Consider the following 71746-nt stretch of genomic DNA (forward strand, 5'->3'; position numbering starts at 1 on the left):
CCCAGGCCTGCTATGGCCTGGCGGTGCGATGGTGGCGAGCCTATCATCTCTTGGTCTCAGCTTCTCATCTAGAAAATGGCAGCAATGCCTTTCTCCCTGTGGCACTGTGGTGGGGGCTCAGTGAGCTAAAGGCCATGAGGTGCCTGACATGTGCCACATTAGCTCTTCACTTTTTGCCTTGTGTTCTGAAGCAATGGGCAGCTACTGGTTGTCCACTCTGGAGCTAACACTGTGTGCTTTTTGTAACAAGATTTGAAGTAGGTGATTTCCCAAACCCACCTATTTCTCAAATCTGAGGTTCAGTTCCACAATGCTTCCGAGGAATAGACATCTCCCCAGATAACCGGTGGCTTACCTCTAGGAGGGGGGGGGGGGGGCTGTGGTGCCGGAAGCAGGAGGCTCTGCGGTTTCCAAGGCAACCTCTGTTTGTTTCTCACCAGCCCTCCAGCCAGACTCTTGGTACAGATGAGTCACACCGCAAGTGTTTTGTTTGTTTCCCTTGGATAGAACTGGCTCAAATTTTTAATGGCTTCCGTCAAAGGTTAAAGAACATCTTCCCTTGCTAACGCAGAAAGAAAAAGTTCCCTGTGTGGAATGATGAGTTCCCGGTCTACCTGAGAACAAAAGCCTGGTCTTTAGTCTTAACATGTGGACAGATCACCCCATCATGCAGGTGTTCTTAGCCGGCAGCAAATCTGGAAGAAAATGCAAAGCTATGTCTTTTTAGATAAAGGTTTTATTTTTTCTCAAAATGTTACAAAAGTTATTTCTCCTGAATATCGGCAATGCATAGAGCGTTTATAAACTTATCCAGCAATGAATAAAATCTAGTTTAACACTGATCCACTTTGACCAACAGTTCTTTAACTCTCAGTGTTTCTCCTTTTCTTTCCTGATTTTAGTTCTTTGTTCCATCTTCTGCCACCCTGAACTGTTACCCTGAAAAGTAGACCCCAACATCGTAATGGAAGGTGTCCATACTTAGCACTTGCCCGCTCTCCTACACCACAAGGAGGCAGCCTGAGGCAGTATTAGTAAACCCGGCTGAGGACAAAATGAATGGGCCGTGGGAAGAGGGTCCCAAGTCTGCAAGAGGCAAAAGCACGAGAGTCTGACAGATGAAGAATTCACCTGCAGTTTCTAAATCACCCAGTGGTTTCTGTAAGAGAACTAACTCAGGTTTCCCAAGAGGGGCTGAGTGCTATGTAGGCTGCAGGGGAGTCTCCTGCGAAGGGTTCCGTAGCTCAAACCAATGGGGCATGAGACAGCTCTGAAAGCCCTACTCTGGTACATATGACAAGGCCTGAGCCAGACCAGACCCATGGCACCACCTCAGCGTCACCCCTCTGTCCCCGAGCCCTCATGGGCAGCGCATGCTGCTTCTGTGCTTTCTTAGAGGAGATGCCGCTGCCACCACCTGGGCCTGCGTGGCAAGGGTTTGACGGGTAGCCACCCCCATCACAGCTTCTCAAATGGGAACAGGTGGGAGGCCGCTGCCTTCTTTTCCCTTCTGGTCTTCTTAGAGCACTTTGGCTTCTGCTCTTCTTCAGCCTCTCGGTTTTGGGGCCAGGAGGCCGCCAGGATCTTGGATGCTTCTGCTTGAGAGCTAGTCCCCTCCTCTTCATCAGAAGAGAGTCCACCACCTGCATGTGCTTGGGGAGCTCTTGTACCACTCTGGAGAGAGAGGGACAATGGAGGGGAAGGGCAGGCCTCAACCAGATGGAAGGGAGCAATCGGGGCAGCAAAGCCCCCAGCAACAGCCCTTCCTGGAGTCAGTAACTCAGTGTGGGGCTGGGGGAGAGCCTTCCTCACACTGGGGCCTCTTCCAAGCAAGTACTAGATATCTTGCTCTGGGCTCAGTGCTGCCAAATGCAAAGATGTTTATGCAGGAAACTGCCCTCAAGGAGCATACACCCAAATCTAGGAGATCGCCAGGCCGGGGCTTTGCACATATTACCTCACTTCCGCACAAAAGTGCACCGATGTCTTCAACTGCACAGACCATCTCTCAGTGCCAAATGCTCTGGGGGGGGGGGGGGGGGGGGCCTCCCTGGGGCCAGCAGGGCTGGAGAGTGAGGCATGGAGGGTTTGGATGCAGAAGGTGAAAGCACATGAGTGGATGGAGTCAACACAAAGCCTGGTAAAGGTCACCAAAGGGATGTGAGGGAGAAGCATGACAAAAATATTTTTTAAAGACAACCTGCAGCATGTGGGGTTGGAGACGGGGAGAAAGCAGGTGTGGTTATAGCAAAATTCCCAGCGCACATTTCTGCATCTGCCCAATGCTGACTTCACCACAGAACTGTGCGGAGGGGCCTCTGCCCCTATGGGAGCCCTATAAGGGCTGCCCATCAACTTTGCACCTGCGCCCACAGGCTGGCCCAGGCCAGCAGGTGCCATGAGACGGGAAGTGAATGAGCAACCCCAGGATGGGAGGATGGCCACAGGGAGCAGTGCAAGGCTATGGGTGGCGGGTCAAACAGAGAAACGTGGGACAAGGCTCGTCCCTCCCTGGATGGGTTTAGCCCCAGATCAGACCCACGGCAGGTACACTGTGGTGTCAAAACATAAGCCATTTATGGGCAGACTCTGGGGCCGTGGTTCTGAGACCCCCCTCTCCTGCCTGGGCTTCTTTCCAAGCAAGCCACACTGACCTCGTCCCCGTAACGAAGCTTCAGCCTCTCCCTGATGAGCAGTCCCCTGGCCAGCAGCTTCCAGTTCCCTAGGGCCCGCTTCTCTCTTTTCTGCAGGCAACATGAAATGGATCACAAAATGTTAGGTACCTCCATTTTCAGGAAAAATGTAAAGATGGAACCTTTGAACATATAAAGGTGCAAAAGAAGACTTTTTAGTTAAGAAAGTTTCTCAACCATGCCAAGGCCATTTTACAATGACTGTCATTTATAAAGTGATGCACATAAAAGGCAGCAAGTCTGAAGCCTCTTTTTAGCTGTTAGCAACTATACCATCTTCAAGGAGGAGGCCACACAGACTTGGGACCATGGGCAATTTCTTTCAGCAGAGACAGGTGTGTTCCACAGGTGCAGCAGCCCCCAGAGCCAGGATCCAGGGACACAGTGGCCAGAGATGGTGGACTGTGAGGTGCAGACAGGACCCTGTTTATCAGGGGCTGGCTCCACAGGGTGCCTTCCACAAAGTCCGAGAGCTGGAAAGAGCTCTGGAGCACACGGCCTCTCCTTTTAACCACTCTGCAAGTGCAGTACCTGCCCCACCTGGGGGCTTGTGTGCCCCTGCCATTCTGCTTTTGCACGCACCTCAGCCCACACCCACACCCACCCTGGCCAGACTGCTCACCTCCTTCTCCCTCTTTTCAATGAGTGCCTGCTCATTTTCCCAGGCGGCCAGGAGCACGTCTTTGTATTCCTCGCAGACAATGTACCCATCAGTTCTGTAAGGATGTAACACGGATGGTCTTACCTGATCCTGCTGCCTGCTCTGGCCTCTCCCCTCTCTGTTGTGGAGGCCAGCAGGTGGCTCCTAAGCGCCCAGAGCCCTGATGGATTCCCTGCATCAGCCGTCCATAATCCCAGCCACAGCTACTGACAGACACCACCCATGCAGAAGGCAGGCCTGTGGACTCTGACACCTTGTCTTCTTCCCCAGGCCTGCCTAAGGGAGCTGGGATAATGGCTGCCCAACCCCACAGGAGGACAGAAGCCACCTGACCAGGAAGCATGCTGACACTGCTGGCTCACCCGTCACCACCCCCAGGAAATGGTTTTCACCTAGCATCACTAGCATGCGGTTTCATTAGTTCTGATGCCCTAGCATGGAGGCAGAGTAAAAGTGTGAAGGTAAAAGGTAAAGTGTTAAGATTGACTTTGCAAATTCAGAGTAAAACCCGGATCATGGCCTCAACCCCCACATCGACTTCTTGCCCCTTCTCCAGGATGTCTCACCCCACCTCTGGCCCCCAGGAAGGCCCCTCACGCACATGGGATGGGAGTAGCCTTTATGGAAGTCGAAGCCAGTGATGGCCTGCACACAGTCAATGTCCAGCTTGCGGGCCACGCGGTGCAGGTTGGGCAGGTTCAGTTGGACACAGCCGACAGGCATCATGCTGGGCAGGAAGAGGTACACATTCCCAAATTCATTCCGGGGGACCTGCAGGGAGTGGCATACTGGGTCTAGACGGCTGCAGGATGAAGTAGGCTGGTCCTGACCCCACCAGGCGCTGCTGCCCTTACCTTGCCGTCCACAGCCACGGGTGGCTGGTACTCCTCCGTCTGCCACTTGCCAAACAGGCCCAGGTCATTTTGGTCCTGCAGCTGGGGCTCGGCGAGGCGGGCTTTCCGGGCCCGGTTGGAATAGCCCTTCACCATCTAGGTCAGAGGGAACAGCCAGTTTTCAAAAAGACTCCCACTTCCTAAGCACTTACTGTGTGTACTGGGCACTATGCTGAGTGCTTTACACCTGTGGCCTCATTTAACTGCCACGATGAACCCAAGACGATGTGCTCCTTATCCCCTGTACAACTCCTAGTACCACCAGCAACTCGAGTACTGCTACCACTAGCCAACCCCTCAGAGTGCTCCCTGCCCTAGGCACTGTGCCCAGAGCTTCTGTGTGTTAACTCAGATAACTTGTCAACAAACCCAGCAGGTAGGTTCTAACACTGTCTCCACTGTACAGATGAGCAGCCTGGGAGGTGTAAACCATCTCCTACAGCACAGTCCTGAGGACCAGAGCCATGCTTTTACTGGCCATACCATGTCCTACACTTTCATCACTGATAGGGTAACTGGGACTCAGAGATGAAGTCACTTAAGTCCCATGGCCAGGTAAATGACAAGGCCAGGATTTAAATTAGTAACCACCCAGGTCATGCACCCTGGAAGGCACTGACACTTTGGGACCCCTCAGACATTCCCTGGTGATGTCTAGCAGCCACAATTGTCACTGAGGAGGACTAGCAAGCAGGCTTCATAACTGCTACAAAGAGGAGTGATCTGGGTGGGGCAGAAGATGGGCACTGGGCACACCAGCTGCCTGGAGGGTAGGGGTTAAGAGGCTTCTCGTAAGGGATCACATACAGCCTCTATTCTATAACTTTTAAAAAACGTAAAATTTCTTGCATGATCTGAAAACTCCAACTTCCAAATTCCTCATTAAAGTAAGACATATTTGTATGCTTTTCTCTTCCTCCAGTCTTTCTCAAGCCAGAAAGGTCTACCCGGGATGCCTTTCCTGGGTGTGCACTCAGCAGCCCTTTGTGCCCATGCCTCTGCCTCCAGCGCGCCCCCCAGTGGTTACCTTGTAGGGCACTTCTCCCAGCCTCACCACACGGGCTTGTTTCAGCCAGGTATCCCGGGAATGCAAGGTGTGCACGCAATCCCTGTGGGGGCCAACAGGAGGAGACACATGGCAAAGTCAGTTCACAGCTGGCTGAAGAGGAACCAAGTGCATGGATGTACACCTTACACCACCTCCCAGAAGGGCCTCCCAGAAGGGCTCAGCCCTTGATTCTCTCCTCAAGCCCTGCTCCTGAGGGAACCGTGGGACCTGCCTTCCCTGCTGAGCCAGGGAGCGCTCATCTCTTCCTCAGTTTGCAGCCTGAACTCTGGCTAGAGAGCAGGGTCCAATGAGCAAGGGCACCAATTTCCCTTCCAGTGTGGCCCTCCAGCTCCTGCCCCATCTGAGGCTGATTTTCAGCACAGTACTGTGCGCATGGGGTGCGTGCCTCCTCTGTGCCACAGCCTAGCAGGGTGACCATGCACAAGGCATTTTCCCTTCCTGACCCTCAGCATTGTCCTCTATTGAGGGATAACGAGCGGGGTCCTCTCTGCTTTGCCAGGCTGTGGGAGGACCACTTTCCAGGCACTGGAGCAGTGCTGCTCCGCCCACAGCATCCCTGTCCAGGCAGGGACCTCCACCCATACTCCCTCAGCAGGCTGCACAGCTCTGATTGCCCAAAGGAGCAATTATGTCCTGGTCATGGTCTTCACACAGGAGAGGAGGGGCAGGTGGACACTGTCTGGACACGACAAGCAGAACAGCAGGGAAGTGGACACAGCCCTGTCAGAATAAATCTCAGCTTCTATCCACTTCGCACCTGTTAGGATGGCTATTATCAAAAAACCAGAAAATATGTGTTGGCGAGGGTGTGGAAAAATTGGAATCCTTGTACTCTGCTGGTAGGACTGCAGAACAATGCAGCCATTGTGGCATATAGTAGGTTAGATCTTCAAAAAGTAAAGGCAGAATTATCATTTGATCCAGCAGTTCTACTTCTGGGCATATACCCAACAGAAATGAAAGCAGAATCTCAAAGAGATATTTGTACACCCATGTTCACAGAAGCATTATTCACAGCGGTCAGAAGAGGAAGCTACACAGGTGGCCATCCACAAACACCGGTCGCAACACGACAAATACTATTTAATCTCACTTTTATGGGGTCCCTAAAAGAGTCGAATGCAGAAGACACAGAGCAGCATGGTGACTGCCAGGGGCTGGGGGAGGGATGGGGAGTTACTTTTTGATGGGGACAAAGGTTCATTTTGGGAAGATGAAAAACTTTTGGAGACGGCTGATGGGTTGGTTGTACAGTATGATCAACATACCTGACACCACTGAGCGGTATGCTTACAGATGGTTAAGTGGTAGACTTTATGTTACTACCCAACAAAAACCGTCTACCTCTAATGCTTTCTCCTAGGACTGACATGGTGGTGCCTATGGAGGGCTGCTCTTTCTTTCCACCAGACCGGCTCCCCCTCAACCATCTGAGGAAGCCTCTGCCTTATGACTGCTACCTGGGCGTCCTCTACCCAGGCAGCTGGGCACGGGGAGCCTCTGAGGCCTCAGACTGTCCGTAACTGAGGCCCTGACCAGCACGACGCTTCCTGACATGGAACAGAAGGCCCTGCCACAGCCCCTGAACAGAGGGTGTAGGGTGAGTCAATGCAGGACGTCCCCACTAAGAGGACTCATATCACCTACCCAAGTGATTGCCTTGTTTTCTCTTTCTTCTCCAATTTATTAAAAACATCTACTCTATTTTTTGGCCTTTCATTCCAATGTTTCAAAAAATCACTTCTTTTAGTTCTTTCTTTCTATGGTTTTCTATCTTAAAAGTTCTGTTTCTAGGAGAACTGGTTGGCTTAGTTGGTTGAGCATCTGCCTTCAGTGCAGGTCATGATCCCGAGGTCTTGGGACCAAGCCCCACATCAAGTTCCCCCCTGAACAGGGAGAGTGCTTCATCCTCCCTCTTTGCCCCTCCCCCTGCTCGTGCTCTCTCTTTCAAACAAAATCTTAAAAAGAAAGTTCTTCTTCTTTATTTTTCCCCCTCACCCTAAATTGACATTATTAAAATATTTTGTTTTAGGGGCAAGTAGGTGGTACAATCAGTTAAGCATCTCTTGATCTCAGGGTCCTGAGATGGAGCTGGACGTCGGGCTTTGTGCTGGGACAGGGAGTCTGCTTGCAACTCTTTCCCTCTGCTCCACCTGTTCACATGCCCACATTGTCTAAATAAATAAATAAAACCTTAAAAATTTTTGTTTTAATTTTGTATATATTTTACATTCTTTTTCTCTTACTCCCTTCCCCAGTTCTTTGGAATTTTTTTTTTAGTGTGGACAAAATATCCACAAAATATATCACCTTAACCATTTCTAAGTGCAATTCAGAGGCATTAAGTGTATTCACACTAAGTAACCGTCCCCATCATCCACCTCCAGAACTTCTCCATCTTCCCAAACAGAAGCTCTGTTGCCATTAAAACATCACTCACTTTAATTTTCATGATCATGTCTCGTATTCCCTCCTTTTGTATATTTGTAACTTACATATTAGGGGTGTATTTTTTATTGCCCCATGTAAACTTTGTTGTACTTTTAATTCTTCCCCCATAACTTTTTTGTACCTGGTCTTTTTAAAAAGATTTTATTTATCTATTCATGAAAGACCCAGAGAGGGGCAGAGACTTAGGCAGGAGAAGCAGGCTCCCTGTGGGGAGCCTGATATGGAACTCAATCCCAGGATCATGACTTGAGCCAAAGGCAGACACTCAACCAAAGACCCAGGTGCTCCACACCTGCTGGTCTTTTAATCCTTGTTGTTTTCATCTTCAAGCTATAATACCTTCTACACACGCACCACACAGGATGGCGGGCACACACCATAAAGCTCATCATATTTGACTAAAGGGCTGATGTAAACAGCCCCTTGCCCTAGAAGGTTGCCAGTCCTGGGCCATCGGGAAGCCCACAAAGCCACTGGGCAGCCTCACGCACCTGGAGTAGACAGCTTCTCCACGACAGTACCCAAGGATGGCAGCTGTTTCAGGGTAGATGGCCTCGTATTTCAGGAGATGCCTCTTCAGGGCATACAGAGGGTGGTTCTTGTATGTGCCAATGACCGTAGGCAAAGGTTGGCCCAGGTGTTTTGCCTGGAACTGCAAAGGCCAGAGAGACCATGCTGAGCATGGTTGGAAGAGGAGGTGAGGTCTGAGGCAGGCGACCCCTACACCACCATGTCAGGAAACAGTGGAGCAGAGGTTTCATGAGCAACAATGACCATAACATTGCGTCTGCGGTATGGTACTAAGTAGGTTTTAGACACATTGAAAGCTACAGGAGCATAGAATCCTGTGGCTTGTGGCAACTCTGAAGTAACTCTAGTCATTCTCAGTGCTCAGACACCCTGACCAGCCCTGGCAGGTCACTGCCCACTCTAGTCCTCAGGGAAGACATGCAGCTTTCTTCTGGAAGAAGGCCTCACCTCTCAGTGAGGCCATTGCTCTGCAACTTGGATCTAGCTGATCCTGGTCTCCCAGGAAACTCAAACGGGCCATTTGCACCATGTAACTCTTCTGACTCCACTGTCCCTAATACTTGTCTCAGCAGTTCTCTACGGATTCTGATTTCTCAGTGGGCAATTCCACTGTGGAATTCACATCCTGTTCACCAAGTTCTCCTGACCTTCCCCTGGCAGCTCTTCCAATACCCCCAGAAAATTAGCAAGCTCTGGCCAGGTGAGGTAGCAGGGGGCAGGAGCATGAACAACCTCCACTGCCAATACTTTCGTTAGTCAATTTTGACACCATCTGCACGATCCCCACTCACCCTGTCACTTCTAAGTAAAATGGACCAGGAACACTCCTGGAGCAGATTCTCAATGCAGAATGAACTGCCCCACCACGGGGAATGCTGAAGAAACCCAAGCTTCACCTGTCCTCACAAAGTGGGACTAATTCGTTGGTGAATCCAGGCAAATGCCGAGCTCCACTGAACACGACTGTCATGCACACGGAGCATGGGTCGGGGTGGGGGTGGGGGGTGGCGTCCCAGACACAAAGTACTGCTGTAGCAGCCTGCTTTCCAGGATACCCTCCCCAATCCCTTTCTTCCCAGATGACTCTTCTAGATCCAGGAAGGGATGTCTGTGTGTGTGCTTCTGAGAGTGTGCACGCAGGGGTGGGGTGGGGATACAGATGACCATTGCATTAATGACTTTTTCTTTCTTCCACTCAGTGCAATTTATGTGATTGCATAAAGTATTTAAAGTTCCCAATTTACAACTAGGAAACAACCTAAAAGTATACTGTATATAGCTTCGAAGCCAAATAGACATGGGTTCAAATACCAGGGCAGTTAATCTCTCAGCTCTTCCATTTTTAACTGGCAAATTAAGACAACAGTCATCCCAGGTCTATAGTGCTGTGATAATTACATAAGATCACACAGAAAGATGCCTCACACAGGGCCAGGCATATACAAGGTGTGCCAAGATGGGCCTTCAAGCCCATGGCAGCCGAGGCCTTACCTCTGAATCTTCCTTCTTCTCCCTCTCCACCAACAGGCTCTGGTATGGTCTCAAGGTCTCAGCCCACCACTTGGCATCAACCCGGCACTTGCGGGTCGCAGTCATCCAGGCTGGGTCGTACCTCTGGGTGACATCCCGGACCGAGCCATCACCGTCGATGCCCACCACGTAGGTCATGGGCTTGGTAGCATACTTGTAACAGGCCAGAGCCTGGCCCACCACACCATGCACACAGTCCACACACACCCACTTTTCCTCCTGCTCACAGAACACCTCTAGCCACTGGTCTACACCAGCTGCTTTCCTTCTTTCTGCCCCCTCACCATCACTGGAGATTTTCTTGCCTTGCTTACTCTTACTGCTTGAAGAGCTTGTGGATGCTGCTGGAAAACCGGGATGCTTAGAGGGTCTTCCACTTTGGGTCCTGGAGTCAGTCCTGGACCCTGCCTTTGTCCTCTGGGGGCCTGGGGCTCTCCTCTGCCTGGGAAGGACAGGCTCAGAATCCTCATCAGATGAATGATGTGCTTCCCCACTGGAAAGCTCGAAGTCAGAGCCACTGCTGCCCTTGTCACTTGCGCTCTCTTCTTTATAAGACACCCTGGAGGCCACCTGCCGCTCCCGGCCATACCGACGTCTCTGGGTTTCCTCCTCTTGTCCTCCTGCCTTGCGCTCTTCTTCCCCACTAGAGGAGGGCTCTCTCCGTCTCTTCCCAACTGCAGCTGCCTTGCCCTTCTTCCCTTTGGCACTTGTACTGCCAAGGCCTTTAGAAGATGTGTCCTCTTGTCTGGTTCCTTTGCTGGTCTTAGGTTTGGTTTGGCCTTCTGCAACTGGGCTGGAAGTTTCCAAGGAGCTGCCAGGATGCTCTGCAGATCTCTCCGTGGTAGCTTTCTTTCCCTTAAACAATAGGAAATTTATCATGATATGATAGAAAGCCTATAATCTGCCAGGGCTAAGTCACTGGCTACAGAACCAGCATCCACAGATGTCCCCAACTCAGAGAGGGTCAGCTGGCAATCCTTTAGAAATATAAGAATGTATTCACAAAAATCTGTAGCATCTTAGATAAGTCACAGTGTAACTCTTTCCACTCTAGAGATTGGCCCAGGGAAAAGAGCACCAGAAACAGACAAGCCTGGGTTTCAACTCCAGTTCTGCTTCTCATTCATTAGGTGGTTTCAGTCAATTATACATTTAATTTACATTTTCTTAAATATTTATTTATTACGTACATATAAACCTCTGAGTCTTAGTTTCCTCAGCAATAATACCCACCTTGCACACAATGTGTCTTGTGAACAAATATCGATACACTTAATAAACTTGCTTCATTAGCAGAATGAAATCCACTTCTGGACCACTAAGCTTCAGAGTGCTAAGCCTCCTGCTTAGATGATGGCAGAACCCAGAGTCCTTCACCCACTACTACTCCACATGGCCAAGGAGGAGGAGGATGCGGCCATTCTGCTGTCATACGGCACTAACCCATGGGGGACCCGGGACCTCTCTCCAGACCAGGTTTAGGCTGCTGGAGGCCCACAGGTGTCCTGTCTTCCCAACACAGGGTTGAGCATGACAGGCTCCCAGGGGCCCACACTCCATGAATATCAGCCCTTAAAGATAGTTTAATGACCAATTTTTTTTTGTTGGAAGTCTGATAATTTCTCCCTCCCCACCAAGCCAACCGCTGTCCAGGAGAACCCCACCTTTGCCGTAGGTAGCTTCAGAGGAAGTGGCTGCAAAGACAGCACCAGTCGGGTCGGGAGCTGCAGGGCCCGCAGGATCAATAAAAATATCTGCAGTGAAAAAGAATGACACATTTATCCTAAGGAAAAAACTGAGGATTTCGCTAATTCCACGTTGTTTGTCATGGTAGTTTTTTCTAACAGGGAAAAGTTAGAAAGGACCAAACAACAGGAGCCCAGAACCCTGCACACTATTAAAAATGATGCCGAAGAGATTTATCTTTAGAGAAAAATAAAAGAGAAGATGTTCGCTACATGGTAAAGGAAAAGAGAAGTCTAGTTTTTAGTGTGTAATGTTAATTTTTGTCAAAAAAAAAAAAAGCATATAAACATATACGTGTATTTGGAAAAGGACCTGTTTTGGGGTTATAGGTGTTCACAGGTAATTTTTTTTTCAGCTTACCTAACTCTTGTATTCAACAGGTGTTCGTACTTGTGGTTAAAATAAAAATAAACGAAAGACCACTTTGAGAAGAAAAAGTAGAAAACATCACCACCAGATCTCCAAATTCTATTCCGTTTACCATTTTCCCCACAAGGCTTTCTACTGGAGGCTGCAGTTCTAAAAATTCTGTTAACCTGTAAGGAGTGAAGCCTCCTCAGGGGAACAAATGTCCAAAACAGGGACAGTGATAAAGCACATGATCAAGATCTTCCCATGCAGACCTCAGAGTCTCAGGAATTACTGCAATGCCCAAAGAAGAGCGCAAGAAACAAGAGGGCAGGTTTACTGCAAAACACCGTGCTCTATCAAAAAAAAAAATAATAATAATTAATTTTGCCTATTTCTTCTGGATTTGAAAGCAGCAGGGGATGAAAAAACATCAAAGAAGCCCAAATTGAGGGACACTCTACAAAATTCCTAAGCAGTATACTGAAAAGTGTCGAGATAGGAAGGACGAGGAAAAACCCAGAAACTGCCAGACTGAAAGAGTTGAAGGAGTCATGATGGCTAAACAAAATTAAAAGTAACTCATATGTCAACAGCCAAATGATTTTTAACGATGGTGCAAAGGCCATGCAATCCCCATTGAAAAACTTGTCTCTCCAACCAGTAGTGAAGATAATGACAACAAACAGCTGGAAGAATAGTCTCCTCAACATAGGGTGCCAGGACAACAGGATATCCTCATGCAAAAAGGATAGAGTTGAATATCGACCTCATGTCATATATAAACATTCACTCAAAATGGATGAAAAACCTACAAGTAAGAACTAAAACTGTAAAACTCTTAGAAGGAAACATACGGAAGATATGCTTTATGACCTTAGATTTGGCAATGAATTCTTAGATGAGACACCAAAAGTATAAGGAATAAAAGAAAAATAGAAAAAGCAGGCTTTACCAAAAGTAAAACTTGTGTGCAACAACAGACTTTCTCCAGAAAGGGAAAAGACAACCTCTGCAATAGGAGAAAATATGTGCACATCTGACAGGGGTGTAGCATCTAAAATATAGAAAGAATTCTCACAACTAAATAACAAAAAGATAAAGAATCCAATTAAAAAATGGGGATACGGGCAGCCCAGGTGGCTTGGCAGTTTAGTGCCGCCTTCAGCTCAGGGTGTGATCCCTGAGTCCCGGGATTGAGTCCCACGTTGGGCTCCCTGGGTAAAGCCTGCTTTTCCCTCTGCCTGTGTCTCTGCCTCTCTCTCTCTCTGTCTCTCATGAATAAATAAATAAAATCTTTTAAAATAAAATAAAATAAAAAATTAAAAATGGGGATAGGATTTGAATAAGCATTTCTCCGAAGAAGAAATGGTCAATATGCACACAAGCACGATAAGCATCATGAGCCACTAGGGAAATGTAAATCAAAGCCACCATGAACTACCACTTCATATCTATTAGGATGGCTGTAAGAAAAAAAAAAAAAAAAGGAAAACACAGTGTTAGTGAAGATCTGGAAAAACTGGAGCCCATGTCCATTGCTGGTGGGACTGTAAAATGGTGCAGTTGCTGTGGAAAAGTCTGACAACTCTTCAAAAAGTTACACATAAAATGACCTAGCACTCCACTCCTGGGTATATACCCAAAAGAACTGAAAACAAGTACTCAAATAAATACACGTACACACATTTATGGGAGTACTCTTTACAACAGCCAACAGGTGGAAAGAGCCAAAATGTCCATCAACTAATGGATGCAAAATGTGGTCTATCCCTACAACAGACCATAAAAGGGAACAAAGTGCTCACATGCTACAACATGGTTGTATCTTGAAAACACTACGCTAAATGAAAGAAGCCACACACAAAAGATCACATATGATACTTCGTCCTCATGAAACATCCAGAATACATGAATCCACAGGGACAGAACGCAGAATGGTGGGTGCTGGGTGCTTGAGGGAGCGGAGGATGGAGTGGAATGGGAAGTAACTATTTAATGGGCACATGGTATCCTTTTAGGGTGGGTAAAATATTTTGGAAATACACACAGGAACAAAGTTTAGAGGATAACACTCAACTATTAATGCTTGTCTCTGGGTGGTAGTATTATGGCAAAATTACTGGCCATGTCAGGTCTCTTAGACTTTTCAGAAAGAGGTAAGGGTGCCAATCATCTGGGCTTTTCAGGGCCAAGAAGTCTGGTCTCTTTCCCTAAACAAATAGAAAAGCTGGGTCTCAGGAGTATATATAATTAATAAGAATCTTTCAGGGATACAGCTATATTTCTACCTCTATTTCTGGTAGACAGTACTCTCCCCACTGCCCAGCTGCCGGCCAGTGTCACTTCTCAAATTGGAAGGTAAGGATATACGCTTTCTGATGGATTTCAGCAGTCAATGTTCAAAAAAGCATTTCCCTGGGACCTCTGAACATAATTTTTGAATAGTTAATGGAAACAATTCTAGAGCACCTGACCAAAAATTAAGTGCTTAATACTCCAGGACACCAAACAGTAGAAACAGTGCAGGCTTTCCATCCACATACTGGTCCTGGACCTGACTCCAGCGCTTACCAGCGGAATGACCCTAAGAAAGTTCTTTGGCCTCTCTGAGCATCAGAACCTATTTTTTATTTTATGAGGACTGAATAAAGAAGAACACATAAAACACTGGAATGGTATCTTGCACATGACTGCCATGGTCATTACCTACTAAAAAATAGTGCTGCCAGGGGGAATCACTTACATGGACCAACTCTTCATCATCTCGAGCAGAGTAAATAGCAAACCTCCTTTCCAACGTAGTCTGTAGGCCATCTTGCTCGTTGGTTGAGAGGTCTGCATTAACTGTAAATGTACCAACAAACCTGGAGAGAAACCAGGTGTTCCCTCAGGGCAAAGAGGAATGCCCATTATTCTTTCACAGCCAAGAAAATCAGAAGGGAGAGTCTTGGAAGGGAATAGTGAGCCTCACCACCTCTGCTCTAATCTTCCCAAGTCTGTGTGGCTGACCCCGGCTCACCACTGAAGATCCCCGCAGACTTCACATCCCTGGGAGCCTTCCAGACCCCAGCTGCTACGTGCACCTACAGTCCCCAGCAGACCCTTTCCTAAGCACTCCTCATGCTACCCTGATAATCTGGGGTGGAGCTGTCTCCCAGCCAATATGGGAGGTCTTCCAGGGCAGAGATTGTGCCTGACGTTTCTCTATCCGCAATGCTGTGCCCAAGGCCCGACATATAGGATCCTCTCAGGGAAGGTCTGTGGAATTGACATGTTCCCAGCCTCTGAGAGTCGTAAGTCCTACAGTAGGGCTCTGCAGGAGGGGTCAGAGGACCATACCATTTCACCAGGTTTGACAGGTAGCCGGCGTCCACGTCTTGAGGTGGCACTCTGGTAAAGCGAGTTGGGACAATAGACAGGCCGATAGCAAGCAGATCTGGCTGGTTGCAGATGTTACTTCGATAGAAACCATTCGCCAGCAGGCACAACAGGTGAACCTGGGAAGAAGGGGAAGATGGTAGGCCAAGAACTAGAGGGGTTTTTGCTGCCAAACTGAGAAACACTTTATGGGCAGGAATAATTTGCTGTTATTTCAACACACAAGGAAGTAAAAATCCCAATGTTACTCATTTCCTAAGACTTTGTCTTTCACCCTATCTTCTCCTGAGATATAACCCTCAAAGATACAACCAAATCTCAAAATTGCACAACACAAACTTTTTTTTTCTAAGAGGACTTGTCTTTTAGATACATGCTGCAGACTTATGGATGACAGTCTACAATGTCTGAGATTTGCTCCAAAAAGATTGGGAGGAAAAGTAAGTAGGGGGAGAGAAGGGAGATGTGCAAACGCCGGTGATCGTCCAAGCTGGGGGAGGATGCGGGTTCACCACACCACTCTCCACCCTTCCCAGGGTGCCAGAACCCAGCCTCCTCCTCTCCAGACCCCACTGCCATCCCCCCACATGAGCTCCAACCACTCTCCAACCTCCAGAGATGGTCACGTGACTCCCCCTCCACCCCATCTTCTCCACAACTTTACATCCTTTTCCCTTCAAAACAGTCTGCCTTCCTCCCTACCTATGACCTCTCCATTTCAGTCAACAGCTCCGCTCTTCTTGCCTCATCTTGGAGTCAAATGAATTCTTCCCTTCCTCTCATCTCTACCGAGAGGTACAAGCAGCTATCTCAGGTGTTCCTCAAGGGCTCAGGGAGGCAGGTATCTCATCTCCTCATTGTCCTGTGCTCATCTCACCTCCAGGTTTCTGCGGCTGCTGCAGACACCATCTCTTTCCCTGCCTGCCAGCTCTACCCACTCTGGCTGCCCACTGCCAGCCAGAGGGACATCAAAGTGCCCTTCCCTCACTTAGCACAGGCCTCTACCGCACATCCCTCCAAGACGCAGACACACAGCTCGTCCTGCCATGCCCTCTGAAGTGAGCGAGGGTAGCATCCCCACCACCAATCTCTGTTGGACTTTGTTGTAAATAAAGCCACCTTCCTCAGCCACTAGATCCACACTGATCCTTTTCTTGGTCCTGAGTCTTGAATTTCCTGTTTTGAAGTCTGTCTTGTTCCATATGGGAGATCAGACGTTCCCTAATGGCAGGAAATGAGCTTTCTATGAGTCTCTATCCCCACAAGGCCAAGTACCCTGCAAAGTCCATAATACCGTTCAGTAACTACCTGATGAAGTCAAAGCCGTGGTCTCTTCAGTGGAGATGGGAACTGAGGTTATGAAACAGGTGGAAGAAGAGATGGAGGGAGTGCACCACACCACCCTGCCTCGGCAGCGAGGACACTATCCCCTCGCCCCCCTGCCCTTACCTTGTGGGTGTCCTCACGGACTTCTTTACTGAAACGTTTCATCATCCTCCGGAGATAAGTCTCAAACTCCACTTTTATCCTTTCACTGCAAGGCATATTGAAAAAATTGGGAGAATGAAGTGGGAGACTGACACCTGACCCCAGCTTCCAATTACCTTCTTTCATGTGTAACAGCTCGGGAATCACTATCCTTGTTTTCCTGCACAAGGCTGTGCCACTGGGGCCAATCTGCAAGCTGGCTACTCTCTGCAGACTTTTCTGGTCCTTCTCACCTGAACACGGTGGCTTGGGACATTCTCTACCCATCATGCCTCATGGACATGCTTTGAAGTGCACATCCACCAAGGAGTCTTGCCTGCCTGTCTGACCTCTCAATTCCTGATTCCCTCCTTAGCACCAGTATTTTTGGGTTAAACTGGCGCACATTCACTGGTATGCGCTGTTCTGCTGTAAAATCTCTTCCATGCCTATGTCCCATGCACCTGTAAGAAAACTTGATGCTTCCTGAATGACTTCTATCAACTCCTTCGTTCATGTCTAATAACATGCCCATCAAAGAGTGGTACTCTTTAGCCAATTAACCACCAGACATTGTGTTCCACGTTCCCAAGCCACCAGAAGTGGCAGTGGTCCTGGGATGGAATGGGGGCTCCCTACCATAGTGGGGCACTGCCTCAAATCGTGCAGTGTGACATAGTGCAAAAGCATGAGTGTCGAGTTGGCAGGAGAGAATTTAGATCTTGCTCATCCACTTCCTGGCTGAGTGACTCCTGAAATGTTATTTAATTTCTCTGAGCCTCCAGGTCCTCATTCACACACTAAAGTTTATGTAAGATAATGGACAACTTGCAGAGCCCTCAGCACTTAACAGATACCCAATAGGTAAGAGTTTCTTCTTCCTATGTCCTCCCCTGCCAGAGAACAAACCAAGATTCTCGTTCAAGTCCGAAAAGTGAACCCAGGACTCTCACTGAAGGCTCCTGACCACTTTGATACTCAGCCCTAGTCTCCTCTGTGTTTCTCAAAAGCTTTCATTAAGTAGCAGCCCTTGCTGATTATTTGTGACTGGAATCTAGAGACAAGGGCCTAATCTTACCTTCTTTCTCTTGCTTTCGCCTGCTGGGGTGTTTCAATCTCTATCTCCACTGGTTTCACAGGCAGAACGGATTTAGAGAAGGCTGCATTTTCTCCCACATCACCTGGCACAGGCTCACCAAGTTCTAGTGATAATAATAATTTTTATTTTTTTAAAGATTTTATTTATTCAAGAGAGACACAGAGAGAGAGGCAGAGACATAGGCAGAGGGAGGATCAGGCTCCCTGCAGGGAGCCCAATACAGAACTCGATCCCAGGACCCCAGGAACACAACCTGATCAAAGATGGATGCTCAACCACTGAGCCACCCAAGTGCCCCAATAATAATAATTTTTAAAAATCATGGGTGCCTGTGTGGCTCAGTCAGTTAAGCATCTGTCTTTTGATATTGGTTTGGGTCATGGTCTCAGGTCTTAGGATTGAGCCCCACATTGGGCTCTGTACTCAGTGGGGAGTCTGCCTGGGAGTCTCTCTCTCCCTCTCCCCTTCCCCTCCCCGCTAAAATAAATAAATCTTTAAAAAAAATAAATGAAATTTTAAAATCAGTAATAATAGGGGCACCTGGGTGACTCAGTTGGTTAAATGTCTAACTCTTGGTTTTGGCTCAGGTCATGATCTCAGGGTTGTGGGATCAAGCCCCACATCAGGCTCTGTGCTCAGCATGGAGTCGGCTTGAGATTCTCTCTCCCTCTCCTTGTCCACATGCACACATGTGCACACACTCTCTCTCAAAATAAATAAAATCTTAAAAAAAAAAACAGTAATAATTATTACATTAGCTTTCGTATTAAACAAAATGGAGGTTCTGATGGGATGGAGTTAGGAACAGATCCAAGGTAGAAGACCCATATTCGTACCATGCTTTGAGTACCTCAAAAATGTCACAGACTAAGCTGTTTTACATTTCTTATCTAACTTGAATAGCAACCCAGAGAAAGAGCCCTTAGAGCAGGAAACTGAGGCACAGGGATATTGAACTGAGTTAGATCCAGAACTCTGGTATCAAGGAGCTGATGCTCATGAGTGTTTTAGTAGAGACTTAGGCTTTCTCCAAGAAAAAAAAAAAAAAAAAAAAAAAAAGCCAAATAAGAACAATTTCCTATTCTCTGTATTACTACAATAACGCGTATCATAATTTGCTTTGTATACAGGCATGACTCAGGGGCCTTCCAGCCCCAATCACAAACTTATAATAAGGAACACATCTTTTTTAAATCTCTTTACCTTCTATATCACTTGTAAAGCACAGTTAAAATAAACTGAATTCAGAGCTGGATTTGTGAACTTCGTAAGCAAAGACCCTTTTAAAGAGTCTCTAGGTCCAGAAGCAATGACACCCCATTGGCAATGAACACACCTAATGTCAAGATCTGGTTTACTACATACCAGTCCCTACTAAAATGAGCCAGGGCTTTCTGGAGAAACAAAAGCTGTTACACATCTAGAGCAAGAAGAGTACAGGGTGGACCTGTAACACCTTGTGCCAGAAAACCAGAATGTTCTCAAAAACAAATGAGACCATGTCAAATAGTAGGGTAGTTGGCTTAAAGGGGCTCCCACTGGGACAACTTGAAGATCAGAAAGCATAGTGATAATAACTGATAAATTATTAATTTTTAAATATCTTTAAGTGATACTCAAAATAAATACAATTCTTAAAAGAGAGAGCTCTTCTTTACACATCAAAGTCAACTGATAAATGCATATGAGATGAGAGAATTGGAATATTCCATTCTGGAATACTCAATGTAATAATCTCTGATTCAGTAAAGATCCATGCATCATAAAAACCATTAAATAAAAAGTTGTTTAGAATAAATAAGATGTTCACACAGAATCAGAGTACAACCTAAGAAGGTTAATTACAGCGGGAAAACATGCCTTTATATTGTCACAATCTGGCAGTACCACATGACGTGCTCAAACTTAGCAACACTAGTAGAGCAACCTGATGTGAGGTGCCTCTTAATGGATGCAGTATGAAGTACAAAGCTGTGAAGTATTCTTGCCCCAAAAAAAGTTTAGGGGCACCTGGGTGATTCAGTCGGTTAAGTGGCTATTGGCTCAGGTCATGAGGTCGTGATCCCAGGGTTCTGGGATCAAGCCCTGTTTTGGGTACCCTGCTCATCAGGAAACCTGCTTCCCCCTCTCCAACGCTTGTGCTCTCCTGCTCCCTCTCTCAAATAAATAAATAAAATCTTAAAAAAAAAAAAAAAAAAAAGTTTAACCTAAGTTCAATCAAATTTGAACTTACAGTTTGTAAGAAACCAGGGGATAGTGAAACATCCTCAGATGCCTGTTTATCAGACAAAACTAGAGTATGAGACATCCTACAAAGGAAAAGGCCAAAACTTCAAAAACAGCAGTTCTACAAAAAGCAAAAAAAGATGCTGGATGGGGTGCACTGTTCTAGACTATAGGAGACTAAAGAGGTGTAACACACTTTGATTAGATCCTGGGTTAGAAACAAACAGCTATGAAGCATATTTTTGTAACAATTAGAGACTTTTCATTTTTTTTAAGTGTGAAAATATTTATCATGCAGGAGGTGGTCTTATTCTCAGGAAATGCATGAAAAGTGCCAGGATGTCTGCCGTCTTACTTTCACACTGTGCACATTGTGTATCTGGAGAAAGATACATTCACTATGGCAAATGTTAAAATTACTGAATCTAGGTGAAGAGTCAATGTGCTAATTTTAAATTGGTTTGTAGGTTTTCAAAAACCATTTCAAAATCAAAAGCTGGGATGAAGTCAAGCTAGACAGAAGAAATCAGAGATGATAACATTAGCTGCCATTTACTGTAAGTACAGGATGCTTTAGGCAGATTACATTCCAAACCTTTCCTCCCCCACTATAATCCTGGGAGTCTACCCTGTGAACAGCTCACGGTGAGCCTTCAGTGCTTACTGTTGTGCTTACTGTTATTGTGAAATAACAGCTCTGACAGGTGGATTTTCTTGTTCACACAGCTATACAAATGCTAAGACGGGGCTCTGAACCCAAATCTCACTACTCTTAAAACCTGTGTGCTTCCTACGAAATGATGCTGCCTCCATCTCGTGATCTAACCACTGACAGCCAAAAGGGGAAGAAAATACACACCCTTCTTTGGTAACCTGGTCATGAATTTTTCCTTGCATGGAAAGCAAGTCCTTACCACAACCTTATTTGGTGGTACTTAGTTTCAAAAGGAAACGAGATTGCAACTTAGTGACATGACTCCCAGCCGACTCAAATGGAAAAACAGGATCACATAGCTCTTGTACCTTCTACCTCTTCCCATTCGTCTTCACTCTCTTCCTCATCATCTCCTTCACAGCTGCCTTTGTCCACAGCAGCCTCTCTCTGTGAAGGGTGTGCCTTCTTCCGAACACTGGCGAAGTCCCTGTGTAAAGATCATAGCAGGGAAGGTGAAGAAGGCTCACACGTCCTAGTGCATTCAAGCTAAGTGGAATTCTAAGGACTCCTTCTTCGACTGAGAACCTATGACAATTATTTAAAGATAATATGTGAACTCTGAGCCTCATTCCCTCCATCACTGGTGCGTCTCAAGGGCTCAAGACATGCTCTGATCATCAGTCTGACACTAGACGTGCCTTTAACAGAAGGAAGGCAATGAACCCACAGCCTAGAGCTGTGTGAGGGAAAACACAGCTGTGTCTGGAAGTGTGGTACAGGAAAACTTAGAAGAAACCATAATAATATGAGTTTCAGAACTAAAAGCTGTGGGGTGCCTGGATGGCCAGTGGTTGAGCATCTGCCTTTGGCTCGGGGCATGATCCCAGGGTCCTGGGACCAAGTCTCATGTCGGGCTCCCTACAGGGAGCCTGCTTCTTCCTCTGCCTGTGTCTCTGCCTGTGTCTCTCATGAATAAATAAAATCTTTAAAAAAAAAAAAAGTAGAAGCTATGAAATCTATGTGTATACACAGGCAGGTAGACAACACAGTGAAAAGGGAACTTGGGGCCTGGCTGGCTCAGTCAGTTAAGTGCCTGCCTTCAGCTCAGGTCATAATCCCGGGGTCCTGGGATGGAGCCCTGCATCAGGCTCCCTGCTCAGCAGGGAGTCTGCTTCTCCTTCTCCCTCTGTGCTTGCTCTCTCTCAAATAAATAAAATAAAACCTTTATAAAGAATAAAAAAGTAGAAGGAATTCACATTTGCTGATGGTCACATGACTGTTTCCTCCCACCTCCATGATGTAAGTAGACAGAAGCTGGTAGAAATTTAACCTTACGGTATGTGGGGATGTGTCCATACACGAGTACGTCACAAACAATACCAAAAGTACTGATACCTAGCTAGTTAAGTAGGTCACTACACAGATAAACAGCTAGCTGAATATTGGCTGAAGATGAAGTGGTTACTGATACGTAATCTATTTTTGCTATTTCATATGCAAAATGTGTTTAGAGCAGTTACTTTTTTTTTTTAATTTTTATTTATTTATGATAGTCACAGAAGAGAGAGAGAGAGAGAGAGGCAGAGACACAGGCAGAGGGAGGAGCAGGCTCCATGCGCCGGGAGCCCGACGTGGGATTCGATCCCGGGTCTCCAGGATCGCGCCCCGGGCCAAAGGCAGGTGCTAAACCGCTGTGCCACCCAGGGATCCCTAGAGCAGTTACTTTAAGCTTCTGTGAGGTTTGAGGTGTATTCTCAGTGAGACCATCACCTAAAATTTCAGCTCAGACAAGTAAAATCCTGTCTTTAGCTCTAAAAATACACGTACTCCCCTTCAGCAGACCACTTTCAGCACCACAGAAACAAAAATTTCTCCTTAGGATAAATGTAGTGGAAATGTCCACGGCTACAGGTTTGTCTGCAAGTCGACTCTCAACCGAGAGGGAAGGGAGGGCCGCAGAGCTTTAAGTAGCAGAATCCTGGTCTATGTGTGTGGATTTCTCTGGAGAAAGAACTCAACTGGTAGGGAGAAGCAACTGGGCAGGAGGAAGCTCTGAGGTATGCATTCTCAGGAAAATAAAGGAAAAGAGATGACCTGAGTGCAAAATTTCCACACTTCCTCATGCTCCTGCGTACTGCTGCCCCCTCCTGGGCTCCTTTCCTCTGTGAGGACTGCAGAAAAGCCAGGACTAAGATGGAAGATTGGTTTCTGAAGGCACTACTACCTCTTTGTTCTTCCTTTCTTGACCACTCCCCCACACACAACCTTCCTAGGAGATAGACGATCAAGTGTTCACTTAGCTCATATTTACTGTTCACCCTGTATTACTATGCATGTTCATTCAACCGCAAAAATCCTTGTTTCATTTCTGCCAAATAAAAGGCCCTGCCCTAGATGCCACAGGGCATACAAAAATGAACCAGGCATGGTTCCAGGCCTCAGACAGCTTGCAGGGTAGTAAGCAGGGGACGTGGCAAGATACAAGTAAGTGCAAGAACTCAGAAGAGGCAAAGGGGAAGGATCAATGAAGGCTGTCAAGTGGATGGACTGTGATCCACATCTTCTAGGTGGAAGAAAGCATTCCAAGTAGAAGGAAGAATGAGCACAACTCATTCTTGATGTGCCCCGTATGAGCATGTGGCAAGTGAGTGACCAGAAGTCTAGCCTGGGGGGAGCAGAGTGAACCTGAGGAGAGCAGTCCAAAAGAAAGCTGGAACGGCCAGCCAACAGTTTATGTTTGTGGTACCTTTGTGCAGTAGAAAGAGCACTGGACCAGGAGTCAGAAGGCCTAAATCTCAACTGGTTTTTGCCACCATCTTGCTGTGTAACCACAAACAAATCACTTTCTGCAAGCTGTCATATCATCTGAAAAGTTTGGGAGGTAAACTGTAAAACAGCTGACCTTTGAATAATGTGGGGTTGGGGCACCAACCGCTTGCACAGTCAAAATTCTGCACAGAACTTTCGAATCCCCAAAACTGCTAACTACTACTAGGCTACTATTGATTGGAAGCCATACCAGTAACATACAGACGATTAACACATATTTTATATACTATATGTATTATATACCGCATCCTTACAATAAAGTAAGCTAGAGAAATGGATGTGTTATTTTTAAAAATCACAAGAAAAACTATACCTACAGTGCTTACTGTATTTATCCAAAAAAAAAAAAAAAAAATCCACGTATAAGTGGACCTATGCAGTGCAAACCTGGTTATTCAAGGGGCTACTTTAATTGCTAAGAAGAATCTTACTAGTGGTCTGAGCTCCAGCTGGAAGAGTTTAAAGACCCCATCTTTAGCACAGACCACAGTGAGGAGAAAGAGCAGGTGTTAGGACTCACACTTCCGAGGGCAGCAATCCAGACCTGGCTGGAAGCTTGTCAGCCATCTCACCTGAACTCCTCCCCGTCGCTGAGGGCTTCATCCTTCACAATTTTGGGGTTTTCAGATTTAACAGACACCTTGGCCACTTTCATTTTGGCTGGACTGTGGGCAGGGCCCCCAGGACCACTGCAGCCTCTCTTCCGCTTTGCTCGTGAGACTTTGGAGAGAAGGCTCCTCTTTAGAGGTTTCTCATCTTCTGAGATATCTAGATGACCACACAGAACACGAGATTAAGTGACACAGGAAAGGTGGAGGCAGTGTGCTTTCACGGGCAGGTGATGAAAAGCCCCCTTCTGTCACCTCCCTCCAGATCACATCCCCATCACCGGGTCACCGTCCCCATTTGTTCAACAACTAGCTTATAGCCTCCTCATGCCTCTAACCCAGTTTATACCCTGTGCTCACAGTAAAAACCGGCTTCTTTTATCAGTGTCGTATTCTACTCCTCCTGGGATTACACAGACTGCCACATGACTCCAATAAAATCTAGCTTCCAAATCTCAAATTTCAGCTAATAGCCGGGAAGGAAAAATACATCAATCTGCTAATTAACACCCTGCTTATTTATTACCTGCTGAGACTAGTTATTTTAGGAATAACCCACTATTAAGTGAAATGTTGAGTTCATAAGCATGTCCAAGTTTTCCACAACCTTACTACTACTACTAATCCATGCTTCTGCCATCTTTCAAAACCAAACCTTGCTCAAAACATACTTCACGAAACCTTTCCAATCTAACCCAAAAACATATACTCATACACCAACCATCTCAGCAAGTTTAGGGTTGGAATAAGACAGTAGTAATTTAAAAATACCTTTATTTTCTTAGAATAATTATTATTGGTTTTTGTTAAAGGGAAATTTTTAAAGTGCACAAGCTGCTGGCTTTAGCTAAATTAGGGCATCTGAAGATATGGTCTGTTCCTTGGAAGGTTAATAAATCAATTAACACAGCAGGGGAAGGTATCTTCTATTTTGCAAATATATCCATAAGAATAATCCTGAATCTAAAATAACGCATCTTCCTTTGCCTTTGCATGACTCTGCTTCAGTTAATTTTGGAAAAACAAAAATACTTTAGATTTTAAGGTTCCAAAAGGAGCAGCAGTATTAACCTAATATGAGATTGATTCCTTTCTTTTTTCTTTCATTCATTCATTCATTCATTTTAAAGATTTTATTCACTTATTCATGAGAGACACAGAAAAAGCAAACACAGGCAGAGGGAGAAGCAAGCTCCCCACAAGGACCCTGAAGCGGGACTCAATCCCAGGACCACGCCCTGAGCCGAAGGCAGGCGCTCAACCACTGAACCACCCAGGTGTCCCTGATTCCTTTCATTTATGGTTTGTCCTACTAACTATGGATAAATACTTATATTCCCCATGAATATACTTTTGCATGGAGAAACGCTCTCCCTTTTGATCTAAATAAAATAAACATTTTAATAAATTCCTCATGATAGAGGGACATTTGTTCTAACACTAATTAAAATCACTGATTTTCAAGTTCAGTTTCCTTAGAATATTTTACAAAACGTATGCATCCTCATGTTTTAAACATTTTAATGGAAACACAAAAAATTTCAAAATTCTTTAGAATCTGGAGACACTTATTCCAAGGCCAGAAGCTGCCTACAGTTTTATGACTTGACAGATTGAGTAGGATGGCCTTGAAATCAGGATTTTTGGGTTACTTTTAACGCTTTTTAGCCTTCTATGAATAGATGTGAAACAAAGACATGTAACACTTCATTTTTGCTAATCTAAAAACACAGGTGGGAGGATACTTCAAAAGCACCGTGTCTTCCTCACCAAACTTACTTGGTTGATTCAAAAGCACAACCGTGTATTTTTGTGCTTTGAAGAGAGGGTTAGAAGAGTTAAAAGGGGGATAAGAATGGAAACAAAAAGATTTCCATAGTATCATTTTCATACAGTAATTCCCCCTCATCTGTGGTTTCAGTTACCTGTGGTCAACTGGTATGTGGAAGCAGGTAATCTTCCTTCCGACAAACTCCTGAATGTCAACAGTAGCCTAAGGCTATATCACAAAGCCTAAGTCATTCACCTCAACACTAGGCATTTTATCACCTCACATCACCATTAGAATTAGAAGGCTGAGTACAGAACAGAAACATATTTTGAGAAAGTGAACATATTCATTCATTTTACTACAGTATATTGCTTTAACTGTTCTATTTTACTATTGTCGTCAATCTCTCATTGTGCCTAATTTATCAATTAAACTTTATCATAGATATGTATATAGAAAAAAGGCACAGTACATGTGGCATTCAGTACTACTTGCATTTCAGACATCCACTGAGGATGGGGGAGGTCTTGGAATGTATCCCTGAGGATAAGGAGGAAGCCACTGCAATACCCTCAAATTTTAAAAATCTGAATGCCCAACCATGACATAATCATTATGTATACATACTGGAATATAATTCAGTCATCTTTTAAGACAAAGGAAAGTGACATATGATAAAACGCTAAGCATGCAACATTGTTTTTACTGTAGGATTTCTACTTAGAAAAACAAACTAGAATGAAATAAAACATTATTTCTGGATAGTAGAAATACAGGTTACTTTTTTTTAATTATTATTATTCTTTACTTTTTTGGTTACCAGAGAATCCAGAGGCTATTTTCTAGGACTCTCCAAGATCTAGAGCCACCTAAACAGTCTCCTTATGCTCAATATGATAATTTCAGAAGGGTAGGAATTATCACTTTGGCCTGCTTGGCCTTCTACTGAGATTTTAAAATACCTGCTTAAAATGGCCAGTGGCATCTCATAGCAATTAGAATAAAATACAAACTCCTTAACTTGGTCTCCAAACTAATAGTCCTGCCTACCTTTCCCACCTCAATTCCTACCACTCTCCCCTCACTCACTGAGGCCAGCCAACCGGCCAAGCTCATTTCATTTCTCCCTAAGTCTTCAAACTTAATGATTCCTCTGCCTAGAACTCTTCCCTCAGAACCTCCTTTGAATAGCTCCTTCAGGACATTCAGTTATTCGTTCAAAATATCACCTCCTCAAAAAGGCCTTCCTTGACCACCAATTCTGACTTAGCCGCTTCTTCCCCACCCCCACGTCAGTGTTTCTACCTCTTTTACTCTTTTCATAAAACCCTCATCACCGTGTGAATTTACTTAACGTATTATTGTCTTATCCTACCAACCCCTCCCCACAGACATCATGAGAGCAGGGACCTTGACTGTCCTGTTCACTACTAGAATTTTAGCACCTAGAACAGTCCCTGGAAATAGCAGGTGCTCAGTAAATACTGGCTGAAGGAATGAATGATTCATTTCAATGAAAGCATTAACACAAAGAAGAAACATGAGGAAATTAGAGATGCCCTAACAGAAACAAGGAAATAATGTAGAAAACTGTTTTCTTTGTCCCAAAATGCTGAATGCAGCCAAGTGTCACCTTCTTTAGCATGCACAGAGGTGCTGTCAGAAACAGCACTGAGAGTCACTGAATCAGTGTCAACTGTAGCCCAAACCACAACCAGATTTTTCCTCCCTCCAACCACAAGAAAGATTGTAACTCTTCCTGGGAAGCTCCTTGGGAACTTACTGGTAGCTCCTGTAGCTGAGTTTGAGTGAAGCTTGAGTAAATTTGCATCCTTACCTACACCTAGGGTGAACTGCTATAGGCTAGCCCATCTGATTACCTGACATGGACCATGGCAGGAGCAGTTATCTCACTGAAAATTCACAACCACCCTGAAAAACAGTATTATGTTTCAGAGATGATGTTCAGAGAGGCTAAATTATTTGTGCAAAATAATTTATGCAACTGCATATTAACAGCTAAGTGTTGAAGCTGCACCAACCTGGCATCCACATAAAGTGTTCAGCTACAAGGAATGGTACCCAGGCAGGCGGAATTTCCCATCAGATTACAACTATTAATTTTTGAACTGCCACATATTCAGAATACAGTCCTTCTGACTGGAATAAAAGCCCCTTTCACAGCCAGTTGCTGAAATGTTACTGTTAAAGTCGCAGATCAAACGTAACTCCTTCAGAGAGCACTTCCCAATCTCGCCAAACTTGATTATTCCTTCAGAAGCCACAAAGCCTGCTACCTTCTTCCAAGATATTACACTCCGTCTTGAATATTTTTTGTAAATGTCAACACTATGGCACTCTAAGCTCCTCTCTATCTCTATCTCCCCTGTCATCTAACCTGTGCAGGTACTTGTGTGGTACATATCAAAAAACGTTATGTGAATGAATAAATGAATAAAGTGCAACTTTATAAAAGGAATAAAACGGAGCATCAATTGTGGGGTGAATCACCTTCTCAGTTTAGAAAGGACTTCCATATAACTATTTACTAATGGATGATGAACTTAAATAGATAATCACAGGATTATTGAATTTAGTGTCATAGGAGCCGTTGCTGGTTACCTTATCTATCCAGATTATTTTAGGAGCCCAGAAATCCCTTCTACAGCATGCATAATGCAATTATTTAAAATATTTATTCAGCACGGAATAAATGCAAAGAAGGAGAAAACAATATAGGACATAACAAAAAATAAGAAACATTTTCATAAACTTAAATCGTGGGAAGATAGGCCATCAAAAAAGAAGCAAATTAACAAGATCATTACATAATATGACAGAGGCTGGCTGTGAGGGCCTGTGATAAGGAGTACCTGGCAAAGAACACCTTACATAAGGCACTCAAGGTGCTGGGAATTCTGAAGGAACAGACGAAATATGCTACCCTAGAGCCATTGAAGGAGGAAGATCAAAGGCAAAGGCTCAAGGTAACAAATAACATGGCATGTTTAGGGAACAGAAAGGAAGCCAACAAGGGAGGCATCTGGCAAAGAAAGGAGTCCTAAGAGACAACAAGAGAAGTAGCAGCAGCCAAATCATGTAAGGTCTTGCAGGCCACGGTAAGGAATTTGGATTTGAGGCCAAGAGCATTGGGAAGCAACAGGTCTGAATTAGGAACATGGCACGATCGGATTTTTTTTTTTTTTTTTAAATCACATGTGGGGCTGGGTGGGGAAACCATTGCAGGGGGATAAAGTAGGGAGACCAGTAAAGAGGCACCTGCAATGGTTCGACTGAATAGGGACGGGGACCATGGAAATAAAGACAGTGCCGAGGTCCAACTGCTTGAAGCTGCCGACGGATCGGATGTGTACGCGCAGGGAAAGGAGGGCTTCACCCTGACAAGGTGGGAGGAGGGCGCACTCATTGGATGGGAAAAGGCGAGGGAAGGAGCAGGTTAAGAGCGGAAACTCAAGAGCTTTGCTTTGCCCTCGGCCAATGTAAGAAGCCTGGTGGGCGTACGGGCGGAGAAGTCAGGGTGAACCCGAACGTGGAACTCCGGGTGGGACCACTGCTGGGTCACTCGGGGGTCGGCGCACCACCGCGCGTCCCTCCGCCTCCCGGGGCCCGCGTCCACGGCAACGCCTGTCCCCACTCGGCCCTCGGCCCCGGCAGGAGGCTGGGCAGCTTGGGCTCCGCGGCCCCCGCCCCCACCGCCAGGAGCTCGGCCTCCCCGCTCCCCGCACCCCGCACCTGGCCTCCGGCCCCCCCCAGAGCTCGCTCTCACCCGCCGCCGCCGCCACCGCCGCCTCACGCGCGGCCGTGCTCTTGCCCTTGGCCTTCCGGCCGCACGGCTCGCGTCCCTGCGGCTCCCTGCCGGCCGCGCGCTTCCGAGCCATGCTGCCCGGGCAAGACTCCCCTGGACCGTGACGCACCGAACCGCGGGAAGCTGAGTAGGACTCCGCCCCAAGGGGGGGGGGCGGGGCGAGGCAGGCCACGCCCCTTCCCTGCGCGCCTCGTCTCCGCCCACGAAGCTCCGCCCCAGCCCCAAAGGACCAATAAAAACTGTACGAAGCCGAACTGACGTAGCCGATTGCTTTCTCCTTCCGGCGCATCGCATGTTCGCGTTTCCGGAGACGACAGTGAGGAGCTCGCGTAGTCTCGCGAGAGGCGGGTAAGGCGCAGGGTTTGAAAGATGGCGGACGACGTGGACCAGGTGAGTGAGTTTTGAGGGGCTCGCTCCAGAGGGCCTTTCTGCACTCCCAGCCCTGGTCCTGCTCGGCTTTGCGTACCGGGACTGCTTTCTTCACACTCACCGGAAGGTGGCCTTTCGTGCCGCCTGTTTCTGGGTTATCACGGAGTTAAGCTGCCTCTTGGTAACCGCGCCCCCTCCGAATTTTGTCTCAGGCCCTGAGAGGTTTTCCTCCTCGAAGCCCGCCCGAAAACTAGTTACCCTTCGCGCTGGCCACTTCATTTTCTTGCATCTCGTCTTCTGCAGGATGGGAATGGTTCTCCCTACCTGCCTCACGGATTCTGATAGAAAGCGTGATAATAAAGTTTAGCGGCTACTATCGCTGAGCGCAGCCGTTGTCGTGCATTCAACAATATGTAGCAAACGTCAGCTTTGTGTGGTTAGACACGGTTCTCAGCAGCAGGGACGCCGGCACTGACAAACGTGGTCCCTGTCCCCACTTGGAACTTCTGTTCTGGGGAAGGGCAGATACGTAAGTACAGACAGGTGCTATGCGTGGGAACTGTGGTGTGGTAGGACGAAAACCAGCAAGGAGCCGGCCTGTAGAGTGATTTGATGATCCTACGGGCTTTCTTTTCTGCGCTGCTTTCCCCCCCAGAATGCTCTCCCTCAGCTATATTTGTGGATCGAGCCACAATTTCAGCTTTCTCCTGAAATCTCACCTGATCAGCGAGGACTCGTCTGGCTGCCTGCGTAAAATAGCACCCTTTGTCAACCTGCTTGATTTTTCACGTTGTTCATATTAAGCATACCCTTCGTCGTTCAGTGCCTCTCTCTCCCCACTAGAATGTGGTTATCATAAGGGCAGGAGTTGTGGTCACCATCCTGACCATCCTGTTTACAGCAGTGCTGGAAACACTGGACAAATAATTTATTGAGCAAACATAGTGGTTAATCTAGGAGGCTTCTTTGAAAAGGCAGTATTTAAAACTACAGGATGAAAAGTATGGATCGTGGGCATTCTAGACTAAGGCTAGAGGAGCCCTAGGGCCCTGTGGTGTATATATTCTCATAGTATTGCTGGGCGTTTAGTTCACATGACTCTCCCCACTAGAATGAACTCTTTGAGGGCGGGGACCGACCACTCTATGGTAATCTAGTGCTTGGTTGGCCGGTCCTTAACAAACACCTGTTTAATCGGGGATAAGGACCAGGTCGAAGCAGGTTTGTTTGGTTTTCCCAATCTAGCTTTTTAAGGCTGTAGAACCTGTAACATTCAGTCACATACCTCCAGTAGTCGAACGTACTCACTAAAGAAGCTCTTCTTGAATGATCTCATCAACTCCTGGCTTCAACCATCCCTTGCATTCGGATGACTCCAAGTCCTCTTAGCCCTGATCTCTCACAGTTCTTTAATTGATAATAACAAGGACCATTTCTAAGTACTCTCCGGTTGCCAAGTACTATCTTAAATACATTAAATATGTTAATTTAATACATTAGCTCATCTAAGCCTCACAATCATGAAGGGACGATAAGGCTTCCTCATTTTCCAAACAGAGAAGCTGATAATGAGAGATGGTGTTATGTTTAATCTGAATTCATAAGTATCACGGGGTGCCTGGGTGATTCTGTTGGTTAAGCATCTGATTCGTGAGTTCGGCTCAGGGTGGTGATGTTCTCTCCCGAATGGGGCTCTGCCCTGGGCGGGAAGCCTGCTTAAGACTCTCTCTCCCTCTGCCCCTCCCCCCTCGCTCTTTTCACACGCACTGTCTCATAAATAAATAAGGCTTGAATTCAGAAGTATCAGAATCAGGAATGGAACCCATGCTGCCTGACTTCAAAGCTAGTGCTTTCAACCAGTGTTCTATATTGCCTGCTAAATATATTCACCTTGCTGGCTAGGTGGCACCCTAAACTCAACCTGCGCCAAACTGAATTCATAATCGTCCTTCAAGCTTTCATCTTTACCTAGCATTCTGATTAGTGTGTGGTTATCATTAAGGGAATTTTTTCAGGTCACTAAATGACATATGAAATATGGTTAAAGTCCCAGAGAGTGACTTCCTATAACTGAAATTGGGCCAGGCAGTGTGGATTTTGAGGGAACAAAGTGGCGTCACAGTTATTTTTCTGTGTAACTCCTTCCTGTGTATGTATGTTTCAGCCTTCATTTATATAGCACTTACTACCATCCAGGCTCTGTTCAAAGTCTTCATATATGTCATTTAAGCCTCACGGCTGCAGTATTAAGTAGGCACTCTAGTTATCCACATTTTATGAGGTCAGACTGAGGCATAGAGGGGTTAAGTAACTTGCCCACAGTCACACAGTATAGCAGTGATTTGAACACTGCACTCTTCTAGTACTATATTACTAAGCCTGTTTCTTTTATCAGCAACAAACTACCAACACCGTAGAAGAGCCCCTGGATCTCATCAGGCTCAGCCTGGATGAGCGAATTTATGTGAAAATGAGAAATGACCGAGAGCTTCGAGGCAGATTACATGTAAGTAAATTTATTAAATTACCGTGAAATCAGATTATTTCCTTGTCATTTCTTCCTACCCCCTACCTTTTGAAATATAAACACTGTCCAATGCAGAATAATATTTTGGATGTAGATAAGAAGAGGATAGAAGATTACACGTGTTTGTACAAGCCAATTATAGCTGCATTGCATTCGTATTTTTTTTTGCATTCGTATTTTTAACATGTTTTCTCTTAACAGAAGATGATGTGTTTATTAAAGAACATTTTCATTTCTTTCATTTTTTCTCTTTATTTGTAAATAGCATCTACTCTCCATTCTAATTTCAGTGTTCTTTCAGCTACTGATACATACATAAATTTTTGTTTCCTTGTGAGAAAAGTTAAATAGCACAGAAGTTCATACAGTAAAAGATGAAATCCCATTTTTTTGCTAACCACTGAAAAATTGGGTCTGTGGTCTTTCAGATCTTTTCTGTGTATTTGCACGTATATCTATATATGTTTCCATACATGTATTTGCACTGTATACACTACCTTAATAAAAATGAATCTTAGTATACATATTTTTGAGCACCTTTCTTTTTCACTTTATCTTTCTTGAAAATTATTGATCATGAGTGTGTATAAATCTTTATTTTTAATGACTGTATAGAATTCTGTATATGGTAATAGTGGTTTTTAGGTTGTTTTCTATCTCTTGCTACTGTAAATGCTGCAGTATGCATTTTTATACATATTTCTATGTGTATATCTGCAAATATTTCTATAGGGTTGGTCCCTTGAAGTGGTCTTATTTATTCATAAAGAGAGTATACTGAATGTTTTGCCTTTTCTTGACAACTTGTCACTTTCCTGAGCATATTTATTACTGCCATTCTACCTTAAAGTGATCTAAAATAGCTGATATTTATTTATTGAGCATTAATTACATGCCAGGTGCTTTTATTAGAAGTGTTTTTTTTGGCGGTACCTGAGTGGCTTAGTCGGTTAAGCATGCAACTCTTGATGTCAGTTCAGCTCAGGTCGTGATCTCCAGGTCATGGGGTTGAGCCCCACGTCAGGCTCCACACGCAGCACAGAATCCACTTGTTCTTCTCCCTCTGCTCAAGTGTTTTGTATGTGATACCCCATTTAACCTTTATAACAACCCTATGAGGGGTAGATAACATTAGTCCTGTTTTGCAGTTGAAGCAGCTCAGGCTCAGAAAGGTGAAGTTAACTTCCTTAAGGTAACACACCCAGTAAAGGGAGAGCCAGAATATGAACCTAGGCAGTATGACTGCAGCCCCACTCCTAAGTACTCTGTACCTTACACAAAAACAAAAGGTAAAGAACCTCCTGTATTTGGAAAGGAAGTAGGGACCTAGGGAGACAGTGATCTTAATACACAGCTAGCTTTACGAGAGGCAGAACCCCAGGAAATGGAATAGTGGCAACTTTGCCAAGAAAAATAGAATTTTGCTTAATCACATGGGCCAGTGGCACATGGAGAAACACCCTAGGACAAATATGTTGTCTAAGCTCTGGGAGTCTTCGTCAGTTTCCTGCTAGACTTGATTGCCTCTATACTAAGTGACCCATGTCCTTTTGTGTGTTTTCTGGCCCTCATCTATAGATTTTTGCTCTTCTTAGTGTGTTTTGCTAGCAGTTCCCCACATGGCTGACTGGCTACTTCTGTTTAGATGTAAGCTGGTAAACCATTCTAAACTTTGTTCGAAGTAAGCCTAAGTGGGTTCTGAACAAGGCCCCTGGAGTTTCACCTTTGTAAAATACATGAGCTTTGGAGTTTGGATTGGGGACATCCCTGAATATCAGAATTGCAACATTTATTGATTGAGCCCACGCAGTTTATTTGGCTAGGTTGTTTGGTTTTTTAAGATTTATTTATCTATTTATTCATGAGAGACACTGAGAGAGAGGCAGAGACACAGGCAGAAGGAGAAGCAGGCTCCCCCCTCCCCCCCCCCCCCCCCCCCCGTAGGAAGCCGATGCGGGACTCGATCCTGTCCTGATCCTGTCCTGATCCTGTCCTACAAGATCATGCCCTGAGATAAAGGCAGATGCTCAACCACTGAGCCACCCAGGCCTCCCAATTTTGGCTAGATTTTAAATGGGCAGGGTGTTGCCCTACTTACTTTACATGCTGATGCCTACTGTGGGACAGGGAGAGTTGAATGGCAGTGTCTTGTGCCTTTGGGAGACTGCAGTTAAAGAATTTTATTGCCTTCATTGAATTTTTCGTATTATACAGGGAATTAAAAGAAGTGCTATTTTACAGGGAATTAAAAGAAGTCTGCTGAAAAGTGATAAATTTGCTTTTTTTTCATAGTTAAATATTATAAATGATATAACTGCCTTGGATGACCAGTAGGGTGGACACTTTTAAAAAACTAAAACTTTTAAGTTCTTTTGAGTAAATTCATTTTGGGTCATATAAACAGTTTTGCATTTTTATCAGGTCAATTAAATTATCGCTGGAGATAATTTGTGAAGAAACAGTGTATTAGTACAGCAGAATTATTTTTTACTTACATATAAATGTTTGTGGTGTAAGTATTGTGCATGAGCCCTGTTCACTGTTTCTTGAGTGTTAAATATCTTGTCCCCTTCCCCTTCCACTTCAGGCATATGATCAGCATTTAAATATGATATTGGGAGATGTGGAAGAAACTGTGACTACTATAGAAATTGATGAAGAAACATATGAAGAGATATATAAAGTAAGTCATGCGGTTCTGTTTCTCACTTTTAAAATGTCGATTGTTCTTAATATCCAGCAGCTTCACACTTATGGGAAGCCTGTCATGATTTGGTACCTAATTGGACTCAGTAAATAAGCATAACAACCAAGAGCAAACACTTTGAGGTCAGACAGACCTGGTTTCCAGTACTGGTGTAACCACATCCTACCTGGGATATGTCGGGCCAGGGAATTAACTTGGCAGATTTAATTTCCTCATTGTTAAGCAGGAATACTACCATTTACCTCATAGGGTTGCCAGGATTCACTGATAAATGACAGTATAAGATGCGTATTTGTGCTAGTATATAAGTATATAAACACTGGACAATATTCTTTTGTTTGATATGGCTTTGAGTATCAATAATAAAAACTAAAACTGAAAAATTCTAAAAATATTCATTAAAAGTAACAGTAAGCTTATTACCTGTTAATGGAAATAACATTAACAGTGACTACGGAAATAAAATGATAAGAAGCGTCTTTATTTTACCTTTTGCAGATTTCTTCAATGTAACCTTGATGACATCTAGAGTCTCACATCTTGCTGTGCATTTAATCTGTTATGATATATTATAGTTGAAGAAAATCCAGCCTCACAGAGATGTAGTTAGAAAAGCGAGGAGTAGAGACACCTGGGTGGCTCAGTGGTTGAGCATCTGCCTTTAGCCTAGGGCATGATCCCGGAGTTCCAGGATTGAGTCCCAAATTGGGCTCCCTGTGCGGAACCTGCTTCTCTCTCATCCCTCTGCCTCTCTCTCTGTGTCTCTCATGAATAATAAATCTTTTTTTAAAAAGTATTTTTTTGTGGATATTTGCCTTTGATGCTATGTTAAAACTCTTAAGACGCAGTAGTTTCTTAAAGGTTAGTTGCAATATGGAATCTGAGACCATAGCAGTGATTTTTTTTTTTTTTTTTTTAAGATTTTATTTATTTACTCATGAGAGATAGAGAGGCAGAGACATAGGTAGAGGGAGAAGCAGGCTCCTTGTGAGGAGCCTGATGCAGGACTCAATCCCAGGATCACAACCTAAGCCAAAGGCAAACGCTCCACCACTGAGCCACCCAGGTGTCCCCCATATCAGTAATCTTTTCATACTCTTGTTATATGCAAACTCGTTGGTCTATTTTGTCCTTTCAGTGTATCTTTTACAATGCAGGATTCTGTAACATCAAGCACTGGTCATTTGGAAAATATTAGTTCATGGAGTTATGCAGATCTTCTGAATGTTGGTAAATTTCATTGTTCAATATAAAAAAAAAGAAAATCACACTTAAGTCTTTTAAGTATTAGGAACCAGTCTCTGAACCCTCCTAAAGCATAGTGGTTTAAAATGTAGACTCGGATGGCAGGACTGGATTTAAATCTTTACTCCTTTACGTACCAGCTATTTAATTGTACCACACTATCCAACCTGTCTGACAAGTGTCCTTGACTATAAAATGGGGACAGTAACAGGACCTACTTTATACAGCTATTGAGGATTCATTGAGAGGGTACAAGAAAAACCTTTAAATTAGCACAGGCACATAGTAAGTGTTCAACTGTTAGTTAGGCTTTTGGTTTTTGTTGTTCTGCTTTATTCTGGCTTTCCCTCTGTCTTCAACCACTGCTGACTCCTTTGCAAATTTTCTTTCTTTCTCCCTGTGAACATGGGCTTTTAAGTTTTTAATCTACATTTTTCCCCCTCAGACATGTCATGTAGTAACTGTCATATGTGATAAGGTATGAGTCCATACCAGTAATCAGTACAGCACCAAAGCTTGAGCTCTTTACAGATCTGGGCTCAAATTTTCCTGCTGGTGATTAGTTTCATGACCTTGGGCAAGTTATAGAAACTTCCTAAGCCTCAGGAACTTCTGTAAAATGACAAATGTGCCCACCTCCCAGGATTGTAGCAAGATGTGCTAAATCGGTATGTGTAGAGCTCTGGCATGTGATTGGTGGCCATTATGATTGTGGATAAATCTGTGTCTCCAGTTTCTTTCCTTTTCTCAGCTTTACTCTTTCATATCCAGTATTCTAATTAAAAATATTTTCACTTTGGATGTTATCTTGAACTCAGTGGCATCTAAAGCTAAATTGCTAGTGTTCTTCACCTTCAAAACAAGGTCATTCTCAATTCCCTACTTCTGTTCATGATTTTCTGTTATTTAGAGCATAAATTTCAGAATTTTCTTGGACTTCCCTCTTTCAGTCACATTAGTCAATAACTGATTGAGTTGAGTTCTTCCTTCATGTTGAGTGAAATGTGTCATTTTCTTTCCTGTTGCCATGACTCTATCTGAGGTACTTCCCTTATGTCCACCTCCATTTCAGCCCATGCACAGGTGACTGCCAAAATAATTGTCCTCAAATAATGCTTTCATTTGCTATAGTCATGCTTAGAGACATTTATGGCTTTCTGTGGCTTATAGAGAGCAAAGCACAGGTTCAGGCTAGGTTAAGACCCTCCACTGTGGGATTGACACTTTCTAGTGTCTTCTCTCATGACTACTCTGGCCAACTTGGTCCACTTGCTGTCTTCAGAGTGTCCTTTCTAGTCCTGCTTCTATCTCTTTTCCCATAGTGTGTGCCCTAACTGGAACCATCATCCTTGTCTCTTTCCTGCAAAGCCTGTTTCAAGAACTGCTTCAGTCCTAACTCTTCAGTGACTCCTTCTCTGACCATCTGGACCTTCTTTCTTCCTTTGGTCATTTGCTCCTTTGGTTGGACCTTCTAACCTTTGGCATTCTCAGCTGACACTGATCTTGCTGACTCTTCATTTCTTTTTTTTTTTTCTTTTTTCTTTTTTTTTTTTTTAAGATTTTATTTATTCATGAAAGACACAGAGAGAGAGAGGCAGAGACATAGGCAGAAAGAGAAGCAGTCTTCCCATAGGCAGCCTGATTCGAGACTCGATCCCAGGACCCCAGTATCATGACTTGAGCAAAGGCAGATGCTCAACCACTGAGCCATCCAGGTGCCTGACTCTTCATTTCTGTATTCCTTTTCATCTTGTGAGCTGTTTTATAGCAGAGCCCAGGACATTATTCATTCTTTTCCCCATATTGCCATATTAGCTACAGGTGATGAGTACATTTGCAGGTTGTTAGAGGAATGTGGGGCAGGGAAGGGAGTAAAGATAACAGAGGATAGATCTTCCTCAACTTACTGTAGTTACAGCCTGACAAACCCACTGTAAGTTGAAAATACATGTATTACATCTACCAAACATCATAGCCTAGCGTAATCTACCTTAAAAGTCTCAGAGCACTTGTAATAGCCTAGGGTTGCCCAAAATCATCTACCACAAAGCCTATTTTATAATAAAGTGTTGCATGATCCATGTAGTTTATTGAAGACGGTACTGAAAGTGAAAAACAGGATGGTTGTATGTGTATAGAATGATGATGAGTGTATTGGTTATTGACCCTTGTGGTCACATGGCTGACCGGGAGCTGTGGCTACTGCCGCTGTTGCTGTTGTACTGCAATTACTAAGCTCAGGAACAGATCAAAATTCAGATATTGAACTACAGTTACACTTGTGAATGCTTTTTGCTTTCACACCACAGTAAGGTAAAAAAAAAAAAATATAAAGAACAAAAAAAGAAATAAAAAGTAGAAAATGTCCAGGATTGGAATAGAGAACTGAAACTAATATGTTGAACAATTGCTGTGTACTGAAGATTTCCAAGTTTTATTACATTTAATCTGGTTAACACTGAGGCCAGTGGTGTTATTCCCACTTTCTAGCTGAGGAAACTCAGGTTCAGCCAGGAAAAGATAGGGTAAGGATTTTCAACACCAGCCTAACTGGCTTCAAAGCCTGGAGAGTTCATTTCTCTGTGTTAAGGCCTGGTGCTCCAAGTAATTGATGGAATTGATGGACAGTGAAATCTTGAAATTAGCAGGCAGCACTAGTTCTTCTGGAGAGCTCAGCAGTGGCTGAGCTAACATGGATAGACTTCCTGTCCTGTAAATCTCCAGGATCTGGAAGATCATGCTCGGTCCCTGCCATCCTGGGCTTTAACATCTAATTTAAAAAGTGGGAAAATTGTGGGTGCCTTGAATGTGAACAAATAGGCAGAATAGCTTGAGAGACGGAACACTAGATATGAAAAAGTGCTCTAGTGGAAATGGGGAGGTTGAGGAACTCAGCTTTGCTGAATGCCTGCTATATGTTAAGCACTATGCTATCCATTCTACATAATCATATTTCATTCTAACAGCTCAGTAAAATAGGTGTAGGTTGAAGCTAATTGGTATTACTCTCTCCAGAAGAGTGTATAGTATGCAGTGCTTTCAAAATGTATATAACCGGGACGCATGGGTGGCTCAGCAGTTGAGTATCTGCTTTCGGCTCAGGGCATGATCCTGGAGTCCTGGGATTGAGTCCCGCATTGGGCTACCTGCGTGGAACCTGCTCCTCCCTTTGCCTGTGTCTCTGCACAACCCCCCCCCCAATCTAGCTCTCTCTGTATCTCTCATGAAGAAATAAATTTTCAAAAAAAAAAAAAATATATATATATATATCACCACAGTACTTTCTTTCTTAAGAATATATATTGTTACATAACAAATTACCCCAAAACTTAGAGACTTAAAAGCACATACATTTATTACCTCACCATTTCTGTAGGTCAGGTCACAGCTGGGTCTTCTGTTTCAGGGTCTTCAATGAGGTTACACAAGGGTTGGAGTCTCCTCTGAAAGCTTAGCCACAGAAGAATCTGCTTCTAATCTCACTTACATGGTTGTTGGCAGGATTCATTTCCTTGAGCATTGCTGGACCGAAAGCCTCAGTTCCTTGCCACATGGGTCTCTGCTGCTTAGCAGCTTGCTTCATCAAACCTAGCAGGCAGGAGAGTTGGCTAGCAAGATGGAAGTCACTTTCTTATGTAATGTAATCATGATAGTGACATCCCGTTACCTTTGCAGTATCCTCTTGGTTAGAAGCAAGGCATAGGTTTCACCCATACTCAAAAGGGGATATCACAAGGGTGTGATAAGGGTGTGAACACCAGGAGGCACAGGGATCATTAAGGGCCACTTGTCTTAGAAAATGCTGCCCTGTTCGTTTCTGTTCACTGAATCTCCAGGAAACTAATTGAATTAATGGAAAATCATTACAGATGAAGTGGATTCCATAAGAAGGGAAGGAACTTTTTAGTTCAGAAATAGGACCACTGAGTAAGGAATTTGAGTAAAATAAATATATCAGTTATTTTGTTGAGCGCAGACTTTCACTGAACTTGCTGTCCTAGAACTAGGTGCACCTTTTCCAACTCAAAGGAAACCAGAAGGAAGTACTGCTTCATAACAGACCAGAGTCCTATGACACTTGTTTCTTGAGACTGATTCTCAGAGTATCCTCGTTAAAACAGGAGTATTGGCATCACTCTTGACCATGTTTGAAATGTAAACTCATGGGCCACACTCTGACCTAGTAAATGAGACTGGGCTTGGAACCCAGAAAACCATCATAAGGAGCTGTTAAAGAGGTAATTCTTTATGCACATTAATATTTGAGAGCTACTGCCCTGAGAGAGTGTTCTAGGGAAACGTGAGAGCACTTCGTTGGTGACAGTGACCAGTAAGTGTATTCGAGCTTGGTCTACTAAACTTGCAAGTATTACTTGAATTTAGTGTAAGGGGTTCTCCTTTTTATGTAGGTTCTAGTACCCAAGAAGCTCATAAAACATAGTTTTTACATTTTAAAATCAGTTATAAAAACAGCCATCATGAGCACACTTTGACGGTGCACACTGAAGACACAAGTTGGTTCTTCCCACAGTGTCAACTTTATGCAGTCATGAAGCAAGGTGAACATAATTATAAAGCCGGTTCAGGTTTCTAAACTGAGTGACATTTCACCACGTGATTAACTTGGCTTCTGACACGGCACATGAAGCAGAACACAAGACAAGTCACACAATGAACAAGATAACATGGAGGGCAGGAAGTGAATAGACCAAACGCCAAGTCAGTGGACACGCAGTTGAGATAAGGCCTCGGTCCCGTCCAGGTCAGCTCTCAGCACTCGCTGCTGCTTCTGTTCAGTGAAGAATCTCTGTTCTTTGTGGAGATGAGTTGGGCAGAGAGCCTTCGGCACCAGCTGCCTTTCTGGAGGGGTCAGTGTCTGAGGAGAGTGACCGTTTACTGCAAAAATCCTCTCGTTTTAAAGGGATTTCAGTGGTCTTGGGCCCCTGCAGACCTCCTCTGCCCCTACTCGCCGTCAGTTCCCGGGTTGTCGCCAGCTGATGCTGGTCTCGGCCATATCTGGTAGCTGCCATCCACTTAGCTGCTCGTGTCATTGCTTGACACAGGCCCCTACGTGACATGAGTTGCTCCATCTTGCTCTCTCTACAACAGCTGTTACTAATATTTTCTGCCTGGCAGAGGGGCAGTTCTGTCTGTCAGATCTACTTGTGGTACAGATTTCTAGAACCTAAAAAGGATGAATTAGTTACCATTGCCCTTCCCACATCCTCTGCTGCAAAGCAGGGGCAGGATAGTTGCCAAAAAAACTCCCTTTAGGAGAGCAAAGAATGGAAACAGAGCAGAATGCCCTGGGGAGGTGTGAAATGTTCCCTGTTCTGGTAGTAGAAGTAAAGTCTTTTAGGTCAAGTGTGTCTCATGTGATATTTGGGATGTACTTACACCAAGAAAATTCTTTTCTGTGTATCTAGAATTCAGATTTAAGTGAGCAGTCTATGTTTTTATTTGCTAAATCTGGCAACCCTAAGTGGGAGCTGCAGAGTTTTCACAGCCAAGTTCTTGCTTGTGGAAGACTGAAATAGTCAAAGGATTTTTTTAGCCAGGTATGCTTTCTTTGAATGCAGTTTTTTAAAAAGCTTAGGATTTCACCTGTGTCTGACCTGTCCATTTCCAATCAATTCGATGGGCCAGTAACCTCGGTGAGAGTTCTTACCTACACATAACCTTTGGATGCCTCTAGTTTCTTCCCTTTGTTCCTGTTCCTCTCCATGTGAGTAATGTTGATCCTAAGGCCATTTGCTAAAGTAAATTTGGGTGAAAAGCACCACCCTTAACCTGATCCTTGCCTCAGGGCGGAGTTTGTTTAATTTAGGAGGTTTACTGGGCTTGGTCCTTAAAGCTTTTGTTCCTGCTTGTTTATTGTTTGGGATCCAAAAACTTCGAACCCTGTGAATCCTATTTCTTTGTAATCTCTGCTTGAAAACCAGATCATTCTTGCTGGGCTTATCTCTTATACTGCCTTGCTGAAAGCATCAGCAACTAACATTTGGATTTTTCCAACCTCTTCCCCTGGAATGTATAGGTTTGGGAGGCCCTTAGATTACTTTCCAAGTCATTGGAGGCAACAATTTTACCTAATGTTTTGCCAGGGCATAAAAGGATTTCAGAATATTGTTTCCCTTGTGCCCAAGGCTCAACCTGTAGGCGAGTGCCCCAAGGTATTCATTCCACATAGGCAGGCGCTGTAACACACAGATGCAGCATTGAATGGCTCAGCACAGCGGAATTTATCTCTTACCCACATAACAGTCCTGAGTGGAGTTTTAGTTCAGCACAATAGCTTTCCTCCAGGTACTCAGTCAAGGACCCAGGTTTCCTCTGTCATATGGCTCTGCCATCTCCAGAGTTCATTATATCTGAGTCCCATCCAGTTGCATGGGGAAGACCACAGAGAGGTGGTCATGGAAGGTTAATGAGTCATTACTTCATTACTTCTGTTTACTTCCCATTGGTTGAAACCCAATCCCATGGCTGAACCTGGTTGCAGGGGAACATGAGTAAGGTAGTCTAGCTATGTGCCAGGAAGAGGAGGAGAATGAATTTAGGTGAATAGTTCCAATCTTTGCCCCAATTATAGACATCCAGGAAAAGTAAACAGTTAATAAAGTGGTTCTTTGTGCTATAAAGGTAAGTAAGTGGTCAGGTTTTTTTTAAGTCAATTTGTGTTATGATGAATCTATGTTATTATTTTTTTTTGCTTTCAAATTTCTCAAAAAAATAAATAATACTACTGTGTATTTGTATAAATGTGTTCTGTTTTTGTTTTCCTCTTCCAGTCAACAAAACGGAATATTCCGATGCTTTTTGTCCGGGGAGATGGTGTTGTACTAGTTGCTCCTCCATTAAGAGTTGGCTGAAACAAAGAATTTATCGTGTATGGAATATAGGAGATTTTGTATGATTGCCTCTTTAAATGTAGAAGACATCCAAAAGAGAAACCTGCGTTCATTTTGATATTAAGAAATGACCAAGGATTCTTCCACTCCTGAATTGAGTTGATTTGCAGATAACTCAAAAATTCTTAAGCTAAAGGGCATTTTAATTTTTTTCCAACTCTTTCAATAAATGTGATCACCAGGATGCAGAACTCTTTGTTCAGGAATTCATTTGCTCTGTTGTTTTCTCAGACAATTTCTGATATTTTTTTCCTTTAAATTAAATTTCATGTTTCCTTTTTTAATTTTTCTTAATGCAGTCTCCTGTCTTGTGAATTCTTTGAGCACACATTTTGTACTGATTGTACATGTTTATCTGTGCATCTGCTAGGTTGGAGGCACCAAGTCAAGTACTGAAAACCACATGTTGGCCAATGTCCGTCCTCTCTAAGTCTTCTGGGGAGGCATTTCTTTAAACCAACAGTTGCAGGAAATGGAGATTAGTGTGGATAGAATAGCGCATCTATAGGATCTCATAACAGCACAGAAGAGTGACCAAATAATAGGTTGAGCAGGTGGGGTGGCAGTGGCAGTGGCAGTATCGTGCCATTGTATGTATGTGTTAACATTGCCAGGAAATACAAAGCATGATTTCTATTCTACTTGGTCTGATTTATCTCTAAGGCTAGGCTTTGGTGGTTATACACCTGTGTGGTTCAGCTTGGTCATATATCCAATGCTGCCCATATTTTATGACCCACTCTTGGATCACAGACCATTAATGACAGGTCTCCAACAACATATCTCAGTGGCACAATAAAACAAAGTGGCTAAAAAGCCAAGCTCTTTTTATTTCTAGCTTCAGTCAGTCAGCCCTTAATGCTTGAAAGGGAAAGAGGAAAGTGTTTGTGTATTTTGCAGTCTCTAAAACTTTATACAAGACTTAGGTAGGACCTGACATCCTCTACTAAGTAGGTTGTACCATTTTGAAATGTAAAAAATCTGATATGTGAATGATTGCCTGTAAATACACTGAATATGTTTGTTAATCCATTATGCAGCATGATATGTGAACAGATGCACAATATTTTAAGCCTTGTTCAGGAAAGATGCTTTCGGTAAGCATTGTGTGAAAAGGTTTCGTTTTCATTATTTATTGTACTTGGCCCTGCAGATTAAAGGAGAAGGGGAAGACAAGTGTGACAGAGGTTTTACCTTTTGTGAGTAAATAGGAGAGAACCTTCCTTTGCTTCTGCTTGCCTCCACACTGTGTCTTCAGGTTTCATTAGTCCAGGAGGTAACCTGTTTACATCAGCATGTTCAATATTGAAAAAATAGGACCCATGGTTCTGGTGGTAGCAAGTGGCCGATCCTTTGGATCATCCTTTCCTCATAGAACTCTTGCCTAGATGATGATGATGTTCATGATCCACGATAATGATTACCATAATTTATCAAACAGGGTGCACCAGGCAAAAACAGTTTGTATGTGTATCCCTATTTAATCCTTACAACAACAGCTCTCCTACAGAATGTTATAAGACACTGAAGCTTAAAGGGCTTGCTTGGGTTGCTTGCCTGTGGTCCCACAGCTAGCATGAGGCAGTAGGATGTGAATCTGCTGGACTCCTACTGGGACAAGGCAGCGGTGGAGCCCTGGCTCTAGGTAGTACACTGCTCCTAATGCCTGCCACAGCCGTGACACAACTGACCATCTGGCCCTCTTGCTCTACCACACCCTCCAGTTCTTTCCAGGGTTTTATTCATTTTAGTGGCTTCTGATATCCATGATTGGACCCTGGATACTTCTATTCCATTCTTGGTCATCTTTCTCCTAGAAGTGATAGTTAACACTAGAACTTTTGGCAGTGAGGGTTGTTGTTCACACAAAGGTTTCTAAAAACCATGGGCTTTAAGATCTGACACAGCTACCACCATGTGCCAGTAAGACTCAGCTGCAGCACATAAACATCCTGCTGGCTGCTAAGATACAGGGAAAGGGGCAATAAAAAATGAACTGCAAGATAACCGTTTGTGTGTTCCCAGACAGGAGAAGAAAGCAGTATAGGTTTGGGGAGCCCTTTGGTTCAGGCTACCTACCTGGAGGGTTGGTACTGGGACTCAGTCTGCAACAGGGGCGGCTGAAGCCTGACACAGCCCCACACATCAAGGCTTCCTTTATAGATCTGCACAGTGCTGCCCTTTGAGGGCTTCTGCAGTAACAGGACATCCTGGAGCCATGCCTTGGACTCCCAGGTTGCACAGCACTCTGAGCTCCAGCCAGTTGGATGTCCTGTGTTCATTAGAGCTGGTGATAAGGTTTCTGCAACATGGTGTCACATAGCTCAAGAGGAACTTTCTGATTTTCTCCTTTGGACATCTCAAGCAGACACCATCCCCAGATCCCTGTCTTACTGGTTTCCTGAAAGAGATTGTCATGAATTGTCATTGCTTCCCACAGAGGAAGATGGATTAACAAAATGTAGGACCATGCATTTATCTTTGAGATGAAATGTGCCCAAATTGAAACCCAAGTAACTTGAGTATCTCAAGTTAGACAAAAATTGTTAGCTACAAGCGGACAATTTCACACATTTCAAATAGTGATTTTTTTTAAAGATCTGCATAAACTCAAGCGATCATCTTTCTGTATACTATGATAGAAACTGGTTTCATACACCCTTTTATTAAAAATAATTCCTATTGCCTACAGTGCTTTTAGTCTATAGTCAGGAGGGGAATGTTCTACCGTGAGCAGTTGCCAGCTGTGGAGCAATGCTCACCTGTGTTGCACCAGGGAAGGAACTGAAAATTTTGGAAGTCCTGGCAGAATCAAGAGGCTTGGTGTTTCTGTCACTCATTTCCAGTGAACTATGTTGGGAAGCCCTACCCTGCAGCATGTCAGGCTTGCAACCTACCTGCCAGTGGCAGTGGTCTCAGTTGGTTCGTGTGCTGGCTCACCCCCAGTCATTATGGTCATGAGAATGTAGGGCTCTGATTGGTGAGGCTTGAGCCATATGGTTTGCATGTGGAGGATAGTTTTCTAAAGGAAACCATGGAGAGGAGCTGGAGACAAAAAATACCTGTTAGATTGGAATGACTTGTAGTATTCTGATTTACAGACAAAAATTCCTTTGATTTACTTGATAATTGGTAAAGAAAAATTTCTTGGAACACACCTTAGAATGAAGATACTGATTTGAAGCCATTGCTCTGGAATCTAGGAGACCCTGGAGCATCCTGAGGGGGAGTCAGTGTGGGTGGAGCTTAGACTTGTTTCATGACTGGTCCTGATGGTAGCTGGAGTCTCCTTGGGTAGTTCGGTGCGGGCCCTGCCACACAGGAGGGTACTAGGCTGAGAGGAGGTACTGGGTCCTTGGAGCTCTGAGGCGAGTGAGTTACTTGTAGGATGTGAATGAAGGACACTGAGCTCCACCAGACAGGTTGGTGCTTAAGAGCAGAAATTTGTGTACTCACAACCCCGGCCTGGGGCCTGGCCATGAGTCTGTCTTCAGTAAATGCTAAATGAGTCATTGAACCACAAGAAAACCAGTGACAACACTATCATTGGAAGAGGCAAGTGGTACTTTTCCCCCCTAACTTTATGTTTAGGTATAACTGAAAAAAATTTACAAGATTTGTAAAGTGTGCACAGTGGGCATTTGATAGACCTTGTGAAAGGACTATCACTGTCTAGTTGAGTGACACATCCATCACCTCACGTTTCTGGTTTTGTTTTGTTTTTTTAGTGAGAACATTTAAGTTCTCTCTGAGCAAGTTTCAATTATGCAATATAGTGTTATGATCTCTATTCACCATGTCTCACTCTAGGTTCTCAGGCTTTACCTTATAGCTGAAAGTTTGTACCCTTTACCAACCTCTTCCTATTTCCCTGACAACCACTTTTCTATTCTCTAAGGGTTTGACTATTTTTCTTTTAGATTCCACATATAAGTGGTACCATGTAGTATTTGTCTTTGGCTTATTTCACTTAGCCTAACTTCCCTCAAGGTCCATCCATGTTACAAATGACAGGATTTCCTTCTTAAGGCTGAATAATACACACACATCTACATATACACCACACTCCTTTATCCATTCATGGCAAAGCTCACCTTGGCACACTTTTCCAGATACTTGTGAAGTCCTCCCTATAACTGGACAATGCTTCCCACTTTTTTGCCCTAGCCATCTTGTCTCCATTACCATTTACCCGAGATTAAGCAGTATGTGCCAACTGTAGATACCTAACTAGTTATCAACTTACATGGAAAACTAACACTAAGAAATGAGGAAGCTGAGGCCAAGTGTTTTAAATTCCTTTTAGATCCATTGCTCACTTTTAATACCCAGAGCATGTAGATTCTTATTTTCTTGGCTGCTTCCAGAAGCTTGCTGGATGTGGAAGCAACATGTCCCGTTGCAGTTCCTGATATTGATTACTCTAGAGGAATTTTTTTAGTGGCTCCCATCCCACCCACCTACAAGGCTGTGGAGATCTGGGCTCTGGGTATTGACAGGACCTCCACAGAGTTGCCCTTGGTGGGTTGGAAAACTGACCATTGAATCTGGAAGTGTGATAGAGTCATAAACCTGGCTTTAAATCCAGCCATGCCATGTGCCAGCTGCACAATTTACATATGCCCGAAGGCCAGCTGTAATGACTGGAAAGCATTTATATAAACAGCCTAGGATAGTGCCTGTAATGCCCCCTGTCACTTCACAGGCATCAATTGCAGAAACCATGGAAGTAGAGGCCGTATTGGAGGCCAGTTGTGTTTTCTACAGTCACTCACTCATCTTATTCCAACTGTCCCCACTCTGTTTCTCCCTAGATAGTTTGCAAGAGAATCATGAATGTGAAATAATTCAATCAATTCAAAATTGTGATCAAAGTCTACAGAGTGCCAGGCTCTGCCAATAGAGGACTAAACAAAACAAAATGAGTACACAGTGCTGAGTGCTGTGAAGGACATAGAGGGCAAGGTGATGGGGCACAGAGCAGCAGGAGGGAAGGCAGACCATTGGAGGGGCTCAGAGAAAGTTTGTCCAACAAGGTGACATTTGAGCAGACATATTCAGAGCTGGAAGAAGCCGGCCCTGCTAGGACCTGGCAAAACAGCATTCGTCCAGAGAACTGGAACCTGTGCAGAGGCTCTGAGACTAGAACAGTTTCACCTAGTTGAGGGTCAGCAAGGAGGCCAGTAGGGTGGAGGAGAGTGAGCTGAGGAGATGAGGTCAGAGAGGGACCAGATCCCGGGCCAGGTATAATTCGGCACCTCCATTGTACACATGGGGAGGAAGAGGCCAAGGCTGTGAAAGAGCCCTGCCCATGGCCACAAGCAAATCCAAGCTAATCTGGTTCGAAAACCTCAGCTGGGGCCGCTGTGTGACTCACTCCCACAAGCTCTGCTCATATGGTAGTCCTTGGAGTTCTGCAAGGTGTAATTGGTGCAGCAACACAGTCCCCTAACTTCTGCTCGCCTGCAATGTCACTTCCCTTTTTCTTTTTTTCTTAGCCAAAATGTGTCTATTGGGATGGTTTCCCACTCATGGGTACAGAGCGCTGCCTCTGTCTGAAGCAACACCTGTGGGCTGCCCGAGGAGAGCACAGCAGCTGCTCTTTGTGCCTGGCTACGGATGGAGGTGCTCTTATAGCATGCTGGCCACTTCACATCAGGCGGGTGTAGGACCTAGGGCTGGCGCTTTTGTTTCTCTTCTGTTCTGGAGAGGAGATGAAGGAGATCTTTGCAAGAGTCATGTTCTTATGGGAGGTTGTCACCACCAGAAAGGTGACTCTCCTGTTCAGAGGAAGGGGTCTTCCTTCTGAGTACCAGCTGCCATTCAGACCCAGTATGAGCTAGTACCCCATGCTTACCAGGGGCAAAACGACTGTGCTCTTTCCCCTGAGGTTGGGCCCAGTGGAAAAGACACAGAGCTGGGAACCAAACAGTCAGGACTCGTCTCTCTCATCTCATGTTTTGTGAACTTTGGCAAGCCTCACAGCCTTTTGGGCCTCAATTCCTCACACGAAGGGAAATGCAGGGGAGAGTTTTACTCCTGAGGGGCTTGTGCTAGTCAAGGGGCTTCTAGCTGAGCCAAGGGCACCTAAAGGGACTTGTCTTGATTGCCAACACTAGGTGGCGCTGTGCTCTACGCTTTTCAACTTGCAACTTTTCTTGGTTTGCAGCGTGTGTTAGTATTGGCCAGCAAAGTCTGTGATTTATTTTCCTAAATCTAAATAGTTTGTGGAAATCCAGCCCAACAGTATCTACTGCTGCCAGGAGCAAAGAAGTAAAGAAAACAACATGATGCTTAAGCCGCAGGGATCACATTGTAAGGTAAAATGCCCTTCTGATTGTGCCCACATCCTGTCCAGCTAAAATGAGGTTGTCAACAAGGCCACATCCCAGACAAGATGGCTTTGTCAGCACTCTGTCCTTTGCATGTAGTTTGGTGGCTGGAAAGCGCTTTTGTCAGGGCTTGAGGCCGGATGCCACCACTTCGTAGAGTAGATTCTTTTACCTGCTCGAAGCCTCAGTGTCTTCATCTATCCAGTGTCCTTTCAGTTCAAACACTGTGTGTTGGGGAAAGGCCTGGGAGAGTTCTGTCACTGATGAAAAGAGCCCAAGTGTGGAGTTCCTGATAAAGTCTCAGCAATGATATCTGAAAGCCAACAATTGTGTGTGCTAGGTAAAGAACACAGATTTGGAGTCAAGAAACTTTCTGTTCGTATTCCAGCACCACTACTTACTAGTTGAATACCAACTCAGCCTCTCTGATTCTCTTTCCTCCTCCATGACATGAGGATCGTGGCAGTTCCCACCTCATGAAGAGGGGCTGTGGCTTAAGTGATGTCCTAGCTCAGGGCCTGGCATGCAGTAGGAGTTCAGTATATTATTGTTTCCTTTTATTAAACCAGCAGCTCCACATCATGTGCTTCCTTTCTCCTCCTACCTTTCAGGCCTCTGTGGTTGGCCCATGGTGCAAAAAGATCACTCATAAATACTTCTCTGTCTTTATAACAAGGATCAAAGTCATTTTTATGAGGCCATAGTTCCTGCCTTGCTGAGTCCACTACATTTAAAAACTAATCTCATTGATCTCTTCTCACATTGTTTTTCCTTTATGGCTCTTCCAAGCTGAGGATTGCTAGAAACTGGGTCAGATAAAAGTTAATCACAATAAGTGTTTGGAAATCAGGTGAGAAGGACCGGACGGGGGGGGGGGCTTTTTGCAGAGTCTCAAGCCTCCCTGTCCTTGGTTCTCAGTAGCGTTTTTCACAGTTCAACTTTAGGATGAAAGAGAAATGAGTGGAACCAGTTCGGTGAACAAGGTCACCCAACAACATCACGAGATGATGACATCACTGTCAGCTCCTGCCCAGGAAAAACCCAGGGCTCAAATGACGGAGGGAAAGGGCAGGTCATCTTTGTGGCAGGTTGACAGAGCTAGTTGCAGGCCACCATCAAATATCAGGCCTGGGAGTGTTGCTAAAAATTACCCAGGGGCCACACCTGCCTCTGCTCAGTTTGCCCTGGGCAGCCTTGCTGCCCTCACATGTTCAGGACAACAGAATATCACCAACAGGTTTTTTTCCATTTCCTAGAAGAAAGGTTACCAACTGCCAGAATCAAAATAGAATGTGAATCGTGTCACAGGAATCCTGTCCAATCCAAGCACACTCATATTGTGCAATGCCTTGAGGGGATAGAACAGATAAGCAAAATCTCAAAGTTATTATCACTTTGTTGGACTTGACATCTCAGAAGGCCCTTTGCCATCCTCTCTCTCCAGGCTAGTTATGTTTCTGCAATGTTACGTGTCAAGTGAATCATGTTTTTAGTGCCCTAGAGGGACACTATTACTTAGGTCAACCTAATGCAAAAACCCTCACATCAAGAATCTTTGTGTTAAAGTGAGTCATTTTGCCCAACTCTGTCCATTTCCCAGGTTCATGGTTTTATACATTTTCTTTTTTTCTCTTTTTTTTTTTTTGTCATTCTTGGCTTAAATTCTTATTCTTAAATTGGCTTAAATTCTTATTATTCTTAATGATATGATATAGTCTTCCATCTGGTAGTGAAATACCCATGGTAAGTTTCCTGAAGAACAAATAAAAATTTAACAAATTATAGAATTCAGTGCTTTGCACATTTGTCTTTCACATATATGATGAGTACTACTCTTTTTTTAAAAATCGTGGTAAAAAACACAACAAAATTTACCATCTTAACCATTTTTAAGCAGTGGAGTTAGGTATATTCCCATTGTTGTGCAATATATATTAGTTTTCTTTCTTTTTTTTTTTTTATATTAGTTTTCTTAAAGCAAAGCACTCCTAGATGTCTTTATCAATAATTAGAGACATCCTCTACCCACCAAGTTTTTCTCCCATGACATAATACTTTATAACTGTGCCTAAACTTACCTTTCAAGGATTTCAAAACCTTGGACAGTAATTCTAAATAAAATCCACGGGCAATACTTAAAATGTGTGTGTGGGGGGGGGGGGGGCGGCGCTTTGAGAAGGCTGTGAAGAAGCCATTTCATTCTTTGTCACAGTTCAAACTGACTTGAGTAGAAAGGCCTGGCAGGAGAACTGGCCTCAAGACTGTTAGATGAAGGTCATGATTAAGGCATTCAGGTCATGTCATCCTTGCTTAAAGTCTCCAGTGGCTTGACACTCTCATCCCCTCTGATCCCATCCCGGTCTACCTCTGACCTCCTTATCCCCCTGACCCATCTCATCCCCTCTGATCCCATCCCTGTCTACCTCTGACCTCCCCTCCTAATGTTCAGCCACACTGGCGTCCTTGATGGCCCTTGAAAATGTCAAGCTAATTCCTTCTTAAAGGCTTTGTATTTACTCCTACCCCTTCTAGAGCAATCTTCTCAACTTGTGCTAAACAATAGGACCACTTATAACATGGGGCTCATAACATTCTCGATGCCCAGGTCATATCCTATACCAATTAAATCATATCTCTGGGGCCTTAAGGATCAGTTTTTAAAACAAAAGAACAAAAAAACAAAACAACCCAGGAATTCCAATGTGTGAGATTAGTAGTTCTCAAAGAACTAGTTATCAGCAATAACAGCATCACCTGGGAACTTGTTAGAAATGCAAATTCTCAGTTCTCACATAGGGAATGAGAAACTTTGAGAGTAGAGCCCAGGAATGTGTATTTTAACAAACCCTCCAGGTGATTCCAATGCTTACCTTGGTTTGAGGACCATTGCCCAATATCCTTCTTGGTGCTCAAGATGTGGCTTATGGATCAGCTGTGTCAGCATCACCTGGAAGCTTTGTAGAAAAGCTCTGATACCAGCCCATAACCCAACCAACTGAATCAGAATCTGTACTTTTAACATTATCCCCAATGACTCTTAAGCACATTAAAGTTTGAGAAGCTGTCTACCTCTATTCCCTGAGAGAAACTAGAAGCAATGACACACTGATAACAGGAGCCCACCTGGTACCTAGATCTCAGATTCTAAACACCTTTTAACATCAAAGGAAACTGGGCTCATTGGAGAAAAAGGTGATCCCAGACCTAGTGCCAGGAAGGTACAATATGAACCTGAAATATTTTGTGCCAGAAAGCAAGGAACTTCTTGAAGGATGATGGAACATGTCAGAAAGATGTAGGGGCAGTTGCAAAGGGCTCTCACTGGCCAAATCTGAGAAGAATCTGAGAGTAGTGGATTATAACCTATTGAATAAAATGAAAAGTGATGAGTTTGTAGTGTTACTTAAAAAATAGATGGTCATATAAGTAAATGAGACAGAAGGAAACTTCCTTGCAATAGAATGTTAACTAATAGGTATAGAAGAAAAGATGGAGTAAGAAAATCATTTGTGAATGCTAAAACTAATGGGTGAAAGTTTGAGGAACAGAATGTTTATGTTCTAAAATACCTCCCCACAAATGACTTAGTTACAGAGGGGAAAACAGTAACTTGATATGGAGAAACCTGGGAAAGACCACCTTCACCCAAGAGTCAAAATTAACATCACCCATATTGGGATGGACCAACACAATATACCTGCTGCTACAATACCCTGAAGAGAACCTAACATTACTTCTGTGGCATTCCTGCTAAAAAGGCATTAACTGAATCTACTTCTCAAAAATTATCAGGAAACCCAAGGGAAACATTCCACAGAATAACTGGCCTGCACTCTTAAGAAATGTCAAGGGCGAGAGAGACAGCCACTGAGGAATTGTTCCGGATTAAAGGAGACTAAATAGACATGAGAAGTATATGCAGTATGTGATTCTGGACCTGAAAAAATGTATGTAATTTCAAAAGGTTATTGTTGGAGCAACCAACAAAATTTAAAAACATGGTGGTTATGTAAGAGAATGTTCTTATTTTACGAAATACATCCTGAAGTATAGGGTAACGGGGCCGTATGTTTGCATTATGAACTCTCAAACAGTTTTGAAAAAGTATGTGTGTATGTGTAAAAGTATGTGTATATATTATAGATTTATACAGAGGAAGAGAGGAGAGAGAGTGGGACAAACATAAACAGTTGGTGAATCTAGATGAGAATTCCTTGTACTGTTTTGGAACTTTTCTGTAAGTTTGGAATTATATCAAAATAAAAGTCACACTCCCCCCCCTTGAAAAAAGACCTATGGGAACAAGCACCAAAAGAAACCAAGAAAAAGCAGTGTTCCAGGACACTTGCTTCCAAATTTTATATGACTCTGTCCTTGCAGTCATTCAGGCCTCTGTTGTTCCATTAACTCATCACGGAGGCCCCGCTAGTCACCTCTTCTATCAGAGCACCCCCACCCCCACCATTGTCAGATCCTGTCTATCACAATACCTGCTTTCTTATTCTCGTAGCACTTTGTTAGCATGTAAAATTACCCTTGTTTATGTATTTGTCCACTCCTTTACTATCTCCTTCCACTAGAATGTAAACTTTGTAAGTATAAAGGGTTTTTTTCTGTCTTGATACATCTCCTGTACAGTGCCTGACATGTAAGAGGCATTTTGGTAGTTTATGTCAAATGAATGAACAAGCAAACAATATATATCTGAGTCTCGGTTTTCTCACCTGCAGGACAAGGGGGCTCTCTAATTCAACACCCAGACTCCTTCCTAGCCCGGACACTGACAAAATCTGGCAACGCAAAAGCTACTGTTTATTTTTTATTATTATTTTTAAAAGATGTTATTTATTTATTCATGAGAGACACAGAGAGAGAGAGAGAGAGGCAGAGACACAGGCAGAGGGAGAAGCAGGCTCCATGCAGGGAGCCTGACATGGGACTCGATCCCAGGTCTCCAGGATCACACCCCAGGCTGCAGGCATTACTAAACCACTGTGCCACCAGGGCTGCCCAAGAGCTACTGTTTAATGAGCATCAAAAAGGTCCTGGGCTTTTACTTTTTAAATTTTATTCTTTTTAAGATTTTTTAATTTTTTTTTATTATTTTTTTTCTTTTTAAGATTTTTTTTAGAAATAATCTCTGCAGACCCATGCGGGGCTCAAACTCCAACCCCAAGATAATGAATCGCATTTCTACTGATTGAGCCAAACAGGTGCCGTGAAAATGCCCTAGGCTTTTATTTATAATTTAATCTCTCATTTAATCTCCACAATGATCCTGCAGCACTGGTGATGGTACCCTTTTTCCACTGATTCATTTGGCAGATACAGTCTGAGTGCCAGTTGTCTATAGACACAAAGAAAACACTGATTAGCACAATAATCACCTGCCCTACTCACACTGTGGTGTATCAGCAAGAGCTGACTGAGAAAATCCAGGCTCAGAAAGGTTGCCCAAGTTGCTGTAGTCACATGGCCAGCACAGGGACAGCTAGAAAGGTGACCAACGTCTCAGTCCAAAGCCCAAGCTCTCCCACTGCTGCTGACAAGCCACCTCAAGGGAGGGAAGCTTCTGTGAGTCAGTCAACTCCTCAGGTGGCTCCCTCAGAGCTGTCACACCACCTGTGTCCCATGACCTCAACACTAATTCTCACTGTGCCCCTTTCATCGGTGCAGAAACAGAGCGTGCTATATCTCAGCCATTTCTGATACATTTTTTATTATTCCATGGCCTCTTGGTCCCATTTACTTCAGATAAGCAAGAGCTTGTTCTGCTTCACTGGACAAAGGTCAAGATAAATTCAGCCTGAGAAATCATCTAAGTTGGAGATGTGATCAAATAACCTTGTCAGAAAAATAACCAAAAAAGCAAAAACTAAGAAACAAAATAAAAACCCACTTCAAAAAATGTTTAATGAAGAGACTGAGCATGAAGAATTAAAACAATGTAAGGGAGTGGGAAAACTTCCTGAAGGGTGTTTAATTTTTCTTCAGCTCATTGATCCTTTCCCTCCTTGAAAGCTTTCTTTGCCAATTAATCACTCAACTCATTACCAGGCCCTATTTCCCTGTTTATAATTTTGAGCCTCAAGAATCCCTCTGTAAGGACCACAGTAAATTTCCCTGGTTAGCAAGACAAACATTTATCTTAGAGGATCAATTACTATGCTGGGAGGTCTCAGATTCCTGGGATTTAGTGCATGCTTTTGCCCTTGGTTTGTTGGGTGACCTTCGCTTCTCTGCCTTGGTTTCTGAAGCTACACAAGGAAAACAATGTTACCCCCTGAGTCGTGTCCTGAAATTGCTCTGGGTTCCCTGTTGGAAAGTAGAAGAGGTTATTTGGCCCAGGATATGATTTATCTATGCCCATAAATGCTCTTCTTCTCCTTCTGGAAATTAACTAATGAGGTTTAGAATTGAAAATGCATTCTCTGTGGGCATCTAAAGTAGATTCCTTATGGGAATGTCTAGCAGTGGGTGAATAGAAGAGACACATTAACAGAGTTTTGTTATTCCAAAGGAAAATGTCACATCTCCATTTTTTGTGGCCACAAAGTTCAGAGTTGGGGAGATGGGTAGACAAGAAAACAGCATTGTTTTTTGGAACTACGATTCACAATTGGCTACCCATTAGAAGCTTTTTTGTTGCTGTAGGGTGACCTTTTTTCAAGTGAGCTGGGCAGCTAACTGACGACTGAGTGGATGATGAAATGATCCACCTTTGCATTTAGTAAGTTCTCCATCATTGGAGGTAAGAATAGGCGGGATGTGCTCTCAGCAGAGGGTGGGGAAGAGAAAGTTCAAGCCTCAGGAGAGAGCTTCAACTAAGTAACATTCATTCCCCTCCAACCCTGAGACTTGGGGATTTTGGTCCCTTTCAGTGTCACAGACTCTTCTGAATAGATGGAGCTGTGTGTGCCACAACACATGCAGATGAAGGTGGTGACAGGTGAGATCATAGGTAAATTTGAGATTCATATTATGCAAAGAAAGGATGGCTTTATATCTGCTACAAAGCATGAACCAGAATTAGGATTCTAGGAGAAGAGTCTAAGTAGGGTATTGTGCATTTGAGGACACACCTTTCAAAAGAGAATGCTGCATGGACCATGGACTCCAGCCTAAAAGGAATTTGGTGTGGCCACTGAGCTCCCGCTGGATGTAGCTTTCAAGCCATAGAAGCCCCATTACTTATTAAAGGAGGACTCCCACCATCAAAGATCTAGAGAGGGTAAGCATAGTGGTAGACATTGGAGCAGTATCAGCTTTTAATCAGGCACTTATTTTTAGAACAAATAATGACCACAGTAACAATAAGCATTACAAGTTATTGATCATCTGCTATGTTTTGGTTTCCTCCACTTGCACAGTTCTGCAAACTAGGTGCTATCTGCCTGACAGATGGGAAACGGAGGCATGTAGCTAGAGGAAGTGCCTCGTCCTGCCAATGGCAATGCCAGTATTCAAACTTGAGCCTGTCCAACTTAAGATTCATGTTCTTTCCATTGTGTCCCCAGCTTTGATTTAAAGGTAGGAATTTAAATTTAAAAAAATAAAATAAAGATAGGCATTATTAATTCCATTTTTGCTGATAGAAAAACAACTGAGAAGGTGGAGGTAATATCAGACAAACTGAAGCTTGATGGGCTCCAAATCTCTGCCAGATGGCCTGTGAGAGAAATAGTTGTACTTTGTAGAATGCCAAAACTGGGGGACTGCCTCTGGGGTTGGCTTATTGCATCCCTTCAGTCTATGAAGGACATCCTAACTCAGAGGTAGGAAGTGAGCAGTTCAGGGGCACAAGGCAAAGCAAGGGCAGGCAGGACAAAGAACCCCTGTCTTTAGACTCCCAGGATGTGCTGAGTGAATTGCTTTCAGGTAGATTTGTGCTGAGCCCCCTCTGGATGTCTTTGGGCTTGGTAGGGATGCCCTGCTCTGAGGTTGGGGATGGAGGCATGTCTATTATCTCAGAGGATATCCAAGAGGCTAGGGTAGTAGAGCCTGAATGTCTGACAGGGAAGCAGATTCCCTGTGTGAGGATGTGGTCCAGCAGGCAGGGCCCTGGGATCAAGGTCACCAGCCCAGCAGCTGCCCACTCTGGTGAACCTGGGAAAGCTGAAGGGAATCGGATGAGGGACAGACAACAAAAGTAGCACTTTATTTGGGGAGATAAACCATTATTCTCAGATGCCCCTGCATCTTCACGAAAGGCTCTGCTTGTAGCGAGTGTGAAGCCTCCTTGAATTTATCTGAACTCCTTTCTCCTCTTCTGGCTGCAAGAACCATAATACTGACTGCTGTTTCTAGAAGCCACTTAAATGCCAGGCCCTAGGCTTGACACTCTACCTGTAAAGTCTGACATTTATTTTCCAGCAATCCTTGAATCGGGTGCAGTCCAGTGATGGTTTTGTAATGAGGTTAAGTGACTTGCCTAAGCTCCCGCAGCTGATAAGTAACAGAACAGGATGGCAGCTCTATTAGGATAGGGACTTATCCTAATAACAAAACAAAGGACTAAAGGATAAACAAAGGACTCCTTTGTTTGCTACTGTATTCCCAGCACTTGGCACATAGTGGTCACCCAATACACATTCATTAATACAATGTCTGACTCCAATGCCACATACCTCATTCCCTCCTGAAAACTCCCATGATGGGAAAGTTCAGATTTGAGTGAAAATACACTTGGAGGACTTCAGTCAACAATGAATACATGAAGTCCATTTCTTTTTTTTTTAAGATTTTATTTATTTATTCATGAGAGACAGAGAAATTGAGAGAGAGAGAGAGAGAGAGAGAGAGAGAGAGGCAGAGACACAGGCAGAGGGAGAAGCAGGCTTCATGCAGGGAGCCGGATGTGGGACTTGATCCCGGGTCCCAGGATCACACCCTGGGGCTGAAGGTGGCACTAAACCGCTGAGCCACCCAGGCCGCCTCTATGAAGTCCATTTCTATAGGTACTTTTCATACTCACCAAAATATGAAAATAAAGAAAGCTCCCTGAAGAGAATGCCATTTTCATTGTGCACAGTTTTACAATGAGTAATAAGGGCCGCTATGGAATTAATTTCTTCCCCAGCCAGATTCAGTGAGGTGCTTTTTAGTTCTTTTTTGCTTGTTTGCTTTCCTACAGACAACATGCACACCACCAGGCATTTGTTTTTCCTTTCAATGCCATTATGATTTTACAACCCAGAATCTCTAAGTCACTGTCCTCCAGTCATGAATTTGTGACTTTATATTCAACCCAGATTCTTGTGGTACAGAATGGGTAATCTGTGCATCCTGGAATTTTCATAAAGGAAACTCATAGCAGGGTCAGTTTTCAATATAGCTCCCTCTGTTGCCCAGGATGGTCCAAGTTCATGAGTATTCTGTTTATTGGATCATTATCATCCATTCCACTCACAAACTCTCATTTTCAGCAACTGGAATTCTACAAATTACAACAGAACTCCATCTAAACTTTACTGACTGTAATTGGTTTTTTTGCTTTCATGATTCAGGATGTAGTTTAGCATCTCACAGAGCCCTAAGTCAAAATAATGAATTTTGAATTAAGACTTCCCAAAGCTGACAGGGATCCTATGGATCCCCTAGTCTAACTTTTCCTAAATTCTATTGCACAAAACAACTCCCCCACAAGACAGCGCACCCAGAAGGAGTTCCTGTGTCAAGTCAATTTGGGAACTCTGGTCTCTACCTCCCTGTTTGGAAGAGTTGTAAGGCACAAGGGCAGACTGAAGCTTCCAAGAAGTCCGGTGGTAAATATACTTTTGTTTAATGATATCCTACCCAGTGTTCCCCTAAATTACTGGACCAGGGTAGGATGGGGAGTGGTAACTCCTTTTTTCAAACTTCTGGCAAATGCCTGCTGGAAAACACTTTGGGAAATATCACTCTAGTCAAAACCTCCCATAGCACACCGACCAATTTTGTAGATGCAGAGGTGAGGTTCAAAGAGGAGAAAAAAGTGACCTGCAGTTGTACATAGTTAATGGCAGAGCTAGGTAGGCGTGGAGCCCCTATGTTTCTTCATTCCTAGGCTCACAATTCTTAGCCACAGGGCCCAAGTTAGATTGGCAAATGGCTGGAACAGAGAGCCAGGTAAAAAGGTCCACATTGACCTAGCTTCTACTGTACCAAATAAACTGGTTCTGGAGCTTATTGTATTGAACAAGATAAGGATGAAACAAGACAGCTTTGAGTTCATCCTAAGCAACTCTCTCCATTTGGAAGTATAGGGCTACTAACATGGTTACTTTAACCTCTCATCCAGCTACAGATGACTTTTTATAAGATAAATTTGGAGTAGTTGGAAGATGAGGCAGGGCCAGTGATCAGGACAAGAAAGCCATCACGTCATCAGCCTTGTTGGAGTGTCTGATTATTACTGTTTGTAATAGCAATCTTAGCCACTTACTGAACAGGGGCAGTCTACTTGCCCAGTCACATGCCATGGGTTTGAATCCATCATGGATTAACAGTGTGATCTTGGACAAGAAACTTTATCTTTCAGGGTCCCTATTTTGCACTGTGAAAAGGAAATAGTAATAGACCTATATTTTCCTGGCACTGCACTCAGAGGATTTGATGCCATGATTTCTTCACAGGGAGGATGGGGTAACAAACATAACAGTTCCTGTCTTAGATAAAGAGTTTTTCCAAAAGACACACAGAGGTTCACCTAGCAACTATCTCTCATAAACCCTGGAGGAGTTTGAGCAAGATAGCCCAGGAAGCGCCTATAGGTAGGCATGCAGTAGTCATAGTAGGGAAGGGGATAAATAAATTAGGGCAAAGATAAGTGAAGAGATGCTTAGTCTACACAGAATATTAAGGGCATATTTTTTAGCGATAATTGAGGCAAAGAATAGTCATAGAAGACAAATGGATTGTATTAAACATGATTTTTTTCATTGGCAAAAACCAGCTCCAGCTGGCTTAGGGGGAAAAAATGAGCAGGGGCAGCAGATTGTAGATATGGCTGCATACAGGAGCTCAAGCAAGACCACCAGGAATCTACCCTGCTCCATCCCTGGCTCTGCTTTACCTGCTGTTGACTCTGTTCTCAGCCTTCATGGTGGCAAAATGGCCATAGCAGGACCAAGTGGACATTCCACAGTTTAGCCATTGTGCCTCTTGCCCAAAATTCCAACCCAACTCCCTGGATTCATGAGGAGTCTGGACCAGGTCATGTGCCCCTTTCAATTACTGGGCCTAATTGGCCAGGGCTGAGTCACTTGCTTCTTCCTGGAAATAAAGCAGATGTGAGGCTGAGACCCTGGGCACATGCCTTTAGTTCCTTCTATTTCTTTCAGTTTCCTGATCCTTGTCTCCATCTTCAGTTCAGGACCTCTTTATATATTCTAGACCTCTTATCAGATATGTGGTTTGCAAATATTTTCTCCCATTCTATAGGTTACTTTTTCAACTTTCTTGATTGTACTCTTTGATACACAGAAGTTTCCACTTTGATGAAGTTCAATTTATTTGTTTTCTTTTGTTACTCATGCTTTCATGCCATGTCTAAGAATTTATTGCCAAATCTGAAGTCATGAAGATTAACTCCTGTGTTTTCTTCTAAGAATTTTATAGTTTTAGCTCTTATATTTAGGTCTTGGATCCATTTTGAGTCAATTTTTGAATATTGTGTGAGGTAAGGATCTAACTTCATTCTTTGCATGTGGTTATCTATTTGTTCCATTACCACTTGTTGAAAAGACTATTCTTCCTTGGAATAGGGTCTTAGAATGTTGAAAATCAGTTGACCATGGATGTATAGATTTATTTCTAGATTCTCAATTCTATTGCACTGATTGTTAGGTCTATCTTTATGCTGGTTGAATACTGTTTTGATTACTGTAGCATTGTAGGAAGTTTTAAAATTGAGAAGTGTGAATTCTCCAACTTTGTAGTCTTTTCAAGATTGTTTTGACTATTCTGAGTCCCTTGTAATTACATATGAGTTTTAGGGTCATCACATCAATTTCTACAAATCAGGCCATTGGAATTTGGGCAGAGATTGCATTGAATCTGTTGATTACTTTGGGGAGTACTGCCATGTTTGGGTGCCTTTTTTTTTTGACTGATTTCCCTGGGTAGAACTTCTAATACAATGTTGAATAGAAGTACTGAGTACACATGTGTTGTTTATGATTTTAGGGAAAAAGCATTCAGTTTTTCCCCATGAAGTATGAAGCTAGTTGTGGGTTTTTATAAATGCCCTTAATTTTTCCTTTATTATGTTGAGGAATTTTCCTTCTCTTCCTAAGTTTGTTGAGCATTTTTTATCATGAAAGTGTGCTGGGGTTTTTTTTTTAAAGACTTTATCTATTTATTTGAGAGAGAGAGAGTGCGCACAAGCAGGAGGAGCAGCAGGCAGAGGGAGAGGCAGGCAGAAAGAGAGGGAGAAGAAGGCTCTCTTATGAGCAAGGATCCTGATGCTGGGCTCAATCCTAGGGTCCTGGGATCATGACCTGAGCTGAAGGCAGAAGCTTAACCAGCTGAGCCACCCAGGTGCTCTAGTATGCTGGGTTTTATCAAATTCTTTCTCTGAATCAACTGAGATGATCACTGTTTTATGTTTGTTTGTTTGTTTCATTCTATTAATATGGTGTATTACATTGATTAATTTTTGTATGTGGAACTACTCTCATTCTTGGGATAAATTCAACTTGGTTATGGTATATAATCCTCTGTATATGCTGCTAAAATCTGTTTATTAGTATTTTATTGAGTATTTTTTTGCAATTATGTTCATAGGGATATTGGTCTTTAGTTTTCTTTGATGTCTGTGTCAGGCTTTGCTATCAGAGTAATGCTGGCTTCATAGAATGAGTTAGGAAGTTTTTCCTCTTCGATTATTTGGAAGAGTTGAGAAGGATTGGTATTAATTCTAAAAACATTGGTAGAATTCACCAATGAAGGCATCTGGTCCTGAGCTTTTCTTTGTTAGAAGTTTTAAATTACAGACTTAATCTTTTAATTTTTTATGGATCTGTTGAGAGTTTCTGTTTTTTCTTGAGTCAGTTTTGGTAATTTGTGTATTTCTAGGAGTATGTCCATTTTAGTTAGATGATCTACTTTGTTAGCAAATGCAAATGTTCCTAGTTTTCTCTTATCATCCTTTTTTATTTCTATAAAGTTGTTTGTAATGTCCCTACTGGCTCCACAGTCCAGACTCTTAATCTTAACCACCATCCTACGTTTGTTGTTTCCACCTGCTTTTGGTAATTTGAGTCTCTCTCTCTCTCTCTCTCTCCTTCCTTAGTCTTCCTAAAGGTTTGTCAATTTAAAAAAAAATTTAAGAAACCAACTTTTGATTTCATTAATTCTCTTTTTCTATTCTCGATTTCATTAATCTCTGCTCTTCATTATTTTCTTCTTTCTGTTTGCCTTCTTTTTCTAGATGGCTCATAGTGTTGTTCAAATCTCCTATTTCTTTTTTATCTTTTCTCTAGTTGTTCTATTCATTATGGAAAGTGAAGTATTGAAATCTCCAATTATTGTAGAACAGTCTACTTCTCCCCTTAATTCTGTCAGTTTCTGCTTCATATATTTTGGAGTTCTGTTGTTAGGTGCATATATGTTTATAATTGTTATATCTTTAATATATTGACTCTTTAATCATTATATAATGATATATATCTTTGTCTCTAGTTACAATTTGTGTCTTAAAGTCTATTTTGTCTGATATTAGTATAGCCATTCCAACTCTCTTTTGGTTACTATTTACATAGAATATTTTTTCCCATCCTTTCACTTGACTTGCCTCAACTGGCAGCAGGCTATATATTTTTGCCTTTAAATATTTTTGACAAATGCCCCCTGGGTGGTCACTTCAGTCTTGAGAGTTTAATGGTAGGTGAAATAAAAACAAGTTATTTGGATTGGTCTCTCAGGTAGCAACAAGACAGATAATACAACCAGGGTTCTTTGAGAATTAGATCCATTCTGCTCCCTTATGTACTCAACACCTATACCAGAAATGTAGGTTGTTGTCTTCCAGGCCACTGTTGAGTCAGGGCAGTCAACATACCCCAAAGCTCTACTATCAAGATTCTGATGTGTTTTTTTCCTCCTCAATTAAGCATTCTCCTGGTTGCTGTAAACTTTTCATTAGTTTCTCAAGTCCCAATAAAGTTGATTCTCAAAACTTTTGCCAGTTTATTTGCTCCTTTTATGGAAGAATGAGATTTTATAGTTTCTTACTCTGGCATTTTCACTCTGGGGTGCTGTCTTTTAAGATTCAATCTGTACTTTAAGGGGCTCCTGGGTAGCTCAGCCAGTTAATCATCTGACTATTGGTTTCAGCTCAGGTCATGATCTCAGGGCCATGAGACTGAGCCCTGTGTTGGGGTCTTCCTGCTCAGTGGTAAGTCTCCTTCCATCTCCCCACTAATTCTCTCTCTCTCTCTCAAATAAATAAACAAATCTTTTTCAAAAAAAGATTCAATGTATACTTCAAAATAGCAGTCATTATATGATGCTGGGGCCCCATCAAGTAGAGTACGTAGGAACCAAGGAGTGGAGGTAGAAGGGTCCTTATCACCATCATGCCCAATGACTCACTTCAGGAATCTCTAACTTTTGGCTCTGCTAGACTAGTAGTCTTGTTCCTGGCCATGGCTTGGTAGTGAATGAGGTGGAGGTACTTATCCCAAGTACCACCTAAAGCTATGGCTACCCCATGTCACTTTAGACTCCTCATGCCAACAGAGCAGTAGGCCAAGAAAGGAGTTCCTATACTGGAAGGGATATTAGATATTGATTATCAAGAAAAGATAGGGCTGCTGGTAGATAATAGGATCAGGGAAAAATATGCCTAGAACTCAGGGGATTCATTAGGGCTCATCTTGGTGTTTGCGCAGAGACTAACAGTATGGGCAATTGTAGCAATTATAGTTTGACCAGTGCATAGTGACCAGGAGCTCAGACCTCCCAGGGATGTGGGTCCAGTTACCCGACCAGAGAAGCAACCTCAATATGCAGTGAGTGCTGTTCAAGGGTGAGGGTGTCTGGAATGAGACAAGGAGATGATGAACACCAATCATGACCTTGGAAACAATTGGAGAAGTGGGGCCTTTATCTTGTCCCACAAACTCTTTTGTGTTCTTTGTAGAAAGTATAACTGGCAACCACCTAGAAGAATCAGTATCAACAAGGATAATGTAGGGCATCAGTGCCCCACTCATATCTCTTTAAGTCTTAGTATTTTAGAGCAAGCTGCCCTGACTTCTATCTGTCAGCACTTGCATCTCTACCTGGGAGCTTTCTCTGGATGCTGGAGCCTGCTCTAACCACAAGCATGGCAGTCTAAAAGTACCAGAGTATTAATAATACCCTACCCCTAATAGTAGCTCTCAGCTGCTCCCCCTTCCTGGGTAGGATATCACTAAAGATACCAGGATATCACTGTACTCTATGCTGGCTCCCAGGGTTCCCAGTGAAATTAAGCTCTAGTTGCCCACAGTGGTAACTTGTGTGATACCATCTACTTTATTGGATCCCTTCCTCTTTATTTCAGTTCCTACTCCCCTACAGGTACTTCTTGGCATGAAATAAACTACTTGCACTCAAATCCTTGGCTCAAGATCTGCTTCTTGGGGAACCAAGGCTAAGATACACCATGTCTGTCCTCCTTCCCTCAAGAAAGCTTTGTCTCTTCCGACTGATGGTTTTACTTCCCTTTCAAGCATAAAAATATCACTATCCCTATCTGAGCCTCCTCTCTGGGCTCCATACTCCCTGTTCAACTGCCTGCTTACCATCTCCATTTAGATAATTGTAGATTTTGTCAACTTTAATATGCCCAAACCAAACTCCCAATTCTCTCCTCACTCCAGCCTGCTCTTCCTGTATTTTCTCCACTTCAGCAAATGGAAGCCTCATCTTTCTACTAGCTCAGGCCAAAAACCTTGGGGTCCCCCTTGACTCCTCCCTACATCCAGTCCATCAGCACTGTGAGAGTTTCTTCTGCTCTTGCCTTCCTATAGTCCTTTTCAACCCTGCAGCCTGAATGACCTTTAAAAAGGTGAGTCCAGTCATGTCAGTTCTTGGTTCACAAAACTCCAGCTACTCTTATCTACTCATAATAAATCTGAAGTCCTACCAACAGTGTACATGGCCCTGCTTGATCTGCCCTCATCTCTCTCCCCTCGCCTCCTACCCCTCTTCACTTCTCTCCCTTGACTCCAGCCCCACTGCTTTCCCTGATGGACCTTAAATATACCTAAGTCACTTCTGCCTCAGGGTTCTTGGACTGTTTCTTTCCTACCTGCAGTACTCCCCACAGATACCTCCAAGACTTGCTCCTTTATTTCTTCAGATTTCTACCCAAATACCAGTTTTCCTATAACACCTTCCTTGACAACCCCATATTCTCAGAACTTCCTATGCCTTTAATCTGCTTTATTTTTTCAAAAACACTTATCACCATCGAATATTCTTTATATTTAATATTCTATTTTCTCTGTATTAATTAAGTTCTATATTCCCTGCCTTTTATATTCTGGTTTGTTTATTATCCATTCTCCTCTCCCAGGACTAGAATGTGAGTTCCATGAAAATGGAAGCTAAATGTCTGGTTCACCTCCATAGCCCTCTGGAGCAGGGCCTGCTAAAGGAATCAAGGAGGCTGCACTCAATAAATATTTATAGCGTAAATCAATGAGTAAGTGGATTTATCGTCGTTCTCGTGTAGACCTCAGGAATATGTTAAGGAGCTCATCTAGTAACCAGAGTTGTGACTTTTTTTTTTTAAGATTCTTTTTTTTTTAAGATTTTATTTATTTATTCATGAGAGACACAGAAAGAGAGAGAGGCAGAGACACAGGGAGAGGGAGAAGCAGGCTCCATGCAGGGAGCCTGACACGGGACTTGATCCTGGGTCTCCAGAATCAGGCCCTGGGCTAAAGAGAGTGCTAAACCACTGAGCCACCGGGGCTACCCTGGGATTCTTTTTTTTCTTAATCATGTGTTTGTCATGAAAATATTTTGTATTTCATATGTAGCAGAGCAGCTCCCTTACTGCAATTTATTAATCTATTGAAAGTCAGCATGTGACACAAAGGTTTTGTAAAACAGAAGGAGGAGGAGGAGGAGGAAGAGAAGAAGGAGAAGAAGAAACGAAAAGGAAAGGAAAAAGGAAAGAGAAAGAAAGAATTCTTTTTAGTTCTGTTATTCTAACTATGGGGATGTACAAACTTGTGTATTTAATATTGCAGCTTATCTTGGAGACAAATATGAAGTATGTGTGTACCACAATTAATTCTAAGTACACTTCCCCTTAGGCTTTTTTTTTTTTTAAAGATTTTATTTATTTATTTGAGAGAGAGAGCACAAGCAAGGAGAGGGGCGGAGGGAGAAGCAGACTGCCCACTGAGCAGGGAGCCCAATTCAGGGCTCGATCCTAGTACCCCAGGATCATGACCTAAGCCAAAGGCAGATGCTTAACCAACTGAACCACCCAGGCACCCCTTCTGTAGGCTCTTTATTTTGCTTATTTTTATTTAGTAAAAACCTTGTTTTATCATGATGCTATGCTCCAATTGAACTTTTGTATTATCATCTGAAAAATAAATGACATTTTCTTTAGATTTGAACTTGAAACTGAAATTACAATGGCCCTCACAATGTCAGACATAGTACTTTTGGCTGAACGAAACTCAATGAATTGGATTTTAAAAAGCCAACACATTGGAACCAAGCACTTTTCTATCTGAATCATGTAATGCCATTGACATAAAACTATGATCATTTGGGGCACCTGGGTGGCTCAGTAAGTTGAGCGTCCCACTCTATTTCAGCTCAGATTGTGATCTCAGGGTTCTGAGGTTGAACTCTCATTGACTCTGTACTGAGCATGGAGTCTGCTGGAGAGATCCTCTCTCCCTCTCCCTCTGCCCCTACACTCCGCCCCACCCCTACACTACCCCCCAACTCCACCTACCGCTCATGCTCTCTCTCTAAAAATAAACAATTTTTAAAGATTTTATTTATTTATTCATGAGAGACACAGAGAGAACGGCAGAGAAACAGGCAGAGGGAGAAGCAGGCTTCATGCAGGGAGCCCAATGTAGGACTTGATCAGGTCTCCAGGATCACACCCTGGGCTGAAGGTGGCGCTAAACCACTGAGCCACCGGGCTGCCCAAAATAAACAATCTTTTTAAAAAACTATGATCATTAAAAAACAAAAAATCTATGAACATTCACAATGGTTTTTTTTTTTTAAGATTTTATTTTTTTTAAATACCTCTACACCCAACATGGGGCTCAAACTCACAACCGCAAGATCAAGAGTTGCATGCTCCACCAAATGGGCCAGCCAGATGTTCCACAATGTTCTTCATCTAATGGAACTGATAGATATCATTGTCATATTCTTTTTCATGTGTACATACACAAAAAACCCTGAAACTGAAAATGAGTGAAATTATTTTTAAAATACAGACATTTGGTATAAACAAAAAAGTCATGTCTCAACTGAGATTCTACAGAAATAGCTCATCCCTGACTCCCTGCTCACTCCTTTATGTGTTAAGGCAGAAAAGCAAAACATTCACATCCTCAAAGATTTTGCTCTCCTTTAAATCCTGGTCTCGTTTGCAGAGGGCAAAGGGGCCCTTGTTTTTCTTATAAACCTGAGTCTCTGACACCATCTCCCTGTAGGAGCTTGGACAAGTCCTGTCCCCTTTCTGGGTCTCATTTTCTCCCTCTGCAAAGCCTCCAAGTTCTGGTGTTCTATGGTTTATTTCCGCCTGGGAAGATGGCCATGGCACTGATATTTGACCTCACTGGGAAAATATGTCAGATAAGGAGGCCTTGCTATCTCTGCAACCTTCATTTTCACCTCCATTCCCTCACATGAAACCCAATGCCAGAGTTTTGGGACAACCTCCCTCATTGATAAAGTGTCCCGTAACTTCTCAATGAGCCCACACACTGTAACTGCGATGATAATGGGCTATATCTGGCTCGCCCGGAATCATGCCCATGTTCCACAGAGTGCTATGGCTATCGGTTATCTGCTGAGCATGAATGACCAGAGGCAGAAAAAGCACAAGGAGCCTGTGCTGTTGAGAAGTGGAAGTGATTAATTTATGTCGCATGCTCCAGTGCTGGTCTTAGCAAGTGATAGGCAGAATGTATGTTGACAGCTGCCTTGGAGTTCACACCACACCGTCAGCACTCTGCAGGAAACAGATGACTTCAGGGCAGCTCTCAAGCTTGTTGACAGCTTGAGCTTTCTGATAAGGTTGTCAGAAAATGAAAAGGACAGTCCTAGGAAGTTGAGAGCTTCCTGGCCATGGATAGGATGTAGAAGAGGTTCCAGATGCACCCAGTAGAGAGACAATGTCTGTCTTGTTCTCCATGATGTCATCATAACCTCGTGCAGCACCTGTCCCCCCTGCTCAGAGGTTTGGGACCAAGGCTTATCTACTAGGCATCATCAGTTAGGAACATGGGAGGCAGTGGAACAAAAGGGAGGTAGGAGAGCATACTAGGATAATCCTTAGAAGGAGTGTTAGGACCCAAGTGTCAAGAAGGAGCCAAATCCAGAGATGATCAGAAAGAGAGAGAATTCAGGGCAGGAAAAGAAGAATTCACAACAGGGGAGATGAGGTAAAGTGAAAACAAGTCAAGATCAAATAAGATTAGAGGACAGAAATATTAACTGGTCACTTTTATAAGCCTGACTGGATGTGATGTCTGGTGTGTTCGCCTGGCTTTAAAAATGCCCAGTAGTGGAGTGCTTGTTGTGTCTTGTCGTTAACACCACACTCTGGAGCACCAGGGAGCACCTGTTCAGGAAGGCCAGTTTAGAAAAACGGAGATGCTTAAGAGTCATTCCCCCTACCGCCCCCTCTACACACATACCTAAAATAAAAATACCGCTGTTAACTCCCATACAACATCAGCTGGAGAATCCGAACTACTTTTAGCCACTTCAATGTTACTCTCTAGGCCCATTGGAGAAGAAGCCATAAAGTGGCAGCTCTCCAATCTTTCATCTCAATATAGCCCAAGCAATAAACTGTATTAGGCCCATGTGGGCCATCCACGTGATCTTATCTTTCCTGTAGAATTTCAGCTAGTTGAACTGCAGCAGTGGAGAAAGCTATGTAAACTGTATGGTTGTGTAAGGAGCCCACAAATCTAATCCTACCCACTCAGCTTGCATATTCTCTTGACGGCCCCATCCCTAACCTTGTTCACTTTTATTCGAATGTAGCTTTCAGTCAGGCCAGAAGGAGCACTAAAAGCTCTCTATGTTCTGTAGTCTTCCCCCACCCCAGCCAATAGGTCAAGGCCCATTGGGCTTTGGCATCAGTCTGAAAAGATCGTGTTCTCTCTTTCTACCCAGAGCATGTCACAGGCGAGAGCCTGACCTGGGTGGGGTGATTTGAGGAAACTGGATGCCTTCCCAGCCTCTCATGAGTCAGGTGTTCATGGCCTCATTCTTTTGTTCAAAGTGAATTCCTGGAACATAACCCGTTTTCTGATATCAATGTAAAAACACCTTCAGCGCCAAGTGGTGTCCTTTGGGGTCACATCAATGGACCCTCTGGGCAGCCTGCTCTTCACAAGGGAAGAGGTAGACAAGCAGAGGCAGGCAGGAGTCCATTTTTGTGGGGCCTCCAGGGCAACAGTGAGGAGTTTGAATTTTGAGCAATGGGAAGTTATTAGCGAGTTTAGAGCGGTGACAGGCCATGATCGGAAATTCATTTTTAAAAGATGCTTCTGTCAGCAGAGTGGCTAAGGGACTGTAGGAACAAGTGGATGCAAGAAACTGGTCTGTGCTGTACTCCAGTTCTACAGGCAGAAAGCACTGGGAATAAGGCTCCCTACCCTCCTAAAGCGGAAGGGGAGAAGGAAAACAAAATTTAGTAGTCAAAGAAAAGAGGTAAGTTCAAACTGGGATAAATGCTCTACAGAAAATAAAACATGTGCTAAGATAAAGAGTGATTAAGGCAGGAGGCAATGGTCACGTTAGAGAGTTGAAGGGATGGCCCTTCTGAGGAAGTGACATTCTTGCTGAGACCTAAATAATGGGAATGAGTGAGTCATGTGACAGTGTGGAGTGGGGATGGGTGTGGGCTGTTCTAGGCAGAGGAAACAGCCAGTGCAAAGGCCCACATGCGAGTGGGGGCTGGTGAATGAGGCCTGGGTCCCAAATAAGAGTGAAAGGGTTGGTACGGGACTAGGTAGCTCTTTGACACCCCCAGTTAGGAGGTTGGGCTTTATAGGGAGCCTGGGCAGCTCAGTAGGTTAAGCATCTGACTTTGGTCTCAGATCAGGTCTTGATCTCAGGATCTTGATCTCAGGGTCTTTATTTCAGGGTTGTAAGTTCAAGCCTCATGTTGGACTCCACACTGGGCGTGTAGCCTACTTAAAAACAAACAAACAAACAAACAAACAAACAAAAAACAGGACTTTGGGCTTTATTCAGTGGAGATGAGAAGCCTATACAGGCTTTAAAACAGAGGCACCAGTGAGTGACAAGCTCCAGCCCATGGGCCAAATCCAGTCTGCTGCCTTTTTTTTAATAAATAAAGTTTTATTAGAACCCAGCCTCACCCATTCATTTCCATATTGTCCATGGTTGCTTTCATGCTATAGAAACAGAGCTTGTTTGGGACAGAGACCACTTGACCTGCAAAGTCTAAAATACTTATTCTCTGGCCCTTTACAGAGTAGTATGCTGACTCCTCATCTGACTAACATTTTCAGAAGGTTAGCCTGGCCATATATAAGCCATATATAGGTCTATATATAGGCCATATGTAAGGCTACAAGGTACTACAGGACACAGAGGAAGGTGAGACCTTTTTTTTTTTTTTTTTTAAGATTCTTTTCTATTTATT

General features: G+C 43.8%; 2 protein-coding genes across 2 annotated transcripts; one reads left to right on the forward strand and one right to left on the reverse strand.

Moving 5' to 3' along the window:
* Positions 1 to 718: 718 nt before the first annotated feature.
* On the reverse strand, positions 719 to 29922 carry XPC (XPC complex subunit, DNA damage recognition and repair factor). The gene is made up of 16 exons (XM_077857688.1): positions 29746 to 29922; positions 24152 to 24347; positions 21119 to 21237; positions 17849 to 17972; positions 16753 to 16837; positions 15265 to 15422; positions 14669 to 14789; positions 11493 to 11582; positions 9790 to 10683; positions 8259 to 8419; positions 5275 to 5356; positions 4209 to 4343; positions 3956 to 4125; positions 3316 to 3409; positions 2655 to 2744; positions 719 to 1674 (listed from the first exon to the last, which is right to left on the reverse strand). Exons 1-16 carry the CDS (start codon positions 29855 to 29857, stop codon positions 1459 to 1461), a joined length of 2847 nt encoding a protein of 948 aa, XP_077713814.1. The 5' UTR covers positions 29858 to 29922; the 3' UTR covers positions 719 to 1458.
* Positions 29923 to 30018: 96 nt separating this feature from the next.
* On the forward strand, positions 30019 to 43837 carry LSM3 (LSM3 homolog, U6 small nuclear RNA and mRNA degradation associated). Its single transcript, XM_077857692.1, has 4 exons — positions 30019 to 30174; positions 32549 to 32659; positions 35268 to 35363; positions 43424 to 43837. The coding sequence occupies exons 1-4, from the start codon at positions 30154 to 30156 to the stop codon at positions 43502 to 43504; spliced, it is 309 nt and encodes a 102-aa protein (XP_077713818.1). The 5' UTR covers positions 30019 to 30153; the 3' UTR covers positions 43505 to 43837.
* Positions 43838 to 71746: the final 27909 nt, after the last annotated feature.

The sequence above is a fragment of the Canis aureus genome, chromosome 19 (assembly GCF_053574225.1).
Source record: "Canis aureus isolate CA01 chromosome 19, VMU_Caureus_v.1.0, whole genome shotgun sequence".
In the NCBI taxonomy this organism is placed as follows: domain Eukaryota; kingdom Metazoa; phylum Chordata; class Mammalia; order Carnivora; family Canidae; genus Canis; species Canis aureus.

Excerpts from the sequence above, each read along its gene's own strand:
- XPC (XM_077857688.1), bottom strand. The coding sequence starts at position 29,857 with ATGGCTCGGAAGCGCGCGGCCGGCAGGGAGCCGCAGGGACGCGAGCCG. Across the intron at positions 15,423-16,752 it reads TCCGTGAGGACACCCACAAG|GTTCACCTGTTGTGCCTGCT; the intron begins GTAAGGGCAGGG and ends CCTTCTTCCCAG. Across the intron at positions 3,410-3,955 it reads AAAGGCTACTCCCATCCCAT|AACTGATGGGTACATTGTCT; the intron begins GTGCGTGAGGGG and ends ACATCCTTACAG.
- LSM3 (XM_077857692.1), top strand. The coding sequence starts at position 30,154 with ATGGCGGACGACGTGGACCAG. Across the intron at positions 30,175-32,548 it reads TGGCGGACGACGTGGACCAG|CAACAAACTACCAACACCGT; the intron begins GTGAGTGAGTTT and ends TTCTTTTATCAG. Across the intron at positions 32,660-35,267 it reads AGCTTCGAGGCAGATTACAT|GCATATGATCAGCATTTAAA; the intron begins GTAAGTAAATTT and ends CTTCCACTTCAG.